This window comes from Microcebus murinus, chromosome 22 (assembly GCF_040939455.1).
Source record: "Microcebus murinus isolate Inina chromosome 22, M.murinus_Inina_mat1.0, whole genome shotgun sequence".
NCBI lineage: Eukaryota > Metazoa > Chordata > Mammalia > Primates > Cheirogaleidae > Microcebus > Microcebus murinus.
The window spans coordinates 17,858,772-17,922,193 of record NC_134125.1 but is presented as its reverse complement, the minus strand read 5'-3'; the positions used below and the strand labels follow the sequence as shown (position 1 = coordinate 17,922,193).

The window sequence follows — 63,422 nt, the reverse complement described above, 5'->3', positions numbered from 1 at the left end:
TGAGAAGATGATTATTTTGAGTACTACATGAATGTTATAAAATACGGAACAATCAGAAGAATTTATAGTAAGATGCAAGAGGCCTCATTTGTACTTGTCAACATCGTCCTTTCTTCCCTAAAGGGAATGCTACTGTTATCTGTTGGGCACAGAGTGTTACAAACTGTTCCTGTAAATTCCATACATTTAAATATATCTTAAAGATGCATAAATAAATACCACTCTGGGCAGGGCACGGTGGCTCATGTCTATAATCCCAGCACTTTGGAAAGCCAAGGTGGGAGGATTGCTTAAGGCCAGGAGGTTGAGACCAGCCTGAGCAACATAGTGAGAGCCAGTCTCTACAAAAAACAAAAAACAAATTCACTGAGCAAGATGGTGAGTACCTGTAGTCCCAGCTACTCAGGAGGCTGAGGCAGGAGGATTGCTTGAGCCCAGGAGTTTGAGGTTGCAGTGAGCAACGATGACAGCACTGCACTCTAGTCCAGGTGACAGAGGGAGACCCTGTCTCCAAAACAAACAAGCCAATAAACACCACTCTGAATGGGTTATTCTAAAGTGTAATTTAACAAAATGCCCTGGAGGGTTTTCGATATAAACACATGGAGATCTGAGCACCCCTTCTACCAGCATCAGATATATCGAGCAAACCATCTTTTTTTGAACATTCTGCTTTTGCTGGGCTCTTAGGCCACTTCCAGTTTTCAGCCCTACCAGCAAAGCTCTGGCGGGTGTTCCTGTGCACACCCCCTGGCGCAGCTGTGTGTGTCTGCAAAACGAGAGGTCGAAGTGCGGAGGTGACAGGCTTACACATGAGCTTTTTTGATAGATTCAACCCACAGCACCCTGATTTGGGCAGAAGTTTGACCTCCGTGTGAAACCAGAGCCTTGTTCCAGAGTCTTTCTTGGGGGTGCCTTGGAACACGAGTCAGCCATCCTTGTACTCTGGCCCGTCCACTGTCCAGTTTGAGCAGTGGGCATCATCTCTGGGTTCCTGAATTTGCCACAGGTTAAAACATTATAATCAGTACGTCACTCGGGTGCCATTTCAACACAGAATCAGCTTTGGAGTCAGACCTGAAGTCACATCCTAGCGCTGCCGCTTACCAACTGTGTAACTGCGAGCAAGTGATTCCGCTTCTCTGTGCCTCAGTTTTCCTCCTCTGTAGAATGGGGATAAATGGATAAGGACTGTACCAACCTCTTGGGGGTGGTTAAGAGAAATCAATGAGATAAGCAAACACTTTATCTAGTTCAGTGAAGCTAAGCAATGAAAGCTTACATCCTATGGTGAAGGCCTAGCAAGTGGTAGGTATGGTGATTGTTACTACAATTCTGAAATAAGGGACGGGCTCTGATGTACAATCCGTGTCCTCCCAGAGTGTGTGTCTATCCATCTGATGGCAGCCGGCTTTAGTCATGGCCTGTAGGACAGTCCTCTGCACGTGTACCAGATGGACTGAACACACATCTCTGTCCTCGTCACCAGCTGCCGACCTGGCTGGGCCATCAGGACCTCCGAAGGGCTTGGCAATTTTCCATTAAAAAAAAAAAATCTCTTACCTGTGTCTGCCCAAAAGGTTATCCCCCACTCCTTCAGAGTAACAGATGGACGGCTGTTAAAATATGAACTCAGGAAGCTCATGGCTGCCAGTCAGTGGGTAGCAGAGGTCCTCCTGTCTCAGACATTCACTGTTCCACTCATCTCCTGCTACCTACCAGCCAGCCCCAAACTGAGTGACTTAATCTGTTGTTAGATCTCTCCGTTCTGGCTGTTAACTAGAGTGAGCTGGGTGGGTCTCTGGTCAGATGGTAACTGAAGGTGTCTTCATTCACATGTCCGATGCCTGGGCTGGGATGATTGGAGCAACTAGAGGCTTAGGGGGCATTTCTGTCCATGTAGTCTCTTCGCAAGGCTAGCTTGGGCTTCCTCACAACATGGCGGTCTCAAGGTGGTCATACTTCGTACCTGGTACTGGCTTCTCCCCGAGCAAATATCATAAGAGGCAGGAAGCAGAGGAAGTGCCAGTTGGTTAAGGCATTTGCCTGAAACTGGAATGGTGTCACTTCCACTTTAGTTGGTCTAAGTAGTCATTGGGATCTCCCATGATCAACAGTGGAGAAATAGACTGATGGTGGAGTGGCAAGGTCACACTGCGGAAGAGCGTGTACCGTGGGAGATACTGTTGTGGCCCCTTTCCAAAATACAATCGGCCAAAGTCGTCATGAAAAACAATCCATCGGTTTTCAGTTTATCAGTCATGGTAGGTTATCAAATGACTTTCAGATCTCTAGGCTATGCTGATGTCACCAGAATGTTCCCTTTCTTAGTTTCAGGGTACAAAATGAGGACACATCTTTCCTTTACTCTTTAAATTACAGTGACTTGGAGTCCCCTAGGTCATCGAAAAACCCAGGCTTCTTTGAGGGGGTTTCCCCGGCCTCTTACCTGGGATCAAGGACAACTCCTCCTACTAGTGGAGGTGTTCTGGGCCTCTCCAGACCCCACATCTGGGCCCAGAACCAGGAGTACCCCTCTTACCGCCATCCTCAAAGTCTGCCTCATTCTCCGTTTTGAATGAGCTGCTTGGGATAATTAACAACGAGAATTCCATTTCTTCAGAGGGGAGTCCAAGGTCCACCCACCAGGCCCTTCTCTAGCTTAAGTCCGTTCACAAATCAGGATTATTCTGATCTAATCCTGTGTCCATGGTAACAGCTATTGTTTGTTTTTTTTTTTAAATGAGTTGTTCATTAAATTAAAAAAAATAATTATAGACTCATATGAAGTTGCAAAAGTGTTGCCAGGGGTTCCACGTGTCCTTCCTCCAGCTTCATCCAGTGCTGACATCTTATACAATTGTAGTACAGTAGCAAAACCAGGAAAATTAGTAACATTAGTAACCTGCTACCGTATTTCCCAGAAAATAAGACCTACCCATAAAATAAGCCCCAGCTGGATGTCTAAGCATTTGCCCAATATAAATCCTACCCCCAAAATAAGCCCTAGTGATGGGCGTGGCTACGCAGTGCCTCTGCACAACCCATGCATTTTGTCACGGAGCGGTAAAGAAGATGAGCAGCCCTCCTCAACTGCCCCATCGTGACAGCTACCATGCCAGAGGTGACCGGAAAGGTGCGGGCAGCCCCACCGACAAGGCCGGCTCCCCCTGTCAGGTCCCGGCCATCCTGTGCGTGCTGCAAGCTGAGGCTTTGAGGGGAAAATAACACATCCCCTGAGAATAAGCCCTAGGGTGTCTTCTTGAGGAAAAATAAATGTAAGACCCTGTGTTATTTTTGGGGAAACACGGTATTACAGACCTTATTCAGTTTTCACCATTTTTACATGCATTCATTTGTGTGTTTGTAGTTTTTGATAAGGTTCCAAGTCCAGCATTTCAGGGTTTTGTTTCTTCTTTTAGCAACATGGCCTTTGATATACCCTGTGCATATCCGTACACACAAATCAAGTCACATGTAAAAACGCAATCTGTAAAACAAAAGTGGCTGTTCTGATGACGGCCCGTTGCTGCCCCAAGCACCAGGCATTTCTCTCTTAAGTACTTTATCACAGTCAATGTTTTGTATTTATTTGCCTGTGAGTTGATCTTACTCACTAGGCTGTAAACTCCATGAATGTAGAAACTATTACTTTAATCGTTCACCACCTATATACACATACTAAAAAGTACATGTTAGTATAAAATGAATATTTGCAGAAAATGAATTAGTGTCCATATGTCCTATGCAATATTTGGGTCATACTTACACTAAAACATATATTGTTTATCTGCAATCCAAATTTAATCAGGCATCGTGTATTTTGGGTTGTATTTTGTATTTTTGTTTGTATTTTGGTCCATACCCTACCATGCCAAGCATGTCACAGGTGTGGTCGCCAGCTTCCAAGATCACTCCAGTGAACTTTGCCTCCTGGTATCCATACACGCTTTGGTACATTGTTCATCTCTGCACTGAACAGCACTAGGATGCCAGAGTAAATAGAGGATGATGGTTAAATGTGAATTTCAGAGAAAACGTGAATGCTTTTAGAATTTTGCAATATTGCATGATATTATACTAAAATCTCACTCAACGTTTTATCTGAAATTCAAATTGAATTAGGCATCCTGTATTTTTATTTGCCACATCTGGCAACCCTAAAGAGGGCTGACTGCATAACCAATAAGATATTGCAGAAATGACAAGTGTGTGACTTCCAAGACTAGGTCAGAAGAGATCTTGTGGCTTCTGCCTTGCTCTCTCTTGGTTCCCTCAAACTGAAGGAAGCCAGCCACTACGTCATGAGGACACCCAGCAGCTCTGTGTGGAGGTTTGCATGGCAAGGGCTGAGACCTGCCAACAACCGGCACCAGTTTGCCGGCCATGTGGGAGAAATACCTTGGAAGTTGGTTACCCAGCCCCGGTCAAACCTTCAGATAACTGCAGTCCCCGCTGACAGCTTGTCTGCAATGCCACAAGAGATTCTGAGTCATAATCACCCAGCTAAGCCACTCTCGAATTCCTACCCAAGAAATTGTGTGAGGTGATGTTTATTGTTGCTTCAAGATGCTAGAATATATATAGGTGCTTATTAAATATTTGTTAATTAGTGAATAAATGAATGATGGAGGTTGTGGATCCTCCATTATCTGTGTGTCTTTAAGGACACTTGATTTACAGATAATGCCCCAGGTCTGCAGAACCTCATGTCCCAGCTTTTTATATAAGGACAGAATCTTCACGAAGTTTTGAAAGATAAGTAGGGTAGAAACCATCTGTAAGAAACATTTAGAGGGAAATCAGATTTGCTAATCTCAGCTGATCTGGTTTTTCAATTCTGCCAAGTTCAGGACACCATATATATTTTTGTGACAAAATTCAAAATAAGAATAAGCCATGTGCAACTGTATAATGTCACTGTCCTAGAAAAAGTAAATGTGCTAGTCTTTAAATATATCAGCTTTGAAATGCCACTTATGGATTGTTTCTATGGTACCAACCTATTTAAAGTTGTAATGAGCAAGGAATCTTTTCCCCCAAGATCTTTTGGAGACAATATGGAAACTGTGCTGTATGGCATAGGCTGCATGAGGGGTGGTTAGGAACATGGGATCTGGGGTTGCAACAGAAACTACCTTAGAAGGTTGAGCAATCAGAGAGATGATGTATGTAGAGGATTTGGCCATGTGACCCCGAACACACAGGAATCACTCTGTAAGTATTAGCTCAAATAAACAAACAGAAATGATGTGGGGCCTTGCATGGGGTTGCAAGGAAGTCTGGAAGTCTGAACTCCTGGGTTCCAAGTCTGGCTCCTAAAGTCGCTGAGTGGTGCAGGCACCTCCTCTCTGCCAGGGCCTCCCCCCTGCCTTGTCTGTGAAAGGAGAGGTGGGGACTGATGAGTGTCACAGGGCCCTGCCAGACTCCTTCCCAGGAGCCTCGTTGCTTGGCAACCCTTTCTGGGAAGGCCACATGTCTGAGCACCTCATTGAATCTAGACATGAGCCTAGATATCCCCAAGTCCCAAAGCAAGGGTTTTTCTGGGAAGCGATTGTAGATCAGGATGGATATGAGACCCTAAACTTAAACCTCTGGTTGCCTTGGAAAATTTCTCCTCATTTTTCCATAGGCTGGGCATTTGAGCCTAGAAATCCTGAGAAACCACTCATTGATCTTTTTATTTGTTTGCTTTGTCAGCCTTGCTGAATAGATTTTTTTTTTTTTTTGAAACTGGGGTCTTACTATGTTACTCACTGGTCTCAAACCCCTGAGCTCAAGGAACCCTCCCACGTCAGCCTCCTGAGTAGCTGGGACTATAGACGCACACCATTCATTGATCTTTGAGGCTGAGAGACCTCCCATACAGGTTTATGACATTCGGATTTTACAAATGAGAACAGCAACGACTGTTTACTAAGCTCTTACTATGCCAGGAGATTTACATGCATGAATTAGCCCTTGTTAGTGTTGTTCTGAAAATAACTCTTTTAGAGCAACACTGCCATTATCCCCAATTTATAGATTGGAGATAAAACATTATTCTAATTTATAGATGGAAAAACTGAAGTGCAGAGAAGTAAGGCAACCTGCCCCACGTCTCACATCTGGAAAGCAGCAGAATGGATATTTGGATCCTTGAGTTTTTACTCCAGAGCCTCAATTTTTTAAAAAAAATTGCAAAAATGTTATAAGTACATAGAAAAACATTTCACCCTTAATCATTTGAGATTACATTGCCCACTTGATGTCCTATCACCCCCAAATACTTTAGTATTTCCAAAAGATGAGGACATCCTCTGATGTAACTAACAGACATCTATTAAAATCAGGAAATTAACATGGACACGTCACTACCATAGAATCCTAGGCCCCATTTAAATTTTTCCAGTTGTGCCACTAACTTCCTTCATAGCAAAAAGATCCAGTTCAGAATCACGCATTGCATTTAATTGTCATGTCTCTTTAGTCCTCTTCAGTCTGAAACAGTTCCGGGGTCTTTCTTTAACTTTCATGAACTTGGTACTCATTAAGATTATAGTTTTGTAGAACGTCCTTTTATTTGGGTTTGTCTGATGTGTCCCCATGATTCGTTTTGGATCTTTGGCAGGAATAACACAGGAGCGATGTTGCGACCTTCTCAGGGCATCTTATCAAGTGTCATGTGACTTCGATTTGTCCCATTCCTGACAATGCACATCGTGATCACTTGATAAGAGCCTGCATTCTTCACCACCCTGCAACAGCCCACAAAGGACCTTTCTCCAGAAGTCACAGAGTGAGGTCTATTTGTGAAACAGATCACTAGCGTCAGTCCCTCATGATGAAAGTAACTTGAGCTCCCTAAGGTCTGCTGTAAAGCTGTAAACATAGCTACAGAAAAGCCAAGCTTACTTGTATTTTTGGATTTCAGGCTATAAACAGATACACACACACACACACACACACACACACACATACATTTTCAGGCACAGACTCAAAACACTTTTTTTCTCCTTGTTTCCCTCACTCTGCTCCCTGATGGACCTTGTAGTCTATTAGACACTCTACCTTGGCCTTGCCCTATGTTAAAACCTCATTCTCTAGTTTCTTTCTTGAATACACACTATGTGCCAGGCACAGTGACTCTACATGTCGCTGGGAATATAGAGGCCATTAAGTCACAGTCTCCATTCCTAAGAAGCCCTCATTTAAGCAAGTGGGTTCATGTAAGTTCTTATTTAACAAGTTCTTATTTAACAACCATGTAACAACATACCCAGGTCTTTTTGTTTGTTTGTTTGAGACAGTCTCGCTTTGTTGCCCAGGCTAGAGTGAGTGCCATGGCATCAGCCTAGCTCACAGCAACCTCAAACTCCTGGGCTTAAGCAATCCTCCTGCCTCAGCCTCCCGAGTAGCTGGGACTACAGGCATGTGCCACCATGCCCAGCTAATTTTTTCTATATATATTAGTTGGCCGATTAATTTCTTTCTATTTATAGTGGAGACGGGGTCTTGCTTTTGCTCAGGCTGGTTTCAGACTCCTGACCTCGAGCGATCCGCCCGCCTCGGCTTCCCAGAGTGCTAGGATTACAGGCTACCCAGGTCTTTTGATTCCAAGTCCAGTGCTCGGTATATCCCAACTTTTGCCTCTTGGATCTTTTCATCACATGGAGGAGAGAGGAAACACAAGCAAAACTCAACAGCTAACACTCTCTAAGCACCTACTGTGTGCCATATACAGTGTTCATAGCCTAAAAGTTTTATCTTATTGAATCCTCAACCATTTTGCAGAAGAGAACACTTATGCTTAAGATGTCAAATGACATGCTTGAGGTCACCAGGTGGTAAATTGCAGAGTCAAGATTGGAACTCCAGAACCTGTGTGCACTTAATGTCTAGGAAGAGTCCCACGGCTGGCGAGGGCTTCTCTGGGAGGGCCCGTCACTGTTCTGTTCATTGTTCTCCCTGGGGTTGCAGGCACCGAGTGCATTTTACATAGGTCAGTGAATGAATGAATTTATTTACCCATCTGCTGCAAAAGAAGAGAATGGAAATATTTCCTGGAGAGAATACCTGGGGGTCTAGAGTCATCCAATTCATTCCCTCATTCTCTCTCAAACTCCTGCATAAGACATCTGTCCTGTGCTCACGACGGTGACTACACGGAGAGAGCCAAAGATACAGCAGACAGGGGCATGACCTTCATGGCTCCCATTCGAAGGCTGGGTCCCAGGACCCCTACTGTCTCACAGTATTTCCCATGACTATCCTATGAGCTATTCCTATATCCCCAATTTACAGATTTATAATCTCAGACTGGCAAAAGAGTACCCTTAGGCTAAGGTGGCTCAGCAACTTCCACATGACTGGGAGGCCAGCAGAGCGTGGAAATCACTCCCCAGCCATGCTGGGCCCTGCTAGTCCGCCTCTGCTGTCTTTTTTTCTTTTCTTTTCTTTTCTTTTTTTTAATTTTTTAGAGACAGAGTCTCACTCTGTTGCCTGGGCTAGAGTGAGTGCTGTGGCGTCAGCCTAGCTCACAGCAACCTCAAACTCCTGGGCTCAAGCGATCCTCCTGCCTCAGCCTCCCAAGTAGCTGGGACTACAGGCATGTGCCACCATGCCCGGCTAATTTTTTGTATGTATATTTTTAGTTGGTCAATTAATTTCTTTCTATTTTTAGTAGAGGCGGGGGTCTAGCTCAAGGCTGGTTTCAAACCCCTGACCTCAAGCAATCCGCCCACCTAGGCCTCCCAGAGTGCTAGGATTACAGGCGTGAGCCACCGCGCCCCGCCCGCCTCTCCTTTCTTGAATCTCGGCTCGGCTCGCTGCTCCAGAGCCTAACCCGGTCTCGCGTTCCGTCGCTGCCATAGCAACCAACGCGACATTTGCTGCCGCGTGACGTCATTTCCGGAGCGCCGCCCCTCGCACTTCCGGGTTCCGGCCGCTGGAGGCGGGGGGCTCTTTTCACGCAGAGTGTGAAGTTGTTTTTGGTGATCTGGCCTGGTCGGAGAGGTGAGCAGGGCCGGGGGGAGGGAGGGGACGAGGGGGTGAGCGGCAGTGGGAGTAGGGGCGAGGGCTCGGGGTCTCGGCCAAGCTGGTGTGGGATTTACTCTGCAGGCCGCTCTGCCGAGGCACGGAGAGGGGCGGCCTTGCTCCGGGTCACGGGGGAGGCAGTGCCCGGGACACGAGCCTCCTTGACGTGCTTAGACGGCAGGGTGGAGTCCTGGCTTCGAGACTCTCTGGTTTCGAGGCCTGCCTGCTGTGGAACCCAGGACGAGTCTCTTAACTTCTCTGAGCCTCCTTTTTTTCTCTTTCTTTTTTCTTTTCTTTTCCTTTCTCTTTTCGAGACAGAGTCGCTCTGTCGCTCTGGCTAGAGTGCCGTGCCGTCAGCCTAGCTCACAACAACCTCAAACACCTGGGCTCAAGCGATCGTCCTGCCTCAGCCTCCCGAGTAGCTGGGACTACAGTCATGCGCCACCATGCCCAGCTAATTTACACACACACACATATTTTTTAGTTGTCCAGCTAATTTCTTTCTCTTTTTTTTGAGACAAAGTCTCACTTTTTTGCCCAGACTAGAGTGAGTGCGGTGGCGTCAGCCTAGCTCACAGCAACCTCAAACTCCTGGGCTTAAGCAATCCTCCTGCCCCAGCCTCCCAAGTAGCTGGGACTATAGGCATGCGCCACCATGCCCGGCTCATTTTTTCTATGTATTAGTTGTCTAATTAATTTATTTCTATTTATTATTTTCTATTTATTATTTCTAGTAGAGATGGGGTCTCGCCCTCGCTCAGGCTGGTTTCGAACTCCTGACCTCGAGCAATCCACCCGCCTCGGCCTCCCAGAGTGCTAGGATTACAGGCGTGAGCTACCACGCCCGTCCCAGCTAATTTCTTTCTTTCTTTCTTTCTTTTTTTTTTAGTAGAGACGTGTCTCGCTCTTGCTCAGGCTGATGTCAAACTCCTGAGCTCAAACAATCTGCCTGCCTCGGGCTCCCTGAGTGCAAGGATTACAGGTGTGAGCCACCACACCTGGCCTGTCCACCGGATTTCTGAGGCAATAATATGTAGAATAACATACTTAGTTATTTTTGTATGGTTTGCGTGTGTGCGATTATATCTAGTATTTTACGACATTGACTAAGACAAGGAAATACATATATTTTTTTTTATCTTTTTTTTTTTTTATTTCATATGACCTTCATAAGTGGATTATTATTTTTTTTTTTATCTTTTTTTTTTTATTTGGAAATACATATTTTTTAAAGAATCGTACAAACTGTAGTCTTTTCTTCACCTGTTTTAGTACTGATTGTTTTCTAAAATATGTTTTTAATATCTGCTTTATTGAATAGTAACATCGATTTTAATAGACTTTGAATTTGGAGGAAGTTCTGAAGGCAGCAAAGAATAGAGACTCACAGAGAATCTTCCTGCTGCTGCCCTCAGTACTGATCACAGACCCTGCCCTTTTTGTGCTTTCCTTTAGTGACTGGCCATGTCGTTGTCCCACTTGTACCGAGACGGGGAAGGCTGCATTGATGATGATGACGACGAGCGGGAAAACTTTGAGATCACTGACTGGGATCTGCAGAATGAGTTCAACCCCAACCGGCAGCGCCACTGGCAGACCAAGGAAGAAGCCACCTATGGGGTGTGGGCAGAGCGAGACTCGGATGATGAGAGGCCCAGCTTTGGAGGCAAACGGTAATGTCTGGCATAGGGCCGCTTCCCAGTGATTTAGGGAAAAGAGAGAGAGAGTGTGTGTGATGGAGAGGGAGTGGGGGAGATACCCTGACAATTGTACTTCTCTCTTGGCTTTATTGAGTCCCTTTAGCTATGACATCAGCTAGGGAGATCCTGTTTTCTCTTTAGGCTAGAGTGCTGCTCTTTCACTGATTTCATTATGAGTCAGTGTTTATCGAGTTATTACTGTGTTAGGCCTTGTGCTATAGATCCAGTCCTTCCCTTCCTGGAGTCCAGACCCTAGTGGATAGAGACAGGCATTCATCAATGACTAAACCAAACTTTGTAACTGTGACTTAGGACATGAGGGAGAGCACATTTTAGGGTGTTTCACCTCTTCTGGGAGGCCAGGGAAGGTTTCTCTGAAGAAGTGACGCTTAAACTGATATGAATGTAGAAGGTAACGAGGGTGGTAGGAGGGGCAAGAGTATGCAGAGGCCTTCTACTGCGTGGAGCCGCGGTAGAAGGCAGCTCTGTGAGGAGGCCAGGGCAGTGGTCCCTGCAGAGGTGGTGGTGGCCTGGGCTGGTGGCAGGAGATGGGGATTCAGGCTGAAAGTCTCTTTTTAGTGTGAGTTGTGTGTGCGCCAGCTGCAACTCATTTGACCAGGGCATGGCAGCTTTGGGTTTTTCTGTCAGTACTCACACCTGTGGCCTCTAGGTTCTAGCCCATTGAGATTGTGTTTTTTCCAAAGGAGGAGGGGAAAGAGCATAGGAATCAGTTCAACCTCTTCTCATCCACAAGCAAGTCTAAAAGCAGCTGACAAGTAGATCAGGGATCAAGAATTGCATAAACATAAGAACCTAATAACATACAAACATCTTGATTACATTAAAAAAAAAAAAAAAAAAAGAACCTAATAACAGCTCACATCTGTTGGCAGCTTACATGTTCTGGGAATTTCACAAGCCTGGTCTTATGTTCCCTATAAGAAAGGTACCATTATTATCATCCCCATTTTACAGATTAGGAAACTGAGGCCAGTGGTCATGCATATTGACAGAAGCTGAACTAGAATTGGAATCAGGACCTATCTGACTCTAGAGTTTGGGCTCTTAATTGCTAAGTTATATTGCATCTTTTAGGAAAAAATTCTCTGAACTCTATTGCTGCCCTGGGGATGTTTAATTACTAGGTTGGTCATTTTATAAAGGATCACTTTATTTGCAATATTCCCAGGGTTTTCATTGGAATTTTTTTTCTCTATATTCCTTTAACCACACGTTACAGATATATCAGCTTTATTTTATAAAAAAGGGAACTGAGGTTAATGACTTAGTGTAAGTTCCGTTCTGAGGCAGTTAGGGTTTCAATCAACATAGTCCATTTTGTAGTTAATTTCTCAGGAATTAGTTTAGTTTTCATATTTAAATAAACTTAATGGATACGAGCTTTTTCTAACTTTCATTAATATAATTGTTATATACTTTACATTAATATAATCTAATGGATTTCATTTATGATTTTTATCTGTCAGAATTTCTGCTCCTGTGATTTTTATACTTTGTTTCCAAAACAAATGCCTTCTAAGATAAATTAATTCTTCCTTAAATATTGGATTCTCACATCATATTTTGAATTTATAATCAACTTTGCAATGATGTAACTCTCCAACGAGAGATTTGAATTGAACATATCAAGTAAAAATGTTAAGCGTGATTACCAGAAGCCAAATCTGGGGCCCTTTTGATATTTCGACATAAAAATAAATGAGTTACTCCTTTAAAATGGACTCATGAGGTGTACTCTGAGGAGTTCTCTAGTGGGCAAAGTCTCTACGAAGGGGTGGCTGCAGAGGAGCTCTTTCCAAACCCTGTGGGTCTGTGTGTCTGCCTGCAGGGCCCGCGACTACTCTGCCCCGGTCAACTTCATCAGCGCCGGGCTCAAGAAGGGGGCGGCAGAGGAGGCAGAGCTGGAAGATTCTGATGACGAAGAGAAACCTGTTAAGCAGGAGGACTTTCCTAAGGATCTTGGACCAAAGAAGTTAAAAACGGTAGTCTTTATTGCAGGATTGCGACCTCGGTAACATCCTTCACAGGTCATTGTGGCCCTTGCGTTTCCTAGCCAGGGAGAAGCTCAGCTGGAACGCAGTTGTGCGGGTTTCTCCTTGTGGTGTCGGGTTTCTCCTTGTGGTGTCGGGTTTCTGCGAGGCGTGAAGTGTGTACGGCAGTCTCTTTTCTTTCCTGATGCATCACAGATTACAGTTTTGGTTCATGTGTAGTGCTTCTCTGTAAACGGGAGGGCATGTTCCCATTGGCCACGCTTTCTTAGGTCTTTCTTTTTCCATGAACTAGACCTTCATTTTTCTTCTTTGCAGGGTGGGAATTTTAAGCCCAGCCAGAAAGGGTTTGCAGGAGGAACCAAATCTTTCATGGACTTTGGCAGCTGGGAAAGACACACAAAAGGAATTGGACAGAAGCTTCTTCAGAAGATGGGCTACGTCCCGGGACGGGGGCTCGGGAAGAACGCGCAAGGTATTTCACCCTCGGCCTCCTTGTCTTGCACGGGGTAGGCAGGGCAGAGGGAAGGACAGGTTTTCTCTGCTTCTTCCCTTTTGCAAGCAGTTTAACTCTGCAGCGTGGTTTGCCAGCACGAGACATCTGTGCTCCTAAGCTACTCTGCTTTATCTAAACTGAAGTTAAATGAAATACTTGTTTCAGAGGGAGGAAAAGGGTTAGGGTCTAAAGCAGGCTGAAGACAGGCTGCTTTGTTGGCCTGACCAGTGTTTCTAAAAAAATGAATTAGTTGCCAATATTTAAAAATCAGACATTTTCACCTAAAATTCTAGCAGTCTCTACTTTAGCTGCATCAGAGCTGCTCCTGGGACAGTGCACACAGCCTTCTTTGGAAGCAGTCTCCGCCACTCCCTGTTGTTTTCCATCTCAACCCATTTTACTCATTTACATTAACATTTCTGGGCTCTGAAGGCATTTGAGTTTGCAGTCCCTGCTTAGAAGGATTTCGGTTTTGCAGACTGGTCATTTGTTCTTCAGAGATATAAAGAAAAACATTACATGTAATTCCCCACCCCCTTCCCTTCCTGTGTGTAGTTTTTTAAATAGCTAGAGCCATGTGGCTGGAAAATTGGCTGAGCAAATCTTGCACTGGTTATCTCCATCTTCGCTCAGTAGCCGCATCTCCTCTTGTCCTCCCACGGCCAGCCCCATTGAGGCACAGCTCCTGTGACACGTTCTACCCTCCTTGATACCCCAGAGCCACTGAAACCAAGCAGCAGCTTCTTCTTGCAGGAGCTTTTCCTCTTCTTGAGCTACTGTGTATGAGTGATCTCCAACTGGATATAATCAAGAGTATTCTCTATAATTCGAATTCCAGTCTCTAAGTAATTATTAAAGTGAAATCCACGTTATGTGTTGAAAACATTAGCTGTATAAAAAATACATGAACTTGAGTGAAGGTAGACATGGTGACCTGGAATGAGAACAAGGGGATAGTTTTTATGTGAGATTTCAACTGTACTAAATGGAAGGGGGGTGGGAATCTGTATTGAACTATTGTCCTATTTATAAACTCCTTTAAGAGAAAAACACAACAGTTATTTCTAGGGCTTAAACTTTCATTTTTTGTAGAGACAGGGTTTTACTGTGTTACCCAGGCTGGTTGGAACTCCTGGGCTTTTTTTTTTTTTGAGATAGAGTCTCGCTTTGTTGCCCAGGCTAGAGTGAGTGCGTGGCGTCAGCCTAGCTCACAGCAACCTCAAACTCCTGGGCTCAAGTGATCCTTCTGCCTCAGCCTCCCGAGTAGCTGGGACTACAGGCATGTGTCACCATGCCCGGCTAATTGTTTTTTTTCTATATATATTAGTTCGCCAATTAATTTCTTTCTATTTATAGTAGAGATTGGGTCTCGCTCTTGCTCAGGCTGGTTTTGAACTCCTGACCTCGAGTAATCCGCCCACCTCTGCCTTCCAGAGTGCTAGGATTACAGGCATGAGCCACTGCGCCCGGTCGAACTCCTGGGCTTAAGTAATCCTCCTGCCTCAGCCTCCCAAAGTACTTGGATTGTAGGCATGAGCCAATGTGCCCAGCCTTAAACTTGTTATAAAAACAGTTAAACATAGGAGATACGAACTACTAAGTAAAATAGATGAGGAGTCTCATGTTCAATTGCAGTTTCACTTCAATCAGAATTAATATAGTAACCGGATTACTGTATTTTCCTTGACAGAGGCTTTCAAATGAGCAAATTATAGAATAAAGTATGCTAGAGTTCTCAGTTAGAAATGAATTGTTCTGTTTTCTTTCCATCTACTAAAACAATGAATCCAAGTGGAAATGGAAATCTGTATTTAGGACATAAATAACCTAAAGCCAGCAGACTGTTCTGTTGTAGCATAGAAGTTTCAGATCACAGGACATGAACAGCGTTCCAAGGGCTGAGAGGCACCTTCCTGAGTACTGTGTTATTTTGTGTAAGGAGCAAGGAAGTGTGATTTCACTGAGTAACTTATTCACATACACGAATTGCGGTGATCTGAAGTCCCTTTTGTCCTTGGCTGAAATTTGTCAGGTATCATTAACCCAATCGAAGCCAAACAGAGAAAAGGAAAAGGAGCAGTCGGGGCCTACGGTTCGGAGCGTACCACTCAGTCCCTGCAAGACTTCCCTGTGGTTGACTCGGAAGAAGAGGCCGAAGAGGTACCCAGTGGGTGGCTGGTGTCCTGTGCCTTTTCACATAGCTGTCTGTTCATTCCTTCGTTCATTCGTTCATTCATTCTGTTCCCAGGGGTTTAGTGCACACCTACATACCTGCTACTGTGCGGCAGGCTAGGTGTGCTATGGTGAGAGGGCTTGGAGCCTGCTGGACAGAGACAGGGACAGTAAACAAGCGACTCCAGTGTGGCTAGAAGTGACAGTAGGTGCCAGGAGGTGCCTAGATAGAAAATAAGGTTGGAGGAAGAGGGTGTTGGCCTACTTTTAATAAATACGGTGGCCAGGGAAACCTTTCAGGGAAGGATCACCGTGAGACTTGGCAGAAGAGAAGGTACAAACTGTAGGGTGAACTGAGAAGCCAGAGTACGCTGAGCAGCTTGGGCTGGATGGTTAAGAGACCAGAAAGGAAGCCGTTGTGGCAGGAGTGTAGCACACAGAGCTGAGGCGAGGAAGTGCATTCAGAGAAGAGGCTGGCCATGACCATCTTCAGGGCCTCGTCCTCATCCCGCGTGCAGCAGGGCGCCACCTGCTGGCTGCTCTGTGTCTCTACACCAGTGCTAGAAGGGGCCAGCCTCTTGATTGACACATTGCTCCTTTTTCCTTTGCATTTATGAGGGAAAAGCAGGATGCTGCATAGAAACATGGTACTCTTCTTGTCACTGACCTCCTTTTAACGAGGAAGGAAACATTTGAAAATGTGGGATTGATCACTCTGAGTCAGGGGTTCTCAGAATAGGAGCCAGATGGCAGGTGCCAGGCATGGAACAGGAGTAAGACGAGCCAGGTGTGGGACAGCTGGGACCGAGGCACACGGGTGAGGACGAGGACATTAGAGGGGAAGTCTCTGTTCAGCGCTGGGCGATTGTCACCTGTGAGAATGGGCTCCGTGTTGCCTGATCTTCTGATTTGCCCAAAGTAGCCAGAAGTCTAGATACTCCTTAAAAAACATTACAAGTTTTAGCCAGTGTGGGAAAAACAAAACCACCACCACAAACCCACTTCTGGGGGCAGGACTCTGTGTCTCCCCTCAGACTGACAGTCGCCCCCCTTACTTTAGATACCACCCCCCCCCCCAGAAAGGTTTTGCAGACCCTTACTGCAAAAGATAGCTTTGCCTCGAGACTTAGGGCCTGTTTGTTTCTCTTCATTTGTAATTAGAACCAAGGTTTTCTGCACTTAAAAAAATCTTTTTTTGTTTAAGTTTTTTATTTTTTTTTAATTTTTATTTATTTATTTTTTGAGACAGAGTCTCACTTTGTTGCCCAGGCTAGAGTGAGTGCCATGGCATCAGCTTAGCTCACAGCAACCTCAAACTCCTGGGCTCACGCGATCCTGCTGCCTCAGCCTCCCAAGTAGCTGGGACTACAGGCATGTGCCACCATGCCCGGCTAGTTTTTTTTTTCTATATATGTTAGTTGGCCAATTAATTTCTATTTATAGTAGAGACGGGGTCTCGCTCTTGCACAGGCTGGTTTTGAACTCCTGACCTCGAGCAATCCACCTGCCTTGGCCTCCCAGAGTGCTAGGATTATAGGCGTGAGCCACCGCGCCCGGCCAAAAAAATCTTTATATTGTATTTCTAAGTTGTTTTCTTTTTTTCTTTTGAGACAGAGTCTCTCTCACCTGGGCTAGAGTGCCGTGGTGTCGGCCTAGCTCACAGCAATCTCAAACTCCTGGGCTCAAGTGATCCTCCTGCCTCAGCCTCCGGGTAGCTGGGACTACAGGCACGTGCCATGTGCCTGGCTAATTTTTTCTATTTTTAGTTGTTTTTGGCAATTTCTTTCTATTTATAGTAGAGATGGTGTCTCACTCTTGCTCAGGCTGGTCTCCAAGTCCTGAGCTCAAGTGATCCTCTTGCCTCGGCCTCCCAGAGTGCCAGTGTATTTCTAAGTTTTATGTGAGATAAATTTCAAGCTAGTGTGGCACCTGCCCATAGTTGATGCTCAGAAAATGTTTCCTTTGTCTTTATTTTTATTTCTCCTTCTAGTTGGTGCACCTGCCTTCTGAACCTTATTTGTAAGAGGGTATGTGTGAAGGTGTATCCTTAGATGCACGGTGTCATGTAGCTGCAGTCCTTCACTCAGAACTCATACATAAGTCTCAGACACAGGCTGGTGAACATTCATGGTCTTGGGCCCACCCGCTGTAAGAAGAGGTTCTTCCTTGTAACTTCCTTGTGTCCCTCTGATTTAGGAGTTTCAGAAGGAGCTGAGCCAGTGGAGGAAAGACCCAAGCGGAAGCAAGAAGAAGCCCAAATATTCCTATAAGACAGTGGAAGAGTTGAAGGCCAAGGGCAGGATCAGTAAGAAGCTCACCGCTCCACAGAAGGAGCTTTCGCAGGTCAAGGTATGAGGGCCCTCGGACACCTGGCTCAGGGCATGTTGGAAAACACACACACAAAATCCCCCACCTCACGGTTAGTCCCTGAACCTTTTCTAAGGTTCTTTGAGTCTTCTTTCTAGGCTTTATTTGTCTTGGTATCCTGCTTTTCTCACGTGGTGGAAGCATGTTCCTGTTCATTACACTGCATACTTAGTAATACTTGTTGAGTTCCTACTTGTGCCAGCCCTCTTCTGGGCACTACAGTGGTAAGCCAAATGCTCCTATGTTTTTGGAGCTTACAGTGAATTCAGTAACATTCCTGTTATTAAAACTTTGTCTTTGTTTCAGATAGTTTTTAAGGATAGATTCCTAGAAGTACAGTCACCAGATTAAAGAATATGAAAGTACCTAGGGGATTTAAATACTGGGGAGGTCACACCAACTCTGCCTGACCGGGAGGGCGGAGAGAGTCCCCAGGGCACCTTTGCCGGCATTAAGTATTTTCTTTTTTTGAAGATGGAATTTTTAGCCACTGTTACGTGCATGTAGAGTATTAGGTTTTCCATTACTTTGCCAAGTAGCCAAAGGTCAGTGGTGGCAGTTGCCTTTTGTAGACTGATGTAGGATATGTAGCGTGTTATGGAACTCAAAAAGCCTTACATGGGGTTCTCAAATGTCAGTGTATCATACATCATGTTATCTGGGGGCCTGATAAGGGAGTCTGGGTCTCACCCAGAGATTCCGAGACAGTAAATGTAGACTGGACCCCAGGACTCCGTTGTTTTCCCCCAGTGATTCTAACACACGTGGTTCATGGATCACACTCTTATTTACAAAGTGATGACAGAGAATTCTGTTTCAGAACAGTCTGTATTCAGATTTCCTCAGTTTTCCTAAAAAATTGGAAGTAGCTCATTTGCTAGGTTGCTTTTTTCCAACAACTTGTTTGTACGTTTTCTGTTTTTAAATGAAAAAGCAACTTTTTATTATTGCAGTGGCAATGTACAGTGCATTTTAGAAACAGGAAATTCAGAGAGGCAAAAGTATAAAAATATTATTTTCTATCCTCTAAAAGACTATCAAATTTTAACACTTTGCTGTACATCCTAAATATTTTTCTATGCTTATATGCATATATATATATTTTTTACCAACATGTGATATTTTGGTTGTGTGTGTTTTTTTATTACCTGCTTTGATCAGTACAGCTTCTACCTTTCCATTAAAATAAATTTTCATCTCCACTAATATTCAGGCCCTATTGAAATTTCATCAGTTTTCCTAAAAGTCTTCTCCATCTGGCTTGTTCAAAGGGATCCAATCTAGAAGTACTTCTGCATCTGATTGTTTTGTCCCTAGAATCCCCTCTGATCTAGTACAGCATGGATCCCGCTTTGGGAAACACTGCTGTTTTGCAGGTCTGTTGAATAATGTGGTTTTTTTTTTCCTTTGAGAGTCTCACTGTGTTGCCCGGGCTAGAGTGCTGTGACGTCAGCCGAGCTCACAGCAACTTCAAACTCCTGGACTCAAGGGATCCTTCTGCCTCAGCCTCCCAAGTAGCTGGGCCTACAGGCATGCACAACCATGCCCAGCTAATTTTTTCTATATATTTTTAGTAGTTTAGCTAATTTCTTTCTATTTTTTTAGTAGAGACGGGGTCTCACTCTTGCTTAGGCTGGTCTTGAACTCCTCAGTTCAAACGATTCACCTGCCTCGGCCTCCCAGAGTGCTAAGATTACAGGCGTGAGCCTCCGCGCCCGGCCGAATAATGTGGTTTTGACACACTTCCACTAGCGCTGTGCCTTGCCCGGGCTTGGCTGTATGTTTAACAGGGCAGCGATGGTAAGTGTTAACTTCCCTTCTGCCGGCTTCTCCAAGGTCATAGACATGACGGGCCGGGAGCAGAAGGTCTACTACAGCTACAGCCAGATCAGCCACAAGCACAACATCCCTGACGACGGGCTGCCGCCGCAGTCCCAGCAGCCGCCTCAGCCCGGCAAAGAGGCCAAGGCCCCAGGCTTCGCGCTGCCCGAGCTGGAGCACAACTTGCAGCTGCTCATCGACCTCACGGAGCAGGAGATCATCCAGAGCGACCGGCAGCTGCAGTACGAGCGGGACATGGTGGTCAACCTCTCCCACGAGCTGGAGAAGATGTCCGAGGTCCTGGAGCACGAGGAGCGCGTCATCTCCAACCTCAGCCGGGTGCTGGAGCTGGTGGAGGAGTGCGAGCGGCGCATGCAGCCCGCCTGCGGCGACCCGCTCACGCTGGATGAGTGCGCGCACGTCTTCGAGACCCTGCAGGACAAGTACTACGAGGAGTACAGGATGTCAGACCGCGTGGACCTCGCTGTGGCCATCGTCTACCCGCTCATGAAGGAGTACTTCCAGGAGTGGGATCCGCTCAAAGTGAGTGGGTGGGAAGCTCGGCCTGCCCAGCTCTCCGCCGGGCCGCGCTGACCCGGGGCGACTGAGGAGGGCGAGGCGGGCGCTGGCCACCGCCCTCACCGCGCTGCCTCCCTCCGCAGGACTGCAGCTACGGCACCGAGATCATCTCCAAGTGGAAGAGCCTCCTGGAGAACGACCAGCTCTTGTCCCACGGTGGGCAGGACCTCTCGGCAGACGCCTTTCACAGGTACCCGGGATGGGTCCTGCGTTCCCGCTGCTGTCTCCCGGCGACGGGGAAGGCGGCAGCGTGGGTCTTCGTTAATCTCCTGCTCCATGTGGGCACTGCTCCTGAAAGTCAGAGTCATTCGCTCCTGAATCCATCTGACACGTGTCAAGTGTCTGCTGAGTGTGCGTGTGTGCTAGGTGCGGGGCGTGCCCCAGGGGTAGGGCAGACAGCCTGTACAGTCTGCAGCACAGTGGGAAGGGCCGGTGGCAGATAAGCAAGTGAACAAAGAAAGACAGGGGCACGCGGGACGCACTGAGACAGAATAACAAGGGTGGGCACCTGCTTGGGGCTGGGGCTTGGGCAGAGTTCTGTCCGAGGAGGCGATGTTCAAGCTGTGACCCACAGGTGGGAAGCGTCAGCTGTGGTAGCAGGCTCTAGGTGGGAAGCACGTGACACTCGGAAAGGGGCCCTTGTGATCCTGCAGCATCCTTGGGAGGTGAGCACCATGGAGGAGACCAGGGAGAGGTCAGGGGACAGCTGTGGGGCAAGGAGCAGGCAGGCTCAGGTCTGGCCGGCAGGGCGACTGGCCTGAAGGTCTCCTGTGATCGGATACCCATGCTGTTGCATTTCTCTTACTCTGGAGAGACAGGCGGTGGTGGTGTACTTTGAAACCAAGCAGTGCATTTACCATCCTATCCTCTGCCTTTTCCCGTAGGTTGATATGGGAAGTCTGGATGCCTTTTGTTCGAAATATTGTCAACCAGTGGCAGCCAAGAAACTGTGACCCAATGGTGGACTTTTTGGATAGTTGGGTGCACATTATTCCCGTGTGGATCTTAGATAACATACTGGACCAACTCATCTTCCCCAAGCTGCAGAAGGAGGTAGGCTGAGGGTCCTGGGAACAGCTGCCATCGGAGCCGTGAGGACTTGCTGAGCATTCTCTTCATTATCTCAGTGCTGTTAAAACGCTGCAGCTAACTTTGTCAACACAGTTGTTGGTCTACAATGTTAACTTCAGCCTTAGCACTTTTCCCCCCAGATTGCCCTCGAGGGAATTCATTTTCTTGATTGCGTAAGATTAGAATGGTATTATTTCTGAGATGTAGTACAGTAGAAGGGGCACATCTGTTTGGGTCAGTGTCTCTGGGGAAGACGGAGTGTAAGAGGCCTGCACGGCACCCCGCTGCCCCTTAGTGCCTGACACTTCCCTCCAGAAGGTGGAGACTGCGCCCTGCTCGGAACGTGCAGAGTCGCGGGCACGGCCAGGAAGCACGAGCCCGCCTCCTGCGAGCGCAGTGCGTGCCTCTAACCCTGCAGGGTTGCTGTGTGACTGCGCCCCGCGCGAACCCTCCTCTCCCCGCCCGCCGTGCAGGTGGAGAACTGGAACCCGCTGACGGACACCGTGCCTATCCACTCGTGGGTCCACCCCTGGCTGCCGCTCATGCAGGCGCGGCTGGAGCCGCTCTACTCGCCCATCCGCAGCAAGCTGTCCAGCGCCCTGCAGAAGTGGCACCCCAGCGACTCCTCCGCCAAGCTCATCCTGCAGCCCTGGAAAGATGTCTTCACCCCTGGCTCCTGGGAAGCCTTCATGGTCAAGAACATCGTGCCCAAGCTGGGTAAGGAAACGGGGCGGTGGCTCCGAGTGCAGCAGCTTCGGTGCCCTGGTTTCTGTGGCTGCGGTCATGGCCTAACACAGGGCCACTGGGCTCGGGGGAACGCCCAGTGCGCGTATGGCTGCGTACACAGGTGCCTTTTGTGCAGACGCTGAACATAAATATAACTTGGTCCTTTCTGCTGTTTATTTGCCATTGTGACTAACACGTCCGCAGCGGCAGTTGCACTCAGTGTGCCTGAATGGTTTTCCTGATGGGTACAGTTTTGGCTTCTGGTGACAGCACAGCCATTGGGGGTCTGAAATTTTTGTGGTATTCTAAATTATTAGGGGCTTAATTCTCGGCTAGAGAAAAAAAATTATTTTTAAGACTAGTATATCAAGAGCTTAAAAAATTCATCTTTAAAAGCAGATCAGAGACCGACATTGTCTGGTGACACTTTGCTCTTTGTGCTCTGCGGCTCTGCTGGTGTAAAGCTGAGCCTCAGAGACTGGGCTTCTCTCCCAGGGATGTGTCTTGGTGAGCTCGTCATCAACCCCCACCAGCAGCACATGGATGCCTTCTACTGGGTGATCGACTGGGAAGGGATGATCTCTGTGTCCAGCCTGGTGGGACTTCTTGAAAAGCACTTCTTCCCCAAGTGGCTTCAGGTACGCTTTGTTTTTGCGGGGAGAAGCTGGGGGGATTCTCTTTTCTGCCAAGGGCTGACCACAAGGGCAATTACATAATGCAAAATCAATTACATGGTAGGGCAGGAATGAATTAAGTAATCATAATAGCGGCCACCACTTACTGAAAATTTGTCACATACCTGATGCTGTTCTAAGCACTTTATCTCAGCTCCTCACAGAGACCCTAGTGGGTAGGGACCGTGGTATCCCTGCTGTATAGACATGGAGGCCGAGGCTCAGAGAGGTTGCAGGCCAGGGCACTTAGCCACCAAGCTGACTCCAGAGCCCATGCTCCTAAGTGCCAGACTGTGTAGCCCCTGTGAGTCTCTTTAAAGTGGTTATCAGCTTATAGGACCAGAATTGAGCAAAACAGATGGTCCCCTTGGAACTTTTGCTCCTATATGTTGCCACCGTGGATGCAAGTGTTTTCCTTTTTGGCAGGTGCTATGTTCCTGGCTCAGTAACAGCCCAAATTATGAGGAGATCACTAAGTGGTACCTGGGTTGGAAATCCATGTTCTCAGACCAAGTGCTGGCCCATCCATCCATCAAGGACAAATTTAATGAAGCACTTGACATCATGAACAGGGCGGTGTCCTCCAATGTCGGTGAGTGAAAAGTCCCATTTTTGATGCCCTGGCCCTGATTTCCAGGTTTTTGCACATGTGAATGACACAGAATCAGCTTTCAGGTACCCACAGGCTGCCTACACCATAGGTCTCTCTGCACGTACAGCACTGACTGTCACCCTCCTGATTCGCTTACGTGGCCAGCTGCCCTGCCAGGGCACGCTGTGACCGGTGGGGCACAGGCCCTTGCACAGAGCTCTGTGAAGCTGGATTCAGACGACGTTGGTCTAACCCCAGGGCCCGCCTTCCTAACCGCGGTGCTCTGTGGCCTTCTAAGGTTCACTTGTGCCTCTGCTCAGCCAGACTTGGGTACTTACTCCTCACGTACACATCTCAGCGTGGAGTCAGCTGGACAGCCTGACACTAAGTAATTGCTTAACCTCTTTCAGCCCCATTTTACCTGTAAAATAGTGGTGATACATACTTCATAGGTTACAGGGGGGATTAGGTGAGTTAATGTCTGTGTACAGTACTCGGTAGTGGGTATTTTGTTGTGTCAGAAGAAGGCAGCTCACTGTTCATTTAATATCCATTCCCAAGTTCAGGTAAGTCATTCTGCCCAGATCGTGAGTAAGGGAAACATATTCATGGTTCTGTATTTGGGAGCCTATTTCAACCAGTGCTGTTACCCTGCACGGACATCACCGAGTCTAACCACGTTTTACACATAAGCTCAGTGAGGCCACGAGCTTGCTCAGGGTCACACAGCTAAAGACTGGCAGTGGGACTGGAATTCTCCATTTCCTGAGTCTTTAATTCTTTCTAGTTAGCCCATTACATGAAAAACAGATAATTCACATATAATTATAGACTATGTTTAATGAGGCAAACATGCTTCTCTACTTATGCAGGTCCTTCAAGGGCCATGTCCACTCTCATATGTTCTAGAAACTCTTCCTCAGCCACCCGTCCTAATGTTCACGGATATTCCCTGTGTGCGCCCCTCAATTAGCATTTACGGTCCTGTATTATCCTTTAGACATGTATGTTTTGGCTCCCCAAATACATTTTAAATTCTTCCAGGGTAGGGGCCTGTATGGGTAAGTTAAAATATGACCAGTGGGGGCCATGTGTTTGTCAAGGTCCTGAAAGCTGCCTCTTGGGCAGTGTGGAATGGAAACTACAGAGCAAGGTGGGAACAGAATAGCGAGTGGCTAATGACTGTCTAGTTTTCTAGCTCTGAAAGGATGAATCTCTTGCAGACATTTCATTTTATGTTGAATATTTAATAGTCACTCTGGTTACCAGATATTAACCATAAGTCTTTAGATCAGTTGTTCACGTGCTACTGGCCATTTATCCAGACTTCCCCAGAGTGGTGTCTGTGAGGCGGAGCTGCCCTTCAGTGAGTCCTGGGGCACTCTGGCATGCCCAGCCCTGGGCTGGGTCACAGTGTCAACTTCCACACCTCTGGGGACACCGCTCCTCACTGCCCTGCCCCCCTGTGTCCCAGGTGCCTACATGCAGCCAGGCGCGCGGGAGAACATCGCCTATCTCACGCACACGGAGCGGAGGAAGGACTTCCAGTACGAGGCCATGCAGGAGCGACGGGAGGCAGAGAACATGGCCCAGAGGGGCATCGGTGTGGCCGCCAGCTCCGTGCCCATGAACTTCAAGGACCTCATCGAGACCAAGGCCGAGGAGCACAACATCGTCTTCATGCCCGTCATCGGGAAGCGGCACGAGGGGAAGCAGCTGTACACGTTCGGCCGCATCGTGATCTACATCGACCGGGGAGTGGTGTTCGTGCAGGGCGAGAAGACCTGGGTGCCCACCTCCCTGCAGAGCCTCATCGACATGGCCAAGTAGCCGGCAGGTCGGAGCAGGCAGAGACTTGCCCCTCAGAGGGGCGAGTCAGGAATAAACTATTTTAAATCATGTTTGAAAGGTAACTGCTCTGTTCAGGAGAGGCGCCACGTGAAGCCAGGTCACCAGGGCAGGCTGCAAAACACGATGCTACTTTAGAGGCACATAAATCCTTACACCAAGTCCTTGCAGGGCGTGTCATCCTTGAGTCAGGACAGCCAAGTTGATACATTTCCTGTTCTGATCTCTGAAATTTGGCCCTCAGCAAGGAGTTCTGCAGTCCCTCTGTGGCAATTTCCCTTTAGTCTCTGGTGGCAGCCAACACCGAATATATTACAGCAAGTCCCCTTCAGCAGCTGTCCTTGTTCCTGATGATTTCAAGGTTCTCACAGTCCTGGTAATCTGGTTCTTCCCGAGATGCCCAAATATCCGGGGAGAACTGTTCTAGCTTTTGTGTGGGGAACCAGTGGATGGAAGTGTCATTAAATACATCCATGAACTGTGAAGTCTGAGGAAACTCAAGCTCCTCCATTCCCTTTAAAATCTGAGCAGAAAAATTCACATGTAAGAGCTTGACAGCTACAGTAAGCCCCCACCCTTCTTGGTTAAATTTCCACTTTGTCACCCCCGCTATCCTTTTTAAAAACTAAGGATATTTTGATTTAAATGCTTTTGTGCAATGAACTGGAAGCCCCAGGGACAGTGGGTATGATGGACTATGAAGCTGAGGATAAAGGAAATTAGGAGAAAACTAAGAAGTGCACCAAAATGTCACAGCTTTCTGGAACACAGCCACACAGAGAGGCCCATGGACAGCAAGGTATGAATGTCACTGTCTTCAATTAGCCCCTGTGAGATTCCCGCTATGAGTTTTTGGTGAAGATAGAATTCTTCACAGTGGAGGAGAAATAGTATGATTTCACAAGTTCTTCTATCCCAGCCCCTTTATTTAAGTACATACCTTTGCAACATAGGGATAATTTTTCTGCAGAATTCTTGCCAACAATCTAGAAATAAAAAGGAACCGTGATTAGGAGGTATGAGAATGGTTTTATTCAACTTAAGACACGTAGAAAGGCAAGATTATTTAAGGAGTGTAAGAATTCAGGAAAAAAGCGTAGGATATGGAACAGGTTAACTGGTAGAAAATGTGAACACCCCAATAATGATGCCCATTTCACCAAGAGCGAGAGATGACAGATCAGACACTTAAGCACTGCGAAACACAAGGAGGGTGCGGGCAGAGAGATCACATGGTTTCCCGTTTTTCAAAAACATGTCAGTCTATCGTAAGGAAAGGAGGAATCACTGGCAAAAAGACTCCTTAACTTGCTTCATAGCTTGACTCGGGGTTCTGACATCTCCCGTCTTTAGCCCTTCCTCCAGCTCCCCGTGGAACGGCGTTTCCCAGGACAGAGCCCTCGTGGACACCATTCCTGCCTGTGGCTCTATCTGAGGTCAGGCCTCACCCCAGGGCCTGCTGGGACCCCTGTGTTCTCAGGCTTACCTTTCCTCCAGTCCTCTGAAACTGTTCCCGATGATGACCATCTGGGAAAGGGCATCCACTGACCAGTTGCTCCACAAAAGGTTGTTGTACAAGGCCGTCCCGCAGTGCAGCATGTAAAAGATGGTGGGCTCCCCACAGGTGCTCCGCTTCCCTTCCTGGGGACATAGTACCACAGATGTCAGCATCCCACATTCTACTCCTCACAGCAAGGTGAGGACAGAGATTACTAATGAGCTGAGAGGCAAGTGTCGAATGGAAAAAAAAAATTTGATTATGGAATAGTTACACTAGCATGTATGAAATCTATGCAATTATACAGGACTTTTAAAAAAGTCAGGAAATATGCTGTCCAGAAAGGACTCTTGTTTACTTAACAAATGTGTATCCCATGAACACACAAAGCTCTGGATGGAAGAAGGGGCTTTTTGGGTCCATGACAGTAAAGACAGGAGGAACGGCAATGGTTACTGTCCCTGTCCCTCACGTATTATGTGTTCAGTGACCCTCCACACTTCTCGTGTCACCGTCTGCAGACCCCCACATAACTGAGTCCTCTTCAGATGTCCCCTGGGGGGACACAATCACCCCCTCTTTAGAACCACGGCTCCATCGCCAAACTCCCTGCAAGGAACATAAGGCCCTTTGCTGCCTGGCCCTGCCTCCCTCTGTGGCCTCTGCACTCTCTACCGTTCTTACAGCTTCCCTGTGTGAGGAACGAACTGGCAGTGCTTTCCTTACCAGCTGGCCCTGCACAGCTGCTGCAGTCCCGGTTCTGTCTGGCTAGCAAGCTCCTCGTAGACCTTCACTTCCCAGCTAGGTCCCAGGAAACCTTCCTCCATCCCAGGGGTCCTCAAACTACGGCCTGAGGGCCACATGCGGCCCACCGAGGACATTTATCTGGCCCGCCGGGTGTTTTTGCTGCCACTGCCTGTCCTGCTTAGCAGCCGACTCATCCCGAACCCACAGTGCGCACGTGTGGAATGTGTGCCGCACCCTCCAGCGGTCTGAGGGACAGTGAACTGGCCCTGTTTAAACAGTTTGAGGACCGCTGCTCCATCCCTTTGACATCTCCTCCCCTGTCGCAGCTCCTACTAAAAGGGTCTGCCTCACTGTTTCGCTCATTACTTCCCTGTCCACAGGCCACATGCTCTGGTGGGACCATGGGCTCCTTCATCGCAGGGCCTGCCTCCCATTTATCTTGGCCTCCCCAAAGCTCCCTGCCTAGCACAGAGCAGGCACCCAGAAAAATCATCTGAACTGAACGACAGTGTCTTAGGACCTTGCTAATATCGGGGAATGACTTCTCTCAACTATGCTGATTTTCATATTACATAAGTAATCAGGACACAGGACAAATGATTATTCTATAATCCCCCAAACAATGCACAACTAAATTCAGGGGTATTTGCTCATACTGGCTTCAGCCCTGCTTAAGAAATGAATTTCTTTTTCCAGAGGTCTCAGAAATGTCAAATCCTAGCAAATGGGGGGCCGACAGGGGGTGTAGGGACAGGCAGAATATTCACCCACAACTCACAGCAGCTGCTGTGGGCATAGCTGGGCTACCACAACAAGGGGGGATTCTCTACTTCCTTTCATTGCCTCCTGGGGACAGGGTAAATTCCAACCAGAAAGATCTCATGTTAGGGACCCAGACTGCACCATCTTTATTTTAAGACACAGGTTCTTGCTATGTACCTGGGCTGGAGCACAGTGATCCAATCATAGCTCAAGCAATCCCGGCTCAGCCTCCAAGCCGCTAGGACTATAGGTGTGTACCACCAAGCGTGGCTAATTTCTTTTTCTTTTCTCCTTTCTTTCTTTCTTCCTACTTTTTTTTTTTTTTTTCAGAGACAGGATCTTAGGATCTTGCTATGTTGCCCAGGCTGGTCTTGAACTCCTGGCCTCAAGTGATCCTTCCACCTCAGCCTGCCAGAGTGCTGGGATTACAGGTGTGAGCAACTGTGCCTGGCCTACTTTATTTTTCAGTAGCAACAGCAAATACCAACTTAGCATAATTACTGGACAAAAGAATTCTCACAAGATTTTTATAAGCCTAACATGTTCTGGTCCATGCTATTTGTGTAACTTAAGTTTTTCTGATGGGCACAACACAAACCAAAACATGGGCAATGGATCGACTGGTCACGTGTTACAGGTACTGGGAAAGCAAGCAGAGGAGAGGAATGACCACCACTGCATAGACAACTGGTGGCCATGGGCAGGGCCCAGGGTCAGTGGGGTCAGGATTTGTACAGCCCGCCCCACCCCCCTTTAAGAACCACTTACTTCATTCTCACTGAGAACGACCACACCCAGGGTGTTAAGAACAGCAATTTCAAGTTGGCTAAACAGAGGGTCATACACCCAGCAGTGACTTCTGGGGATCTAGAATGGAAGAATGAGTTATTTATTTCAACCCAAACATCTGTGCACGAGACCAGGGGAGGGAGAAATAAAGATGAAACTAAAAATCTACCTGGCACTTTTCCAAGAAGAGAAGCAAAAATGCGAGCTGGGTTCTAGCTATGACGCAGGTGGCAAAGTTCCCAATGCCATAGCACACACACTTCAAGTGGCGTGGTCTGGTGACCAGGGTCTCTCCTGGGATGGAGCCAGCGGCCGCGTCTGACGCACCTGGCGAGCCCAGGTGCAGGTTTCCAAGGGCATCGGAAAGAGTCCTGACAGGGCACTTCAGTTGTTCCAGATGTTTTGTAAGACTTCTGTTGACGGTATCTGAAAGAGTAGACCCCCAAATGCAGTCAGAGGGTGTGCTCGGACCCCATGAACCAAATCACCCACAGAAGAAGTCCACAGACCCAGCGAGCAGGGCAGTAAAGCCTTCAACTTTTCGAAGAGAAAAGCCACTGGCCTCACTCCCAAACATGCCTGGGACACGCAGCAATGTCCACAGGCTGCCCCAGGCCCTGGACTCCCAGGGCCCCAAACATGATGTTTCAAACAAAAAACAGGCTTCATTCATGGGCGCAGTGTGCATCTAAAACTCTAATGTGAACTAGTTCTAATTTAACAGGAGGCTCCTAATAAACAGAGACTATGCTCTGAAATGCCTATGTTTTTTATTATAACAAAGAATAGAGGAGCATAACTCTCAAAATCATATTATAAATGGTTAGGAGTATGAATATTTAATGTGTAAAAAGTTCAAAGAAAAAAGGGTAGGCTGGACAATTGAAGAACCTAATGAAAAATACGTTGTTTAAATCTCTTATCTCTCCTTTTATTACTCTGGTATTGAATTTAGTCGAACCAATCTGTAGGCAAAACAGAAACCCATACAGTCCAATGATTAGATACCAATTTTTCACGTATCAAACCAGGAAAGATATCTTTAAATAAGCCCCCTGGCTAGGAAAGATTGCATGAAAAACTAGCTCTTTAAGCCCTTGTCGGCCAGGCGCGGTGGCTCACGCCTGTAATCCCAGCACTCTGGGAGGCCGAGGCAGGAGGATTGCTCAAGGTCAGGAGTTCGAAACCAGCCTGACCAAGAGTGAGACCCTGTCTCTACTAAAAATAGAAAGAAATTAATTGACCAACTACAAATATTAGCTGGGCATGGTGGTGCATGCCTGTAGTCCCAGCTACTTGGGAGGCTGAGGCAGGAGGATCGCTTGAGCCCAGGAGTTTGAGGTTGCTGTGAGCTAGGCTGACACTCTAGTCTGGGCAACAGAGTGAGACTCTGACTCAAAAAAAAAAAAAGTCCTTGCTGGTAAAATAATTGGTAAAAGCTTTTTGGAGAACAACTTGTCAGTGGATAGCAAGGTGGTCACCATCTTTGACTTAACAATTCCATTCCTGGACTATATACATCCTGAGAAGGTCATCCTAACTTTGGTAAAAGCTTCATGCAAAAAGTTGCTCACTGAAAAGTTATGTATAAAAATAACTAAAAAAGGAAAAATGTAAATGTCCCTGAATAAAAATAACTACGGTAATGTTCACTTCATACATAAATATTATTTTGCCACACTATGTTTATGAAGAGATTATAATTATATGGGGAAAAAGGTCTACATTGTAATACCAAGGAAAAGCAGGATAAATACAAATTTCAGCAATAATGATAGCTAACATTTATTGCCTTCTATGCAGCAGGAAATGACTGTCTGTTCTAAGCACTTAACTAAACAGCTTCATTTAATTCTCAAAACTACAGGACATGTACATTATCAATCCTTTTTCACGGACAAAGAAAGGTCAGAGGTAGTTCAATGCCGAGAGACACAGAGCGGCAAGGGGAGGAGTCAGAATTAGAACCCAGCGTGTACACCACTCTGAAGCAAAATGTCCTCAAAGGAGGACTACTTCCCTTCTGTGCCCACGTTCAGGCCCCCTCCCACTCACCGTGGTACCCACCTAGTGCTGAACTCCAGAAATCAGAGACAAGCAGGTCCCCCCTGTCGAGAAAAAAAATGGCATGATTATCCATCTCAGGGCTGCCCCGACAGCGACTCTCCCGACCATGACCTGGATGCAGAGGACGAGGGGCTCTGTGACACACAGCCTGCCCTTACCAACAGGAGGGGGGCACACATTGATCATGGCCAGAACACAAACTGCTGGGGCTCAGAGAGGGCAGACAAGAGGGCCCTGGAGGCGGCCCCCAATTCCCGCAGATGGGTCAGGTCTATTCTGTACCCCTGCTCCACATCAGAGCCTGGCATAGAGCTGCAGCTCAATAAATAGTTGTTAAATACTTGGATTTAGCCTTTCTGAACTTTAGTTTCGTCATCTCTAAAATGGGGCTAAGAACCATACCTATCACAGAGGATTATAGAACACATTAAACTGGTTAACATTTCTTAGCATGGTACCTGGCACATAGTAGGTACTGAATGGCTTCTGTTATAAATAAGTCTAAGAGGAAAGTAAAAGAAGAGATAAGGCCGGGCGCAGCGGCTCTCACCTGTAATCCTAACACTCTGGGAGGCTGGGGTGGGTGGATCGCTCAAGGTCAGGAGTTTGAAACCAGCCTGAGCAAGAGCGAGACCTGTCTCTACTATAAATAGAAAGAAATTAATTGGCCAACTAAAAACATACAGAAAAAATTAGCTGGGCATGGTGGCGCATGCCTGTAGTCCCAGCTGCTTGGGAGGCTAAGGCAGGAGGATCGCTTGAGCCCGGGAGTTTGAGGTTGCTGTGAGCTAGGCTGATGCCACGGCACTCACTCTAGCCTGGGCAACAGAGTGAGGCTCTGTCTCAAACAAAAAAAAAGAAGAGATAAAACCAACTGTCTGGCCTTTCTTTATTCAAAGCAACTGGTTTACATAAACCTAGATCAAAACAAAGCAAAGAGTGAATTAAAATGCAACTGCATTTAAACTGACAAGTCATAAGCCAGAGAGAGTGTTTAGAGGGCTCAGAGAAAAGTAGAGAGAATTGAGAAATATCTGCCCAGAGGCTGTCGCATGTTCCTCACAGAGGGTAAAGGAAGGTGACAATGTACACAGGAGTTCTTTGTCAACTGGGGGGTGGGTGTGCAGATCAGCGTGTGAAGTGCTCAATCCCTCCCTGCTCAGGGTGCTGGGAGAAGCAGGCAGCCCCTGGGGATACTGAATAAGCTGAGGGAACAGTAACGATGTCAAGGGATACAGAAAGTGCCTTAAGAGTTCTCTAAACCTCACTCACGCTCACTCTGACTGGCACCTTCTGAGAGCTTAGAAAGAATTGCTATTTTTTTTTTCAGGCTCAGCCAGCTGGTCAGCAACGCCTTTCCATTCAAAGGTAACCTCTGAGTCACCACTGCCTCTTGACCTTAATACTAGGGGAGAGGAGCACGCAAAATTAGTCCAATTTCTTTTCCTCGTGATGCCCTCCAGATGCTGGTCTGCAGTGCTAACTAAGGCTATTTATTCAGCTTTAACAGGACTGCAAGTACATAAAGGTAATAATACTAAGTAGCAACAGCAGGGAACATGTATTGAGTGCCTCCTGTGTGTTAGGCACCATGCACTTTCTAAGGTACAGGGCAAGGAACAGGGGCATCTGGGTAGGAGGGTCCTAAATTATGGAGAGCGGGAGGCACAGGTTTTGGAGTCCTAAGTACCTGGGTTTGAAATCTGGTTCCATACCTTATCTATGTCTCTTTGCGACTCTGGGAGCTACCAGGATCCTAGCGCGGCTGCGATGTCCAACAGCAATAGAGTGCAGAATGCGTAAGCTAGTGCCAAGCATATGGCAACTGACCGATAAACTAATGAAGATAGTAACATTAACGTGTTTGTGTTGTTTCCCTCCTGTTAACGTCATCAGCAATAGCCAGCATTTGCATAACATTAACAGCGAACACTGGCACAGCTACCACGTGCCAGGAAATGGTTTCCGTTCACTACTTCACTGAATCCTCAAAACAAGCCTAAGTACTGTTTTCTTTCCCATCTCACAGATGACAAAACTGAGGCACGGATATCACAAATTGCCCAAGGCCACACAGCTGTAACTGCAACAAAAGGAAAGACAGGCTTTATTGAGCACTTAATATAATCCAGACCTGTAATGAGCTTGTTACCTCCGTTAAATCCTCACGATAACCCCTTAGATTGGAGGGTTTGCAGTATATCCCCATTTCACAGATGGGGAGACTGAGGCTCAGAGAGTTGCCCATGGGCGCGAGGATTCGAACCAGCAGCGACCCCTCACTCACTCGGCCTCCCGGATGCGGCGAAGCACGACTCCGCTGTCCGCCTCGAGCTCGGTCTCCGGGTCTCGGGCTGCCGCCTCCCCTCGCCGCGGCCGCCGCGCAGCCGAGCGCCTCCTCCGCGGAGCCGCAGCCTGCCACGGCTCCAGGGCCGTCGCCGCGGCGGCCGCCGCCATGGCCCCTGACGTCATCGGCGCGCGGCGCGCCCGACCCCGACGTCATCGCCCCGCGCCGGGAGCCCTCCGGGGCGGTGGGCGGGGCTGCGCCTGACGGAGAGGCTCCCGACCTGCGCGCAGGTACCGGGCGGGAGTCCCGGGGACCCGGCCGCCGCCCGCTGTCCGGGGCCACGGTCCCGAATCCCGAGCGCCGGCTGCCCGGCGACTCCGGTGGGTGTGCGGCGCTCGGAGGGCGGGACCCCCGAGGAGCGAGAGCCCGGCCGCGCCTGATGCCCCGGCCTTCGCCCGCCTTTCCCGGGGCCCGGGAGCCCTCCCGCGGGGACCGGTCGCCGCCTCGGCCGGCCCGGGGGCCGTGTCCGGCGGCGTCCTGGCCCTTCGCAGCCGGCAGCGCCCCTTTCCCAGCCGTTCTGCCCACTGAAGCCACTTCCTGCGCCACTGCCACCCACCCCAGGCCTTGGCAAGCCACTTCTTGACACCCCCTCCCTCCTGGTCGTCGCGGCCACTTCCCGGGCTATCAGAGCCTTTTCTACTCACACCCTGACGTCTGCCCCTACCCCAGGACCATTACTGGCCTCTTCAGGACCTTTCAGAGATGAGACAGTGGACCTCGGCAGTGTAGGGCCCTCTTCTCTGGGAACAAGAGATAAGGGGTTTCAGGCCGCTGTTCTTGGTTCCAGGAACTGAAATGCCCCCTCCACAGGCACCCGGGTATGCTCTGTAGAATACAGTGAGTATGGTCCTATGGAGGCCCAGTCCAAGATACCTAGAGCTGAGAAATAATAGAGATTTTAGAGGCCATCAAAGATCGAAGGGTGGGGGGGGTCCTCTCTAGGAACTTCTGTCTTCCAAAGAGATCTTAACAAACTGCATTGTGTTCCCACAGACGGCAGAATTGTGAGCAAGCATGAGACCATGTCCCTGGTGACATTGAGGTTGGAGAAAGTGACAGTAGGAATACAGTTTAGAAGTGACCCAGGGGTTGTCACATGGAGGGGTTAGACCTGTCTTGCGTTTTCTTGGAGAGTGTTATCCAGACCAGTGAGGGGAGGTTACTGGGAAGCAGATTTTAGTTTGGTAGAAGGATAAATTTGCGAACCACCTGTCTCTGGAGGGAGTAAGGCAGAGGCAATCAAGGTAATTTTTGGAGGAGAATGCAGGAGACAAGGATTAGACTAAATGATGCCAGGGTCCCCTTTGACTCTGAAATTCTGTGACATACTGAGTGTCTTGATCTTGTGGGAATTTGAAAGCCACTTGATAAAGTTCTCTTTTTATTTTTTGGAAACTTGTACCAGCTCTGGAATCCTGCACGTTCAGATATGTTTTGGGCTCTTAAGGTGACAGTTCCCTAATCAGGGTTCCATTATTACTAGGCAGCTGCTTTATTTGTATAGCTGTTTTAACACCCTGCGCTTTTTCACAATAGTTATTTGAATTATCTTTTGTGAGGCTTGACAGTGTGTCTGTTAAAACAACTAAGGCCCTTACTCTGAAGTCTCTGCTACTCTTCTTTCTTTTTTTATTTTTTTTAAACTTTTTTGTCCCCTTCTTTTATTTTGAAACATCAGTGTCCCCCTTGTAGGAAGTTCCTTTGAAATATACCAGTTGTTTAACTCTGCTAGGTCACATGCTTCCTCATGAGTTTCTGAAATAGCTGTTTTGTTTGTTTCAGAGTCAAGGCACTGATGTTTGAACTGGAAGCTTCAAAACTTTTAAAAAGAACCTTCAGGATGGCTTTGAAGTGGACAAGCTAGAAATTTCTTCAGAATACCACCTCCAGCATTCATCTGCCCCCTGGGCCTTCCTGGAGAGGAACTTGAAGAGGTCATTCTGCCACGCTGTGGCTCTTGGAACCAGCCTAGTAGACTTGACTTTTCTGCTAGGATTCTCTTTCTTTATTATATTCTCTCAGAGTTGTAAGATGGGCAGAAGAGGTATTCATGAAACCGAAGGGCCTGCAAGGAAGGCAGGTGACACTTTCATGCTAAATGAAAACTAAGCAGGTGGCAGTTGTGACTGACAACACTTAAGCCTACTACGTCTGGATTCTCTGGATTGGGGAGAGGGGGTGACAGCCACAGCTGGGGAGAAAGAAGTGATACTGGGAAAAAAAAAAGCCAAACAAAGAGAATGAGGACTGCTGCTAAGTAAATGGCCACCTCCACCTCCACGGAGCCAACGTCAGCCTCTTGGTGAGTATCCAGGCCTGTCTCGGTTTAGCTCTCACTAAGCTACTGGGTGCATCTTTTGGGTTAATTGCAAATCCTCAGCCAGATTATCTTGCTTTTATTAAGGAAACAGTAAAAATGCCATTTTCTTTAGAGCAGCCGAATCAAGCATGTGAGCCATTTCTCTCCAAAATGAATTCTGTTTTAACCTTGAAACCCTCTTGCAGTATTTGAACAAGTCTGGCATTGCTGGTAGATTGTAGAGAAGCTAGCCACAGCCAGATGATGCAGCCAGCTTTGAGAATAATGTCGGCGTTGTCGTCTTCACTTTGGAGAGATTAGGAATGGTTACAGTTGAGAATGACACCACAAGAAGTGGTTTGGCCAGCCTGGCAGTAGAAGGGTGTTACTCAATGCTTGCCTGAAACTCAGTTCTCTTCTCAGCCGCAAATGTATTAATCCTTTCCTATAATTCGGTTCAGCAAACATTAATCAGGGAGATGAAAGTGAAAGGCATGGTTTAACTAGAATTTGCAGGATTTAATGACCAGTTATATATGTGGAAGTAAGAAAAAGATGAGGCAATTCAAGAAAAACAGCCAAGTTTTCTTTTGTGTGCCTGAGCAGGGGGCTTTCATTCGGAGAGCGTAGGGAAGGGGAAGGACAGAGCCAGTGTGAATGTTCTGAGTTGGCTTTGAAACTTTTTGAGGTTTTTTGCTCTGGACTTGTCCTGCAGCCAGATCTGCCCCTAGATCTCAGGGAAAGTGGACCACACTAGTGACAGAGTTGGTGCTTGTTATCCGGAAGATGAGGTAGGAGCCAAGGAGGCTGGATAAGGCATCAGTCTGGAGGAGAAGCACACAGGTGACAAAGCGGTCACATTCTTCCTTGTGCTTCATTGTCATAAATGTGATTTTGGAGATGGAGAAGTAAAACCGATGTCCCGCTGTTGGGGAGTTGGCTTTCTGATTTTAAAGAGGTAATCATCATAACATTAAGAAATTATAATTATACTGCAGAGTAGGCTATAAGAGTCTTGAGGGAAGAATGGGGGGTGACGGAAATTCAGAAGAAAGATTCTTCTGGGGCTAGGGAATGGGGAGGAGGTTGATGAGCAAGCATGCTTGAGTGATTCTTGGGGAGATTTGGACCTGCGGAGAGTTGTTCAGTGTTTCTCTGTAAACTCCCATAGGCCTCTGTTTTTCCCCTTTCATAGACTCACTGTCCTGCATTGAAATTGCCTGTTTGCTCGGCAAAGTCAGAGCACACTGCGGACCCTCGGTAAATGTTTGTTAAGTGAATGCAGGAATTCCTGGGAGAAGGGCTATTTCCAGAGATCTCTGGGCTCAGCAGTTGTGAGGATTGCCTCGGAGACACCCCTAACTTATTTTGACATCAGAGCCTTAAAAGACAGTGCTATCAGGCCATGGGGTTGTACAGTTACGGCTCAGTGTTTGAAGTAAGAGCAGTCATTGTGGGCACTCCGTTTTTCCTCTAGCTACTCATGTCTTTTTGGGCAGATGGTCTGACAGCTGGATAGAGACATATTTTTAGTTCCACTCTCCCGCACTTATGAAATGGTTTTATCTATTTGTAGCTCCTGGGGTTCTTTTGCCTCTGGGGCCACCAGAAGGCTTTCAAACTGAGTCATGAGCCCTCCTCAGGCCGGGAAACAGGAAGCTGTGTTTTAAAACGCAGCAGTCACTGGAGAAAGGAAACATGGCTCCATTCTGTTCTCTTGCCAGGTGGAACTATTTTTTTCTTTATGATGGTTCCAAGGTAAAGGAAGAAGGAGATCCAACAAGAGCTGGCATTTGCTATTTTTATCCTTCCCAGGTAAGCCACACAGCATTTGATTGTTAGTGGGGATCCACCCCTTTGCCTCCTAGTAGTAGCATTTCATAAATGTAGGGTTTAGATTAGGACAGCTTTCTTTGGCTGATCTAGGCATTTGACATTTCTACTGTCTTGTTCCTACTTGTACTATTTCTTGTTCTGGTCTTAAAATTCCTAGGCAGCTCAGTACCTCTGTCATCTCCAGCATTGTGTCTCCATCATGATGTTTTATTTGCCTCCCCCCTGCCCCCAATTTTTTGATCGGCTCATTTTTAAAAAGCTTTTATTCAAATATATACAGAAGTAGAGAGGAAAGTATCTAGCTTCAAAAGTTATCCACACTTTGCCAATATTATATGACCCATCCTAACCTCCCCCCCTCCCTCCCCCCGGAGCAAATTCTAGATGTGTCATCTTGCCAGTATCGAGTAACATCTCTAACTAAAAAGGACATGATTTTAAACATTACCACACCTAGAAAAAGTTACAATAATTAGGCCGGGCATTGTAGTTCACACCTGTAATACCAGCATTTTGGGAGGCTAAGGTAGGAGGATTGCTTGAAGCCATGAGTTGGAGACCAGCCTGAGTAACATTAGTGAGCCTGCTGTCTCTATAAAAAATAGGAAAATTAATGGGGTGTGGTAGTACAAGCCTATAGTCCCAGCTACTCAGGAGGCTAAGCTAGGAGGACTGCTTGAGCCCAGGAGTTTAAGGTTGCAGTGAATTATGATGAGGCCACTGCAATCTAGCTTGGGCATCAGAGCAAGACCCTGTCTCAAAAAAAAAAGTTATAATAATTAGTAACAATAATTCCTTAATATCGTCCAATACTCAGACTATATTCACATTTTTCCTTGTTGGGCAGAGTGCAATGGCTCATGCCTATAATCCCAGTGCTTTGGAGGCCAAGGTGGGAGGATCACTTAAGGCCAGGAGTTAGAGACCAGCCTGGACAACATAGCCGGACCTCATCTCTAGAGAAAATAAAAAATTGCTGGGTGTGGTAGCATGGACCTGTAGTCCTAGCTACTCAGGAGGATTGCTCGAGCCCAGGAGTTTGAGGTTACAGTGAGCTGTGATCATGCCACTGCATTTCAGCCTGGGCAACAGAGGGGTACCCTGTCTCTGAAAGGAAAAAAAACCAAAAAAACGCAAATTTTTCCTTGTTAACTTGGATGTTACTTAGTCTGTCCTTCGTTCCATCCATCCATCCACTCATTCTTCCATCCTTCTATCTCTTTTCTCTCTTTTTCCTAATCAGGATCCAAGTAACATTCACATATTTTATTTGGTTATTTAGTATTTTAAGTCTTTTTTTTATAACACTCTTCATCCACCACTTTTTATCCCCCCATGCCATTGAATTATTGAAGAAACCAGGTCATTTGTAGAATGTTACAATGTCCCACACTCTGGATTTGGCTAATTATTTCCTCACAATGGTGTCATTTAATGTCATTTATCCATTGTATTTACTTTAAATTAGCAGTAAGATCTAGAGCCTTGATTAGGTTCAAGTTCAGTTCTTTGAGGCAAGGATTCTTCATACATGGTGTGTATATTTTCTCTTGCATCACGTCATGTCTGGCTGTCCCATGGTTTAGTTAAGGCTAAGATTGATTTGGAAGGTTCCGTGCATTGACTCATGTGATTACATGCTGGCTTGGAAAATTGGGATTAATCTGGGCCAGTCTGGCCACTCCGTGCAGGGGATTTGAATAGGCATGAAGGGCTCATGCCTCTGCTCAAGCATGTGCCTATAATCCTAGGAGCAAAAATACATTCTGTGCAGTTGGCTCACGTGCTCACTGTGGGTGTTCTCCAGCACTTCAGTAGTCCCTGGCAGGGGTTGGCAAACTTTGTAAAGGGCTGGGTGGTAAATACTTTCAGCTTTTCAGGCCACATGCAGTCTCCATCACGTTTTCTTGTTTGTCGTTACAATGCTTGAAAAAAATGCAAAAGCCATTCTTAGCTGAGAGGCCCGTATAAAAACAGGCAACAGACTGAATTTGGCCTGTGGGCTTTAGTTCGCTCTAAGAAATGACGCAAGAGTTGAAAAATTTCAACTCCCTGTTTGGAATGTGCTCCTTCCCCACAGACCCTGCTCGATCAACAGGAGTTTCTCTGTGGACAGATAGCCGGAGTTGTCCGCTGTGTTTCTGATATCTCCGGCTCTCCTCCCACTCTCGTTCGTCTGCGGAAACTTAAGTTTGCCATAAAGGTTGACGGAGATTACCTTTGGGTAAGTTGGACACGCAGAGTCAGTGCTGAAGTGTTGCGATGATAAAGTTTAGAAAGTTGTACTTTCTGTGGCTCTTGAAAATTTAGACTGGCTGATCGTCCACACTTCCTGTGACACTCTCTGCCAGTGCCCGTCATAATTGAGCGCTCTTCAAAACATTTCTAACGTAGCCTGCCTTGCGCATGACTGGTTTCCCTTTTGTAAGACATAGGCCAACCTGTGGAAATTCTGTTTATTCTGTGTAATTGAGTTTTTACCTTCATCTTTTTCTTTTTTATACTCTCTATGCCAGGCATCCTCAAACTACGGCCTGCGGGCCACGTGCGGGTGTTTTTGCCCATTTGTTTTTTTTACTTCAAAATAAGATATGTACAGTGTGCATAGGAATTTGCTCATAGTTTTTTTTAAACTATAGTCCAGCCCTCCAACGGTCTGAGGGACAGTGAACTGGCCCCCTGTTTGAAAAGTTTGAGGACCCCTGCACTATGCTCTCTACCCTTCCTGGGAATTGACTCAGAAAAGACATTGATGGATATGCGTTAGATTTGAAGAACTTATTTAAGAAAAAAAAAAAAAAGATTAAAAACCATTCCTTTACATCTAGTAGCACCAAATCATCCAAAGTGCTATTTTCCCTTGCCTCTGTTTATTTTAAGGCTTTCCGAGGTAAAATGATGCTTAAGTGTGGAGTGGTATATTTAACTTTGTAGGTATTATTTCCAACATTTATTACAAAAATTTTCTAACATACTTTGAACACACAGTTGAAAGAATTTTATAGCAAATACTCATATCCCTCCTTAATTCTTCAATTAATATTTCATTATAGTTGCTTTATCAGGTTATTTATTTATCCATCACTTTATCCTCTCATCAATCCAGATTTTTTAAATGCTTTTTAGAGTTGCACACATTAGTATACTCCTCCCCCACCCCCAAATACTTCATTGTGCATGTCACTAACTATGCTTCAATGTTGGTTTGTGGGTTTTTTTTTTTTTTTTTTGGAGGTAAAATTTATATACAGTGAAATATACAGACCTTGAGTGTACCGTTTGATGCATTGGAGAAATGATGCACCTAGACATCAATACCTTTCAGGATGCAGAATATTATCATTGGCACACAAAGCTCCCTCGCATCCTTCCCCAGTTATTTCTATGCCACCCCCATCCTAGACAATTACTGTTCTTAATTTTTTCCTGCCACAGATTAGTTTTGCCTTTCTAGAACATCCCATGAGTGAAATAGTACATGTTAGATTACATGCCTTACAGGCTTCTGTCTTACCACTTAACGTTTGTGACATTCATTCATGTTGTTGCATGTCTTGGTATTCATTCCTTTTTATTATCAAACAGTATTCCATTGTCTACGTATATCACCGTCTATTCATTGTCCTTTTGATGGACACCTGAACTGTGTCCACTTTGGTGCATTAAGAATAAGGCTCCAAGGAACATTGCTATGGAGTCTTTCTGTGGACATATATTTTCAGTTCTCTTGGGTAAATATCCAGGCATGAAATTGCTGGGTCATAGAATAGGAGGTATATTTTGGATTTTACAGAAAACTGCTAGACCTCTTCCTCAAGTGGTTGTAGCATTTTACATTCCCAGTTATTCTACATCCTCGTCAACATTGATGTTGTCAGTCTGTATAATTTTAGCCATTCTGTAGGATGTGTAGGGGTGTGTCATTGTTGTTTTAATTTGCATTTCCCAAGTGACTAATTATATTGAGGCCTTTTCATGTGTTTAATGGCCATTTGTGTATCTTCCTTTGTCAAGTGTCTGTTCAAAGCTTGGCACATTATTTAAATTGAGTTTTCTATTTCTATTGAGTTGTAGTTCTTTATTATGTCCTAGATACCAGTTCTTTGCCAAATATATATTTTTAAAATATTTTCTCCCAGTTTTTGGCATGTCTATTAATTTTCTTAATGATGTCTTTTGATGAGCAGATGTTTTTAATTTTAATGACATCTAATTTTTCAATTTTATCTTTTATGGTTACTGCCTTCTGGATCCTGTCTAAGAAACCACTGCTTTCTGCATTGGAGAAGGTAGTCTCCATTTTGTAGTTTTGCCTTTTAAATTTAGGTCTATAATCTGTCTTGGATTAATATCTGTGAATGGTGTGAATAGAAGTCAAGGGTCATTTTTTTCAGTCTGGATATCTAGTTGTTCCAGCCTCATTGTTGGAAAAACTTTCCTTTCCCTACTGGTTCCTTTGGCTCCTTTGCCTAAGATCAGATAGGTGGCCATCTAAGTGTGAGACTATTTCTGGGCTCTTTAGTCTTTTCTGCTGATCTGTTTGAAGAATCTACGTGAGTACCACACTGTCTTGATTTCTATGGCTTTATAATATGTCTTGAAACCAGATAGTATAAATCCTCCCACCTTATTCTTTTTCAAGATAGCTTTGGATATTTTAGGTCCTTTGTATTTCCATTGTAGAATCTGTCAGTTTTTAAGGAAAAGCTGATGGGATTATGATTGGAATTGCATTCCATCCATAGATTACTTGGGGAAGAAGTAAGCACTTTCTGTGTTCCAGACTGTTGTGAGCTCTGGGATTATATCTGTGAACAAAACAAAGATCCTTGCTTACACGTGTGGTCCCCAACCCCTGGACCTCAGAGCTCCATGGCCACCCCCCTTGAAATTTAGGAACTGGGGATGGGGGTGGGACGGTGCACAGCAGGAGGTGATTGGCCGGCAAGTGAGCGAAGCCTCATCTGTGTTTACAGCTACTCCCCATTACTCGCATCACCGCCTGAGCTCCGCCCCCCAACCCCCATCCCTGTCTGTGGACAAGTTGTCTTCCATAAAACTGGTCCCTGGTGCCAAAAAGGTTGGGGACTGCTGGCTAACATTCAAAGGGAATTTTTTGTTGTTGTTCATTTGTTTTCTGTCTGGGTTTATTAGTTTAAATTTCTGACAATTCCCTTAGAACAGATTCCTAGAGGCATATTTACTGGGTCAAAGAATATGAAGTTTTTCAGGCTCTTTAAACATATGACTGGATTGCTTTCTAACTCAGCACTGCAGTCAGCATTCTGGAGGTCTGGGACTGCGATGATACGGTCAGTTTCTGCTCTCAAAGCACTTCATTCAGCTGGAGAGACAAGATGGCCATTCGTGCAACAGTTGGAGTCCTGTCCAGTGTTTGTAATGAAACCCAGATGAAATAGCCAATGTCCAAATAATAGTCCTAACAGTACGAGGGTCAGAAAAGAGGTCAGCATTGGCTACTGTTACCAGAAAAGGCATCACAGAGGGGCTGGAATCTGTGGTGGGGACTGGAGGGGATGGGTAAGCCCTGGGCAAGGGAACAGGAAGAAAGAGGGCATTTCAGGTTGGACAAAGTGAAGAGAGGTACTAAAGGTACTTGATCTTCATGGAGACCAGCTTGCCTGGAGTGGAGGGTGTGGACCCAGGGACAGGAGAAGATCAGTTTTGATGGGCCAGTGGGATCTGGTTATAGAGAGCCCTGGATGCCAGGATTCTGGGCTTGGACTCAAAGAAAAGGCAGATGCCTGTCTTCCTCTTGGCAGGTGCTGGGCTGTGCGGTGGAGCTCCCTGATGTCAGCTGCAAGCGGTTTCTGGATCAGCTAATTGGATTCTTCAATTTTTACAACGGACCTGTTTCTCTGGCTTATAAGGTATTAGTATTAAATATAATGCCCAGCCTCTTATTGCCAGAACACAGCACTTCCTCTGGGTCTGTTAGACTTTATGTAAACACATCACGTCCAGTGATAAGGTCAAGGGCCCTTGGAGCCCCTCTCAGGTGCCTTTGTGCCCAGTGCCATGGGTCACCATCATTTCAAGTGTCTATCCCTTCTCCTCTTGCCTGGGTGGTTAGGAAGAGCAGGCCCTGCTTGCCACCCTTACCCAGCAGGTGCCCTGGATCTGTGACCGGTGGGTTGTCAGCGCGGGAGGGTAGGGGTTCCCGTGTGGAGGAAGGTCAGAACCAGCCCTCCCTTCTAGCCAGTTTCCTGCGAGAGGAGCAGTTTTCATAGTAGTTGGGATTCTTGCCAAAGAGTCTGTGCCTCAAAATCTCAGACATTGACCTCAGGCTGTTTCTGTTCTAGAACCGTTCTCAGGAAGAACTGAGCACGGAGTGGGATACCTTCATTGAACAAATTCTGAAAAACACCAGTGATCTGCATAAGATATTCAACTCCCTCTGGAACTTGGACCAAACTAAAGTAACATTCTCGCCCTCCTTATTCATTTCATGTATAAGAACAGAGCTTCCGGGTGCTTTTTAAATATTCCTTAAATGAACTGTATCTAGGGACGTGGATGGACTGCGTCATTCCTCAGGCGGGGTTGTTATTGCGCTCAGCATTCAGCTTGCGTTCTCTGCTCACTGGCTGTGCAAGCTTGGACAGGGCAGCTCGCCTCTTAGAGCCTCACTTCCCCTATCCATAAAATGGTGTCATCATACCTGCGTTCTAGAACTCTTGGGATGATAAAATAAGGCGGCACCTAAAATGACACCAAAGAAATACTTGGGAAAGGGAATTATTATTTTGCTGATGCCTCAGAAGTGTTGAACTCAGTAATCTGAAGGGCCCCTTCTCTCTTGATATTAGTGTCACATGGCTTAATTGTTTCCAACCTCAAAAATGCCCAGCGTGAACATTTGAAGACCAAGGTTACTGTCCCTGAGAGAGAGTGGCTGGGAAGTGTTTTGTCTCTCTGAGCCATTCCATTTGCGGTCGGCACTCAGTGAAGCCTAGGCTGTTTGTGTGGCTAGCCCCTTAAGAACCAACTACCAGAGCCCTGAGCGTGTAGCACAGGCGTCCTCAAACCACATGCGGCCCACCGAGGACATTTATCCTGCCCGCCAGTTGATTGTGCCGCCGCTGCCTGTCCTGCTTAGCAGCCGACTCATCCCGGGCCCACAGTGCGCATGTGTGGAATGTGCACCGCCCTCTACAGAGGCCCTCTGATGGTCTGAGGGATGGTGAACTGGCCCCCTGTTTAAAAAGTTTGAGGACCCCTGGTAGCATCTCAGTGCTGGAGCAAACAGTGTCGCTTTAATGGGTGTGGCACTGTGACTCAGCCTGCACAGAGCATGACTCCACTAGAAATGGGGAAGGGTTTTCCCTGCACCATTTGGAAGACCTTTTGGAGTTGGCCCCAAAGCTTTAGAGAACGGCTGTCTGGGAGTCTTGAGACCACGAAAGAATAAACTCGACATTTTCGTGTGCTAACAGCTCCAGAGCTCGGCTCCGTAACACTGACTTCCAACAGCTAATGGGTCCTCGTGGGTTCCAGCTGCCAAGCAGGCAGGTAGAAATCGGAAGAGGCTGCTGACTATTGCTGGCCATTCTTGACCAAGGCCAGATGTTTTTCCTATGTTTGTAGGGACTTCTAGGCAACTGACTCCTTATAAGAAATGTGGACCTAAGGCATATTTTCCTGAGTGCAAGACCATGATATTTTCATTCTGTGTTATGGAACACAGTAGTGGGACCTGGTCAGATGTCAGCCAGCTGTGTTGCCATGGGGATTGTGCTTCAGAGTGGCGGTGGAGGTTGGGTGGGTAGGTTTATTTCCCTGGTGCCATGATCTGTATACCTGCATTTAAAGGGTGTCCTCTCTCTACTGCCTCTTTTCTCAGAATGGATAGACAGGGTCCCCTAGGCTTTCGACTTTGTCCCCTACGAATAGCCACTTGCCATATTTGCTGCACCTCCCAGCGTCTGGAGAGGCTTCCTTGTTCCAAGAATTTGGCATTTTGTGGTGTCAGCAGTTCTGGGTATGGACAGGTAGAATGGACCCAAAGCATGGCACAGATTTTACTGTGTGACACATTCTCCCTTTCCTAGGCTTTGAGCTCCAGCCTGTCCATCTGTTCTACCAAACCATCCTCCCCCTTCTCCCCTGCTGCCTGTGCTGATGGGTGCCTCTCGCCCTGCACAGGTGGAGCCCCTGCTGTTGCTGAAGGCAGCCCTCATTCTGCAGACCTGCCAGCGCTCACCTCACGTCCTCGCTGGCTGCATCCTCTATCAAGGACTGTGAGTGACCCCAGCCCCCTCTGCTCCAGCGCCATCCCCCGCTGCAGAGCTGACCACCAGCTGCCTCCAGATCACGGCGGGGAGCTCAGTCTCGGGCCTGTTCCAAGTGGGCTTGTTTAGCAAACACCAGGCAGTTTCGACTGGATTTAGGGCATGAGCCTGTCATTAAGCAAAGCTGGGAAGTTGGAGATTGTTGCATTCCGAAAAGATTCAGGACTATGAAAGGGACACGTGTAATTCTCAGCGTGAGGCATCCTGTCATAGTTGTCAGTCTACAAAATACTAGTGCAAAGTCCCCAACATTGCCAGCGGCCAGTGCTGTAAGTCAGGGGGGTGTGGAACGGGCCTGCGGTGGGCGGCCTTCCCCCCGCTGCCCAGGGCTCCACCGTGCCTGCTGTGCCTGCCGTGGCTCAGCTCTGCAAAGTAGTGTCAAGGGCTTTTACTCAGGCTCTTTCCAGCCTCTTGGCTGCGTCCGTGTCTTGGCTGGCTTCTGAAAGCTCGCTGCACTTCTTCGTGTAGCTCAAGGGCCTCTTCATGAGCCCGAGTGCCTGCGAGCTACTCCACGTCTTCCAGACCTCTCTTCACATGGAGGGTTTGCCCTCACCGCCCGGGGCGGGCAGGGCCGCAGCGCTGTGCCCAGAGCCTTCTGGGGAGCAGATGGCTGTGCCACTGAGAAGCTCTCGGCCCGACCGGCGGGGGTTCAAACCCCACATTCTCTTCTGGTCATCTGCACAGCCTTGGGCAAGTTGTTTCGCTTCGATTTTCCCTTCTGGGAAACAGTGATTCCCTGTGGCAAATAGCGTGAGATGATGGGTGTGGAAGGAGCAAGCGAAGTCCCCGGTGTGTGTCACACCCTCGAACCTCCCTGCCATTGTCATCGTGATGGTTCTGAACCAGCTGTGGGCCTTCCAGGCTGTTTGGTGACGCAGCCATCAAAGATAGCTTCCCCCCTCCCCCCCTTTTTTTTTTGAGAGACGGGGTTTCACTTTTGCTCAGGCTGGTTTCGAACTCCTGATCTTGAGCAATCCGCCTGCCTCGGCCTCCCAGAGTGCTAGGATTACAGGCGTGAGCCACCTTCCTGGCCAGTAGAGCTTTCTTGACCAGTCCCTATTGGCCCACGCATTCTTAGGTGGGCTGCACGCCTTTTGGTGTTCTGGCCATGCCATGATTTATTTATTTAACTACTCTCTTGTTGATGGGCATTTCAGTTGTTTATCCATTTTTAAAATATCTTTATTGTTTTTGCTATAATAAATATTCTTTTGCATATGTCTTGGTATAAGCCGAGTCAGAGGGTCTGGACGTTTCATTAATAAACGTTGGTAGGCACTCCCAGAGTGCCCTCCATCGGGTGAAACTCCCGCCAGCCGTGTTCTAGAGATTCCCGTCAACAGGGGCTGCCAGGTGTCCTACAGCACATTTCTTCTCACGGTGTTCTCGCTCCTGTGTGTGACCTCCTAGGATCGTCAGCACCCAGCTGCCGCCCTCCCTCACTGCCAAGGTCCTGCTTCACCGAACCGCACCTCAGCCCCAGGTACTGTAAAGCCCACCCTCCTGGTCGGGACGCGTCCCCAGAGCGCCTGCCGCTGCAGCCGGGTCTGACCCCCAGGCAGGAAGGGTCAGGAGTGGCAGCCATGGTGCAGCTGTGCCACTTCATTCTGTTGCAGCACCCGAGTCCTGCAGTGTGTGGTTTTCCCAAGAATTAAAAGCCACCAGTGAGGCGGGAAGAAGATGTTTGCTGCCGCCTGGCAGGCGTGGGTAGCTGGGTTTTCTTCCAACCAAGTAGATCGACGAGAATTTGCCTTCCCACAGGATAGCCTTTGTGTCAAAGAGATTAACTAGATTTTTCAGAGACGGATGTATCTTTAGTAAGACTTAGGAAAACAGAAACTTTTTAAAACGAATTCCATTTTTATTTATTTAATTGTTTTTGTAATGAAAAAAGTCACGCATACTCATCGAGAGTAAAATTGGGCAGACATAACCACTGCTAGCATCTGACAGCCCTGTCAGTCCTTGTTTTCTTTTGTGGCGTGTAGGAAGCTGTGGTTTCCAGTGTGTCAGAAGGCTCTCTTTTTACACTTGCTACATCAGCAGGCATTTTCAGTGCTAGGGGGCTATGCCCAGGCTCCCACTGTTGGTAGAGGTGCCAGTTCCAACAGCCTTTCTGGTAAACAATTTGATAATGAGAGCATTAAGGATGCCCTGTATATTTTACTAATAGTTCAGCTTCTAGGAATCTATACTAAGGAAATAATCTAATTGCTGAAAAATTTTGTACTCGAAACTTTATCACAACAGGCTTTATGAAGGTGAAAAATCAGGTGAGACTAAAATGTCTAAGGTAGGAGTTGGCCAGCTGTGGCCGTGGGCCATGTGCTACAAATAAAGTTTTATTGGGCTGCTTTCCAAGTATAACAGCAGAGTTGCATAGGTGGGGCTAGAGGCCTAATGGCTCACAAAGCCGAAAATATTTATCATTTTGTCCATTATAGAGAAGGTCTGCTAACCACTGGTCTAAGGTAGGGGAATGATTCATTCACCCATATGACTGTAACATTCACAAAATTGTAGTTGGCCACTTAAATTGGCCAAAGATGTTTTGCAGACAGGAATTGCCTGTTATTATTTTAAGCATAAAAATAGAATTTTATATCATGTCTCAAAAGTATAAAGGAATGTGTAGACTTAAAGAAAACAATACCCAGTACTAACTGTATTAGCTTGAGCTTGGGAGATTATATGTATTTATTTTTTTTAAGAATTTTTGTCTCAAGTAAGCTTATGTATGGCTTAGTACTATGTGCAATGTGATTTTTAAAAATCACCAAAAAAGAAAGCAAGCTGTATCATTTCTTAATAGTGAAAGTCATTTTGGCTAGAAGAGTTTTTGTTTGGTTTTTGCTTGTTTTGGTGGGTCCTTTTGGAACCTTCTGGTTGAGATGAAAGATTTTGTTTTTGCTTTTGAGAAAATCCCCAGGTTTCTGGCCTTGATTGTGAACCAGAATAAAAAAGATCTGGCGTAGCGTTCTGTCCAGGTCAAATCCTTTATAGTGAGGGTTGCAGGATTTTCAAATTTTTTATAATGGAATTTGTGTGAATTCTGTATCAGGGCCTGTGGCAGATGTGGCAGTGTTCTAGAACGTGAGCTCCCCAAAGGTATAAAAAAGAACATGGATTCTTGCTTTTATCCCCAGAGGGGAGAGGCTGAGAAAACCCGAACCTACGCATGACAGGAGTTTGGGTGGAGCTGCTGCCTTGGGGCCCGTGTGGGCCCAGGTCCTCGCCTTGTCGCAGCTGTGGTGGGGACAAGCAGCTTGGGGGGGGCTTCTGTTCCATCTGCTTGGCTCTTAGCATGTGGTTGGGACAAGCCTTCTGGACCTGGCAAAGTTTTATGAACAGATGGCACAGTGAATTCCTGACGGTTAGGTCAAGAGGAGACTGTGGTGCCCGGCGCCAGCTTCTGTGTGTGTTTGTTTTCAGAGACTGCCCACGGGAGGGGACGCCCCGCAGGAGCATGGTGAGTGGCGAGCTGCACCGTCGTTGCCTCTTGAGAATGGCAGTCTTTGATGCTACCTGTCCCTGCACAAGTCACACGGAAGGCGGAGCAATCCTGTTTATTTCTTCTGCTCATAAGATTAGGAAAATGGATATAATGGGGCTTCTAGAACAGGGTTACCCACCAGAACCCTAACTGTAAAGCTTGTGATTTTAGACACACCTTTCGAGTCCCTGCTCTCAGCTCCCCCTTGACTCAGTATTGTGAGGTTGCTCAGACAAGTGCCAGGGGCTGGTGGTGGGGAGAGGGCAGCGACTGCCAGGAAGACCTCTCGCGGGATGTGGAGGCGTGCCCAGGAGAGTGATTCTGTTTTATTCTGAAGCCTGAGTGGCGCAGATCCCTTTGTCAGTTGGAAGTGCTTTTTTCCATCCTGTATCTTTTTATTTTTTAAGTGTCACTAAGCTTTCTTGCACCAAACATCTCCCTCCTCCACAGCGGGGTGCTGTGCTGCCTGCAGGGGCTCCCTCCTTGCTAGTCACAGGAGTTAGAGCCGAAGTTGTGGGGCTCGTGTCCTGGGCGGAGGAATGCATTCGCAGTGATACCACCTGGGCTGGTGTGGGGTTGGCTGCGTCACCCCAAGAGCAGTTACTGCCTCTCTGTCCCCCCCCCCCCCCCGGCCCAGGGGAGAGCCCTGTCCATGCTGCTTTGCAATTCCAGGAGCAGCGTTGCCCCCGAGCGTGCAGATTATCCCTGTGTTCGTGACCGAGGAGGAATCCACCAGTCTCTGTGAGTTTCCAGCGGGACAGATGACTAGGTAAGGGAACTCACGGGGGCCAACCTTAAACCACACCTGAGGGACTCCCCGCCGTGGTTCATCGAAACAAATCTCATCCCCCTTAGTTCCATCTCCCCCCACTCTGTCTCGTAAGTGAGCACCTGGAACTCGAGCACGTGATAAGAGGCAGCGCGGCGTGGTGGGATGGGAGTGTGTTTCACATCCTAGATCTCTTACTTAGCTGTGTGGCCTTAGGCAAGTCCATTCCCTGCCTGAGCCTCAACTTTGTAATCTGTAAAATGGACTCAGTCATATCTCCTTCATGAGCTCGTTGTGAACTCATTGAAAATAGTCTATGTATAGCATCCAGGAAGGGGCCTGAGTCACAGTGGACCTTCCAAGTGGGCTCTGCCATTTTCAGTAGGTGATCTCGGTGACTCCACGTGAAACTCCAAGGGCCAGACGTTGCCTTGTCATTACTCCTGTGATTTGACCCAGGTGGCATCTCAGCCTGTGTGGCCTCAGGGACCCCATTATCGTTGATGCGTGGAAGGGCGCATGCCCTGCACTCAGTCTCCGTGCCCTCCCTCATGTCTGTCTTGTTCGCTAGCTCTCCTGCGTCTCCAGCCAGAGTCCACAACGGCTCAGCCCAGCACACCCCAAAGGGTGGGAGCACATTGGCCCTGCATGAAAATGCCGGCGGGCATGTGGCTTCCATGGCCGGTGTGTCGGCAACCACCCCGGAGCCCACGGCCCCCGATGAGGCGTGGCCAGGTGGCAGGAGGGAGAATGGACACTTGCTTGGTCACGATCTGGACAGCGCCGGGCACACAGGACTGCATGAGAGCCGCTCCCTGGTGACGGAACTGGGCTTGCCCCAAGGGGAATTGGACTGGTCTGAAATCCACATTCCAGAAGCTCCGGAAGTGGGAACGTCCTCAGGTCATTTTGCTTTCCCAAGTGCATGTGTCCCAGATGGCAGTGGCCCTTGCCACAAGGAGTCTGTCAGTGACCCGAGCAGTCCGGAACCCTCGCCGCCAGAGGACACTACTGCACGCAGCCTGCTCCCGCCCTCCGCTCCCGAGATGCTGACCCAGGACGGAGCCCCAGGACTGCGTGAAGACCCTGCTGGCAACAGCAGCCAAGCCCCTGTTCCCAGAGGAGACCTCCACTGCAGAAGGACCAGTGGGCCTTTGTCACCGCCTCACTTAGATCCCGGGCAGGGAGGAAGTGAGCTTCCCGTGGGAGAACAAGGCACGGGTCGGTGTGTTGATGGGGCCCGTGAGAGCCATGCGGCCCCTGGTCCCGGGTGCAGTCCAGGCTTGGCGAACTGCCCGGGCACAGGCCCCTCTGCGGACAGAATCGACTCCAGGATGACCCCGGCAGGGTGCTGCGGGGGACTCGTGCGGATGAACCTTTACACCCACAGTGTCAAAGGGCTGGTGCTGTCCCTGCTGGCCCAGGAGCCGCTGCTGGGAGACGGCGCAGCCATAGAGGAGGTGGTGAGTGTCCTCAGACCCCCTTTGCCCTCTGTAGCCCCTCCCAGCCTGTGCTTCCCCCACAGCTCTGCACCAACACAAGGGGCGGGGACAAGGGCTCTGTCTTCAGCTGTGTGACCCTGGGCAGAGTTTCCTTGCTCGTCCAGCAGGGGTGCTGGTTGTGCCTACCCCCATGGGCTTCTGTGGGGGTGTGAGTGAGTCAGGTGCAAGCAGGGTGGCTGGTATGCAGGCGCCCAAGTGTCGGTTTCTGAAGTGCAGGCCTTGGGGGGACAGCCCGAGTTGGAGTCCTAGCTTTCATTCTCTAGCTGTGTGGTCTTGGCCACTACCCCTTGTCCCTCTGAGTCCTCATCAGTCGTCCAGCCATGGTGCTAGGCCCTCGTGTTCCAGGTGCAGCGAGAGAGTCCAGGAAAAGACCGCATGCATGGCCATCATATGCTGTCCCTGCCAGTGGCCTTGTGTCCTAGCCTGGGCAGCTCTGGGTTCCATGTGGGCTGGAAACTGTACTCTGTAGCGTGTCTCAGCCTGAGCTGGGAGTTCCCCAGAAACCCCGGGTTTCTGCCCCGGCATTGTTCCTGACCTCAAGCTCTTTCCGACCAGGTCTGGGCCATCTGACATCCTAACTGGCTCTGGAAGGCTGTTAAACCGTCTCAGCCCCTTCCCTACTTAGAGCAGTAATGGACCCTTCCCAGGGCCCAGGCCTGCGCTGGAGATTTGGTTGCTATGGCAACAGCCTTGCTTTAGCAGGCAGGCAAAGTGGAAGCAGTAAGAACAGCAGGTTGAAATGGCTGCAGGGCACATGGTGTCCTGGGGCTTACCTTGTTTTTATTCTTATATCTATATTATTCTAAGCCGATCTCATTAGCATGCAGGACTTGTGACCCTCCTTAAATGAGCAAGTCACCTTGGAACACAGAGGAGGAGGGAAGACTGCCGAGCTGCTTCCTCTGCGCAGAGCTCCCAGCGAGAGACTGCTTCTCTCCAGAGCTGCCTGGCTGTCTGTCCCCTTTCCACAGACCCCATACCACCGAGCTGTGGCATGTCTGCCTCCTGTAGCCCCTTTTACCGTAGCTCTGAGTGACTTTATCCACCTTCTGATAGCCACACAGGGAGTCACGGTTGCAGCTTTGCACGTCTCATCTCCCTGACGATGCCTTGGTTTCCTTGGTCTGTTCTGCACGGTGCCAAGCCTTCGAAGTGTTATTTTGAAGGCTCAGTGTTTGGATGCAGTAAAGTGGATTTAATACCTTTCTTTTTACCTTCCCCCCAAGAAGGAAAAATTAGCACAGGCTGCTCTTCAAGGAGATGTTCTGCACTAACTATATGCTAAATACTTTGTTATTTTAGCCAAGCCTTAGAACAGTTCTGGGAGGTAGGCATTGTAACTCCCATTTTACCAGTAAGAAGACAGCCTGGTTGAGATAAAAAGACCTCATGCAACTGGTGGGTCCAGAATTCTTGCTTGTTTCTTGTTCGCCTACCACAGCTCTCTGTCCCCCTACAGTTCTGTCCTTGCCATGATAGGTGGGAAGGTGAAGCAAGGGGATAAATGTCCTGCCTTCTGTGGCTCTTGACTTGTGGATGTATCTCTTGGTTTGTCAAAGCCCATCCATGTTGTTATGCCAACAGCGTCCATGGGCTTTCATGCTTTCCTGTAAAGTAGGGTTTGGTGATGGCTAGGCCCCAGAATCCATCCTCTCTACCCCTCTCCCTCCCTCACTCCATCTGGTTTAAGAGTGGGTGGGTTTGTTAAGCAGACCCAGAGGCTGGCTGTTTTATAATTGGGAGAGATCTTTTATTACCTTTTTGTCCTGGACCAGCTTAGAAAATGCCTGACCTGATTTCCCTGCAGCCCCTCTGCTGCTATCTAGAAGAGCCCCCTCACCGCCACTCCCAATGGTCAGTGACAGTGCAGCTGAGAAAATTTGCATACCTTTTTTTTTTGGAGACAGGGTCTCACTTTGTTGCCTGGGCTAGAGTGAGTGCCATGGCATCAGCCTAGCTCACAGCAACCTCAGACTCCTGGGCTCAAGCAATCCTCCTGCCTCAGCCTCCCGAGTAGCTGGGACTACAGGCATGTGCCACCATGCCCGGCTAATTTTTATATATATATATATATATATATATATATGTTAGTTGGCCAATTAATTTCTTTCTATTTATAGTAGAGATGGGGTCTCGCTCTTACTCAGGCTGCTTTCAAACTCCTAACCTTGAGCAATCTGCCCGCCTCGGCCTCCCAGAGTGCTGGGATTACAGGCGTGAGCCATGCATACCTTTTTGATTATGCCACATACCGCCAAGGCGCCCTGTGTCAATTTTCCATCTTTCAGAGGATCGGCTTCCATGGAGGTGGGAGCAGGAGGTGGGATGGGCGCAGGGAGCCAGAGTGGAGCAGCCAGGAGGGCTGGGGTGGGATTGGCTCAGGGAGTGGAGTAGGCGCACACCAGGGGGCAGCATAGAGCCACTGGTGGTTTCCTGCTCAAAACCCAAGATAATCATTGACCTTCAAATACAGCGATCAAATCAATTATTCATCGCTACAGTAGGACATTGAGCCGTCTGTGTACAGTAGATGAGGCTTGAAGTTAGCGTGAGCGTGTTGTCATAAAGCACCTCCCCCAACTAGGAAACCGGGGCCTCTCAGTGAACGTATGTTCATGCATTGTGTCTTCTGCATGTTACTGTATGTGCTAACATTCAAGCCTTTTGCCTTAGTGTGGTCTAGCAGTCAGTGTGTGTCTCCTCCGGCTTTTTGAAGGATCACGTTATGTAGCATTAATAGCATGTATTAGGGGTTTGCAAACTTTTTATGCAAAGGACCAGAAGCAAATATTTTCAACTTTGCACAATTCTTCAACTCTGCTGTTGTAGTAGGAAAACAGCCACAGACAATATGTAAATAAATGCCATGGCAGTATTCCAATAGTACTTTATTAAACATAGACATCGGAACTTCATGTAATTTTCATATGTCACAGTGTTGTTCTTTTGACTTCTCCCCCCAATCATGTAGAAACATAAAAACCATTCTTAGCTCACAGACTATACAAAAACAGGCAACAAGTTGGATTAGCCCACAGGCCACAGTTTGCTGACCCCTGTTATATATGAAAGCACTTGGTTATCAGTAAAAACTTGCCCAGGTGTCATGGGACATAGTATCCTGTGATTCACTGAGTGTTCATGGTTAAGTGATTTTGTCTTGACTACAAGTTAGGCAGAAGATTTTGGAAGTGGAGCTCAGAGCCTATAGGAGAAATGAATTTTAGCATGGCTTCCTCTCTGTTCCCATCGTCCCTTCCTCTGGGCACCAGCTCGAGATGGGAGGAATGACGGTTACCAGACGTTCAAGTAGGAAAGCTAATATGACCTGAATTTACTATCAGAGATAGTAAACGCTCAGGCTGATGACCCTGTCGCAGACCGAGCCTGTCGGGATGGCACTGGTGTACCTAGCCCTGAGCGGAGCTTGGAGAATAGCGCTCACCCCCGTTAAAGAATATTTATGGACAAGAAAAGTAGTTCATGCTGTATCTTTAGATTAAAAACAACTGTACCATTATTTACGATTTGATCCCATTTTTATTTTATAAAGAAAGGATTACAACAAAACAGTGTAGACCAGTGTTTGCAACTATACTTATGCATTACTCATCTTCTAGGAGGTTTTTAAAAATACAGGTGCTTCGCGGCCTTACGTCCCTGGGGGCTTCCTCACCCAGATTCCTCCTCTGAGCCGCCAAGCACAGAAACTGTTTGACCGACACTTCTCAGTCCTTCCTAGAGCAGTGCAGAGCCAGGACCGTTCTAGATGCAGGGGAGAGAAGTCAGCCCGTTACATCCATGGGGGACTTCTCCACCCAGGCCCGGTGGAGAAACACGGGCAGGTGGTCGCAGGCCGCTCGTATTGTTAAAACGAACAGTGGCTGTTACTTAATGGTGAGATGGGTGATTTTCTTTGCTTTTTTTTCCCTCTTTTAAAAATTTATTTTTTGCTCATCTCTATTTTTAAATTTTCCTACAATATAATCCTTAATGTAAAAAACAATAAAGCATAAGGGTGGAAGTTAGCACTTCTCTAAAAAGAGGCAAATAGGCTGGTCAGAGTCTATTTTGCTAAAGCAAGTAGGCACCAAGCTATTTTGGGATGATTATATTTTAACCGAGCCCATGGTCAAACAAAGCCCTCAGAAGGCCTGCCGGGGTGAGTCCTGCGAGCCCATGACCCTCTCCTGGTCCCTCTGCAGTACCATAGCAGCCTGGCGTCCCTGAACGGGCTGGAAGTCCACCTGAAAGAGACGCTCCCCAGAGACGAGGCCTCCTCCACCAGCAGCGCCTACAACTTCGCGCATTACGACCGCATTCAGAGCGTGCTGACGGGTAAGGAGCAGGCTCGGGCACGGAGGCCGGAAGGTTCTAGAGGGTTCTGGAGATGAGTGGAGGGGGCATGAGGCCCTGAGACCCCAGCACCATGGTGACGCAGCTTTGCAGAGTCATCAGACCTGCAGTTAAGGGAGGCTCCCGCCGAGTGTAGAATTCACTTGGCAAATGCTTCTTTGCTCATTTGTCTTTTTTTGGCATTTTCTCAACATTTTGAGAGCAAATTTACACATGTTCAACTGTCTGTGACAAGGTCTGCTTCAGAACATGGAGATCCGTGTGCAGACACCGAGAGCTGATCGTTGTCAGGGGCGACGCACCTGCTCTTGCCTGGCGGCAGCAGCCTTGGGTGCTCGGCCCTGGGGCCCCACACTCGTGGCCTCGAGCCACGCTCAGTCCCGGTGTTCGGTTCTGAGCTTAGGGGGCGGGGAGGGGAGCAGTCTGCTCGTCACAACTTCCGTGTCCTCTTCCGGAAGCGAACCTGCCGCAGTCGGCCACCCTGCAGGACCGCCGCTTCCTCCAGGCCGTCAGCCTGATGCACTCGGAGTTCGCCCGGCTGCCCTCGCTGTACGAGATGACTGTCAGGTGAGCCTTGCCACATGCCACTCGCACAGGCAGTCCCGCTCCCGGGAACCACCTTCCGGGGCCAGCCTCCCCAGCTAGAGGGAAAACGTTCTAGTTGCTGTTTAAGGCCTGCCTTTGTCTGCTCCTGTGGCTGCCACCGTCCACGCTCAGGCTGAGGAAGGAGGCTCTCCCCCTGCCAGAAATGGTGCTGAAATAATACTGTTGTCACTCTTGGCCGGGCGCGGTGGCTCACGCCTGTAATCCCAGCACTCAGGGAGGCTAAGATGGGAGGATCGCTCAAGGTCAGGAGTTAGAAACCAGCCTGAGCAAGAGCGAGACCCAGTCTCTACTAAAAATAGAAAGAAATTCATTGGTTAACTAAAAATATATAGAAAAAATTAGCCGGGCATGGTGGTGCATGCCTATAGTCCCAGCTACTCGGGAGGCTGAGGCAGGAGGATTGCTTGAGCCCAGGAGTTGGAGGTTGCTGTGAGCCAGGCTGATGCCATGGCACTCTAGCCTGGGCAACAGAGTGAGACTCAGTCTCCAAAAATAATAATAATAATGTTGTCTCTCTAACTAAGACAAGTAAAACACGCTGATTATAAAATCACTCAGCCTGCTTAGAGATCTATAAAGTAAAACATTTTCCTACCCCCCGGCCCCCCCCAACTACCCATTGCCGTCACATACCCAAGAAATAACCACATGTAACAGTTTCGTGTGAATTACTCCAGGTTTTATTGGTTTTTATTTTTTGCATATAAAATATAGATTAATGGTCTTTTTATGTTCATTATTTTAATATTCTTCTAGAAAATAGGATCCTACTAATGTACTACTTTATAGTTGCTTTTTTCACATTACTGCATGTCTTAAACACCTCCATGGCAGTAGATATAAATCTATTAATTATATAAATATTTATAGTTTACAGCATTTAACCAACCAAATTCTGGATTTGTTTGTTTGTTTTCTCTACATGCTTGTCTTAATGAAACCGGTGGCAGAAAATAAGGCAAGTTGGAGGGTCGGAAAGGGCGTGCCTGCTGTGTGTGTCAGTCCATTCAGTCCTCGGAACGAGCTGGTCAAGTGTATTTTTTATCCTCATTTTACAGAGGAAATTGAAGCACAAATAGGAAAAGCAACTTGTCCCAACTTGCCCCACATTCTTATTGCATGGCAGGGTCAGGATCTGACCCAGAACTGTCTGAGATCTTAACTGCGTGATCCTTCCACACGTGTGCCGGCGTAAGGGCAGTGTGGTTGAGTGGGAGGAGCCTGGTGGGTGACTATGGCGGTTCTAATCCCCTGTCACCTGCCACACGGAGGTATTTCTACCGCCTGGTGCCACCTCCAGCCAGTATTTCAGTATATCTTTCTGTGATAAATGTGTCTTCTCTGGCTTCCATTCCGAGCTGCCCCAGGCTGGCAACCTCGCTGTGCTTTGTATCCACAGTCAGTGGTTTGGGAACTGGTTGCGTTGGGTGTGTGTGTGTGCATGTGTCTGTTTTGTGGGAGGTGGAAACAAGTAAAATGTCAGCATCTGCTCTCCCAGCCACCTTGTGGCCCTGCAGCATGTCACCTTCCTTGGAGCTGAGACGGTTTTAGTGTTGGGATGCACAGCTCGAGGCATTTGCTGAGAGATTATTTTAATATAGTAATCGGAACAACAGCTACCCATTCTTAACTGCTCACCAAGTACTAAACAATTTATATATATTAATGTATATGTATTTTTCTACTCAATCTCTTCTTTAAAAAACCCACCTCAATGAAGGCACATACTGTTGTCATGTCCGTTGTACAGATGAGAACGCTGGGACTCAGGCAGGTTGATAGCTCAGGGCACACAGCCGGGACGCAGCAGGGTGGGGTGAGCACCGGGTGTGTAGGAGACTCCAGGTCTGTGCTCGCAGCCACCTGGCCGCAGTGCTGCCCCCGTGGCCGTGAGAGGAGCTTGTCCTGCTGGCCCAGTGGGAGGCAGGTGACACCTAAGCTAGGTGGCCTTTCAAGCCCCTGGAGGTCTAGAAGGAGAAGCTGGAGGAGGATGAATCTTCTCCTTACATGGAAAGGGATTTGGGGGAGGGGAGCCTTAGTGGTCCCTGACTCCACCCTCTCTTCCTAGATTTGGGGAAACTGAGGCCCCCTAGTTTGAAACAGGCAAAATCCAGAAACCAGGTAGTCACCTGGCTCTGGAGTCAGTCCCTCCCAGGGTGAATCGTCCTTTGCCCAGTGCCCTCACCCCTGTACTGCTGCGTTTCACACCCTGCTCTGATCACCCCCCTCTGCTCAGTCCATCCGGCCACCCCAGTGTGGGCAGCGGACTGGACTCTTTCCCGGGGCACGGCCACTGCACTGTCCCAGAGGCAGGGCAGCATCAGCCTCCCTCTCCGAGCCTCTGGGTCTGTCCCATGGGACCATGCCACCACTGCGGAGGCTGGTGAGAGAACTAAGTGGAGACCGCAGGAAGAGCGAGTTGCATGGCTGCTGCCGTATCAACGAAGCAGGCACCTAGCGGTTCCTCTATGCGTGATTGCAACTGCAGGCCCTGTGGCTGCGGCCACCGTGCACAGTCCGGCCACGGACGGTCCCAGCATCTAGTGAGTTGAAAGGAGGAAAGGTGGCCGACACTGCAGTGAGTGGACAGAATCCGTGCCCTGATGGCGGCACGCGCAACACCGGGTGCGCCGGGGCCCCGGGGACAGAGCCCTACGGAGTTCTGGGTGTGGTCTCGGATGTGCACCAGCACCAACAGGCTGTTGTCTTCTCTCTCCCCACAGAAACGGCTCCACGGCCGTGTACGCCTGCTGCAACCCCGTCCAGGAAACCTACTTCCAGCAGCTGCCGCCCGCGGCGCGGAGCTCCGGCTTCCCGAGCGCCCAGGACGGCGCCTTCAGCCTGCCCAGCAAGGCCAGGCAGAAGCTGCTAAAGCACGGGGTCAACTTGCTGTGAGCCACGCCCGCCCTGCGAAGTCCACCGCCCCAGGAGGACCGGGACGAGAACACCAGCAAAGGACGCTCTGCCTTTTTAAACAGAAAAAGTTCCTGTTTTATTTTTCTTGGAATATTCCCTTTCGTAGGGACATAATGATATTGGAGTTTTTGTCATTCCTTTTGCAGGTTGGGTGCATTCGTGGGGGGCATAGTTCTCTAGTTCACAGACTTGGTAAAGAACTCATGACGGCGGCAGCGCTGGGGCCAGGATGGACGCAAGCACTCCCGATACCAGAGAGGGACAGGGACAGTTCGTTTCCCTGTCGTATTGAGCCTGAGGTATTTGGCATTTCCCGCTGCGGTTCCATCGCAGCCCGAGCTGGTGCCACAACATTCCAGGTCGGCATTTCTTCTAGAATCTGACTGTCCCTAGTCCGGGGCGCTTGCTCAAGCCCGGGAGCAGGTGGGCAGGGTGGGGTGCGGCTATGTGTGCGTAGCCAGGCCTGCCAGCAGGGAGACCCCCCCCCCCCCCCCCGCTTCTCGGGTGGGCTCCCTGGGAGGTAGGGACGTGAACATGGGGAAGCCTTGTCACTCCGAAACCACGTTGTCTGGATTCTGCTGCGACTAAACTCAAATCTAGGGGCCTCGCTGGCGTACCCTCGGGCGGGTGGAGTCTTGACAATGCAGGAGGGAGTCCGGGCTTCAGGGGTCACTTTATAAAGCCCAGGGGGCTTGGGGCCCGAGAATCCAGTGACAGCAGAGCCAAGCCGTGCCGCTTTGCTCAGAAGTGGGCTGTGCAGCTGCTTCCTATTGAGCGTGTGTCCCCAAATAGGAGTTTACAAGATGTTTTTGGGTAAAAGCAGAACTGTGCTCTCCAGAGGTGGCTGTGTGAAGGGACCGGGGTTCGTTTGTATGTTTCTGCACTGGTGTGCGACCTAAACTCAGTTCTGTTACACGACAGCCAGACATTTTATAATATGCTGTGTATCACAGGGTGAAAATATTTATCAAAACCTGAAATGGATGTTTACTGGAAGTATCTGAGATTCCATTGAAAATCGAGATGTTAATAATTTCTTGTCAGTGATGCTTATGACATGGTGTCTCTTTCTTGAAATAAGTTTCCAAGGACTAAAAAGAAAATAGCCAAAAACACTTTTGAGTTCTGAGTAATTAAATAGTAACATTTTTAGAGGCAAAGTTAAGGGTTAAGAGATTTTATTTATATGTATATATGTGTACGTGTGTGTGTATATATTTTATATACATATATATTTTTATATTTTTATGTGGACACCTCTCTCTTTCCTTCCCTGGAGTCAGTGTAGCTGGAGGAGGGACCGTGCGCTTCAGGGTGGTCTGCCCGGGAGGGTGGTGGCTGCAGCCTCCTGCCCCAGTGAGCACCAGCTTCGGTGTGGCTGGTCCAACATGCCAGGCCTGTGTCACCCTGTTTCTTCCTATCTCCCTGGGGTCCCTCCTGCCACTGGCTGGCTGGCCAAAGCTGGAGCAGAGCCTACCTCCCACTAGAATGCATGCATATTGTCCTACTCCTCTGCTAGATTCTCCAAGAAAACATTCGTTACAGATTCTATACTGCGGGTGCTGCTGCAGCTCCAAGAAGCCAGCAGCTGCAGCTGTCACCTCCAAAGCCTGGTGACTGTGGCCCAGAGGCTGCTGGAAAGGAGCTCAGCATCCTATCTTAATGCTCCAGTGTTTGAGGGGTTCGGGGAGCTCTTAGGACATGGCTCATGCCACAGCCCCAGGCCCATACCCTCAAAATTAGCCTCTACACACGTTAGCCCCAGAGCACAGGCCAGGGTGGCCAGGGCAGCATCGTCCTGCTGCGGGGAGCACCGCGCCCTCCCGTGGCGTGTTTCCCAAGGGAAGGCAGCGTTTGCAGGCCCCGGGTCCGCAGCTGACACCAGAGTGCCCCTGTCGATGACCCAGGGCCACAGACCCCGCTGACTTGTCACAGCAGAGAGAGGAAGTGAAAGGAGGCTCCGTTTTGGGTCAGTCCCTGCCAGCCATCTGCCACCTGTGAACTGTGAAGGCTCAAGTTCCCGTGAGTGATTGATAGTGGCAGTCAGGTTCCCACTGGGGAGGACCTCTGTTCCCGAGGGCCCCATCAAACTGCCTCCTCCGCTGGAGGGGAGCTGCCAGGCCCGTGGGCTCTTGTCACCTCCGCGGGGACAGCTTCGGACAGTGGTAGTGAGTGGAGACGGGGCCCTTCCTGGTGTCTCCCAGGCGTGTCCAACCCCTCGGTGGCCCTTTCCAGTGCAGCTGAGAGGCTGCCCGCATTTGTGACCCCCGCCTGCCGCGAGGAGCTGGGTAGTGGCCTGCCCTCCTCTGTGTAAGCCTCCTGGCGGCAGGCCACTGGCCCTGCGCTGCTGGCCGAACGGGGGCCCCAAAGACAGCAGGTCCCAGTTCCCGGGACCTGGGACTGTTACCTTATAGGATAAAGTTTCCACAGACGTGACCGAGTTAAGGATCTCGAGACGGAGAGACTGTCCTGGACTACCCGGGGGGGCCCGAGAGCCGTCACGAGTGTGCTTGCACCGAGGCAGAGGGGTAGCACACGGAGGAGAAGGCCGTGTGAGGAGGGAGGCCGCGGTCAGGGTGACGTGGCCGTGAGTCAACTGGTGCCGGCAGGCACCCAACGCCAGAAAAGGCAAGGAGCGGATTCTGCCCTGGAGCTCCCCGAGGGAGTCTGCCTGCCTGTGTGACATCGAATGAGGTCTGGCGGGACTGGTTTTGGACTTCAGGCCTCCAGAACCGTGAGGCGATGAATTTCTGCTCTTTTAAGCCACCAAGTCTGTGGTAGTTTGTTACAGCAGCCAAAGGAAACTGATACACCCACCTGCAAACCTGACGTTGTCCTTGCGATTCCAAACCCCCTCTCTCAACAGCGCAGTGCCACGGAGCACGGCCGACAACAAAGGGCACGGCAGGGTCGCCAAGGCTTGGGGCACAGGGGAGTGACCGATCTGGCTCTCATTAGAACGGTCTCTAGCTCCTGAGTGGGTGACAGCGGGGTGGAGCAGGAACCGTCAGAAGGCCATGCTTGTCCATGCGGGAGGTGGCGGGACATGGGCAGAGTTGAAGAACGTGTCCTCAGGAGAAGGAAGAGTGCGCTTGGGGGCGGAGGGGGCTGTGCCTGCTTTTGGGCACGCACTGCCTTCAGATGGAGGAGACAGCAAGGACGTCCCACAGGGAGCCCACGGAGGGAGCGAACAGGACGCATGGCAGGGACGCTGAAGCTATGTGCGATGCCAGCGTGCATTCGCCACCCTCCTAACACACACGCAGACACCTACCTGTCCCCACCTCTGAAACCGCTGCCTCTCTGGGGATAGGGCAGCAGGACGGGAAAGCCACCTGTGCCCTGCTTTGCTTCTGGATTCTGGCTGCCACTGGGCCCCTGCCTGAGGCTGCTGGGGAGGGCAGGGTGTAAAACCCGCACCCAGCATCCTAGCTTGCGAATAAAACCCCCTGGATCCTCTCTCAACATTGAGTTCGAGAAGCTTAAGGCGAAGGTTCTAAAGGCTTCAAGGTGAAAAAAGGATGCGTCCTCTGCTTAGAGGATCTCAGTGTCCAAACCTGAAATCAGCCGTACTTCTCCCGAGAATAAAAACCCAGAGCGACTTTGAACACTGTCAAGAGCAAAGAGGCGTTTTATGATGGCTCGTGCGTGCTCGGGTCCGAGCCAGGTGGCAGCCCTTCTCAGCCCTCTCCTGCCTTCCTGTCCGCCGGGCCAAGCACCCCAGAGAAAGGGCTTGGCGCCCTGGCTGCGGGACCCAGAAAGCGCCCATGGCCAGAGAGAGGGTGAGGCGAGCCGTGTCCTGTGTGTGCCGCTACAGTGGCGCTGGGGACGTCCTTCCTGCCCACTCAGGCGAGCCGGTTGCTGGGGCAGCGGCAGGAGGACTTGGGCTGTGGTGTCAGAGCTGGGTTCGAATCACAGCTCTGCGACTTAACTGCTGTAGAAACGGGAGCAAGTCGCTTTATTTCTTTGAACCGTAGTGTCCTCTTTCAAACAGAGAGGAGAAGGTAATGCAAGGGCTTGGCCTGTTGTGGGACTTCAGATAATGGAGCTCAG

General features: G+C 48.5%; 3 protein-coding genes across 7 annotated transcripts; 2 read left to right on the top strand and 1 right to left on the bottom strand.

Moving 5' to 3' along the window:
* The first annotated feature begins 8,897 nt into the window (after positions 1–8,897).
* Positions 8,898–26,089, top strand: TFIP11 (tuftelin interacting protein 11). Its single transcript, XM_012763790.3, has 13 exons — positions 8,898–8,994; positions 10,471–10,688; positions 12,565–12,718; positions 13,043–13,199; positions 15,253–15,380; positions 17,589–17,741; positions 19,596–20,123; positions 20,243–20,349; positions 21,044–21,212; positions 21,704–21,947; positions 22,452–22,594; positions 23,057–23,222; positions 24,697–26,089. Exons 2-13 carry the CDS (start codon positions 10,480–10,482, stop codon positions 25,050–25,052), a joined length of 2,514 nt encoding a protein of 837 aa, XP_012619244.1. The 5' UTR covers positions 8,898–8,994; positions 10,471–10,479; the 3' UTR covers positions 25,053–26,089.
* On the bottom strand, positions 24,449–33,428 carry SRRD (SRR1 domain containing). Its single transcript, XM_012763791.3, has 7 exons — positions 33,221–33,428; positions 30,934–30,974; positions 29,036–29,292; positions 28,846–28,944; positions 26,557–26,711; positions 26,011–26,056; positions 24,449–25,593 (listed from the first exon to the last, which is right to left on the bottom strand). The coding sequence occupies exons 1-7, from the start codon at positions 33,403–33,405 to the stop codon at positions 25,399–25,401; spliced, it is 978 nt and encodes a 325-aa protein (XP_012619245.2). The 5' UTR covers positions 33,406–33,428; the 3' UTR covers positions 24,449–25,398.
* Positions 33,429–33,431: 3 nt separating this feature from the next.
* On the top strand, positions 33,432–59,488 carry HPS4 (HPS4 biogenesis of lysosomal organelles complex 3 subunit 2). Of its 5 annotated transcripts, none has more exons than XM_075996655.1 (15): positions 33,432–33,510; positions 35,063–35,582; positions 37,304–37,394; positions 39,496–39,639; positions 41,678–41,704; positions 43,199–43,306; positions 43,739–43,855; positions 45,582–45,676; positions 47,138–47,210; positions 49,160–49,196; positions 49,893–49,989; positions 50,561–51,452; positions 55,697–55,829; positions 56,306–56,414; positions 59,177–59,488. In XM_075996655.1, the coding sequence occupies exons 2-15, from the start codon at positions 35,542–35,544 to the stop codon at positions 59,346–59,348; spliced, it is 2,136 nt and encodes a 711-aa protein (XP_075852770.1). In that variant the 5' UTR covers positions 33,432–33,510; positions 35,063–35,541; the 3' UTR covers positions 59,349–59,488. The 5 variants fall into 5 exon arrangements, with proteins under 5 accessions (XP_075852770.1, XP_075852769.1, XP_020138556.2 ...); XM_075996654.1 differs by having other exon boundaries at positions 33,448–33,600; XM_075996656.1 differs by lacking the exon at positions 33,432–33,510 and adding an exon at positions 33,708–34,098.
* Positions 59,489–63,422: the final 3,934 nt, after the last annotated feature.

What these genes read in the sequence shown, in the direction of transcription:
- TFIP11 (XM_012763790.3), top strand. Translation starts at nt 10,480, where the DNA reads ATGTCGTTGTCCCACTTGTACCGAGACGGGGAAGGCTGCATTGATGAT. An exon ending in CCCAGCTTTGGAGGCAAACG is followed by an intron (nt 10,689 to 12,564) that starts GTAATGTCTGGC and finishes GTCTGCCTGCAG; the next exon opens with GGCCCGCGACTACTCTGCCC. An exon ending in CGGAAGAAGAGGCCGAAGAG is followed by an intron (nt 15,381 to 17,588) that starts GTACCCAGTGGG and finishes CCTCTGATTTAG; the next exon opens with GAGTTTCAGAAGGAGCTGAG.
- SRRD (XM_012763791.3), bottom strand. Translation starts at nt 33,405, where the DNA reads ATGACGTCAGGGGCCATGGCGGCGGCCGCCGCGGCGACGGCCCTGGAG. An exon ending in TTTCTGGAGTTCAGCACTAG is followed by an intron (nt 29,293 to 30,933) that starts GTGGGTACCACG and finishes CTACTCTTTCAG; the next exon opens with ATACCGTCAACAGAAGTCTT. An exon ending in TCGTTCTCAGTGAGAATGAA is followed by an intron (nt 26,712 to 28,845) that starts GTAAGTGGTTCT and finishes CTATGTCCCCAG; the next exon opens with GAAGGGAAGCGGAGCACCTG.
- HPS4 (XM_075996655.1), top strand. Translation starts at nt 35,542, where the DNA reads ATGGCCACCTCCACCTCCACGGAGCCAACGTCAGCCTCTTG. An exon ending in GCGCAGCCATAGAGGAGGTG is followed by an intron (nt 51,453 to 55,696) that starts GTGAGTGTCCTC and finishes GTCCCTCTGCAG; the next exon opens with TACCATAGCAGCCTGGCGTC. An exon ending in CATTCAGAGCGTGCTGACGG is followed by an intron (nt 55,830 to 56,305) that starts GTAAGGAGCAGG and finishes CTCTTCCGGAAG; the next exon opens with CGAACCTGCCGCAGTCGGCC.